The following is a 72,089-nucleotide window of genomic DNA, read 5'->3' as shown; positions in this document are numbered from 1 at the left end:
TTTTGCCTTGGTCTAGAATCTTACATAAGTTGCCCAAAACACCTGGAATAAATTGACAACAGCAAATTTAAGGGGCCCCATATGGACATTTTTTTGGTTTATTTATTCAGTTTTTGTTTCGAGATATATTGCACAAACTCTCCAGTAGATGGAGCATCTTCATTGCTTTTCTTGAAGTGCTTGCAATACGAAAATGGTACTCAAGGCAAAATTTATTCTCATCTCCCCCCAAAGTATTAGTCTTTTCCTTGCTAGTTAAGAGTCACTGTAAGAAAACAGTTTATTTCGGTTTGGGGAACTCATAGACGCTGATCTTTCAGGCTTGAACCAAGGGGCTATGTTGTAGGTGGGTTTCTTTGGTGCTGAAATGCCCATTAGAAAGGACTAATCCTGCATTTCTTAATGTAGGTAAAACATCTGTTACAATGGGCACACTTCAGTGGGAGCTGATCTGCGTAAGCAATGCAAGTCAGTACAGATTTCTGTGGGTATCTGTACTTTTTTTGACTTGTTCATATAAAAAATGTCCTGACCTTTTTTTTTTCCAGTCAGGTGGAGATCTTTCAGAATTCACAACGCAAAGCACAACCCTATATTATCGCAACCTTCCCTCTGGCAAGGAGGATTGGAAACAGCTTCTTCCTGAGCCTGTTAACGCTGCAATGAAGGGCTACAGGGGCGGTTGTGTTTGATTTCCCGGGGGCAGTATTCCTAACCAAGAAGCCTGAGTGTAGTTCTGCCAGTCAGTAACCAAAGAACCTGGCCCTGGACCCCTTGCGTGGCAGCACACTGCATTGAAAATGGCTTAATTTCACAGCGGATACATTACAGTCCCAGGAATTCCAGCCCGAGCATCGAAAACCAGGAGTCGGACCCCCCAACATAATGCGACTGGCTTCAAAAGAAGGAGCTGGTTAAAATAAAAAGAATACCTTGTGGGTTCTTTTTATTCCCCCCGCCCCCCCTTTTTTTTTAAAGCACCGCTCGGGGCACGGGTGGGTTCCACGTTCAAGGCTTTCCCGTAGGCCACCACGAGGATCAGAAACTTACAAGACCCAAGTCTCGCATCGGGGAGCGCAGATGTGAAGAACCCCCCCCCCCCACACACACACCTCCCCCAAATGTCTTCGGCCGCCCTGCGGTTCTTGCCATTGCGTCCCCAGCGGAGGGCACCAGCGGGGCAGAGCAGCAGCGGCGGGCAAAGGCAGCCGGTGCCAGGAGGTGTCCGATCCTGCTCGCCCGGCCCGCCTCGGCGGGGTCCCTTGGAAGTGGGGAGCCTGCCCCAGGCTCGGGCGGGCGGGCGAGGCTCGCTTGCAGGCGGGGTTGGGGGGTGCCGCCTGCAGCGGGAAGGGCCGGTGTTGGCGGGGGGGCCAGGCTCTGCCCGTGGGGAGTGCGAAGTATCTCAGCGCTCCCGGCTCTGAATCCTCGCCCGCCCCCTTTGTCTCGCCCTCTCTCCTGCCCGGCTCCCCCCCCCCAGGCCGGCAGCCGCTGTTCCGCCTCCTTCCCGCGCTCCGCCCTGGAGACGGCGCTGCGCGGCCCTGAGGCGGGGGAGCGGCCGAGAGGTGGCTGCCCTGGCTGGGGGATGCTGGGTACTTACCCCTCAGCCCTCTCTCGCCGCCCTGCGCTGGGGCGGGCGTTCACCGGCCCGATCGTCCTCAGTGCAGTGCTTGGGCTGGGGCAGGCCTGGGTATTTACCCTGTGACACCCCCCCAAATGCTCCCCACTGTACCCCGAGGGGGGGAAGGCCTGGGGCAGGCCTGGATATTTACCCCTGTAACCTCCTAACTGCACCCCACTGTGCCCCGAGGGGGGAAAGGGCTGGGCCAGGCCTGGGTATTTACCCTGACCCCCCAGCTGCTCCCCACTGTACCCCGAGGGGGGGAAGAGCTGGGCCAGGCCTGGGTATTTACCCTGTAACCTCCCAACTGCTCCCCATAGCGCCCTGAGTGGGGAGAGGCTGGTCAGGCCTGGGTAGTTAACTTGGTTCTCTGTCTGTTAGTATTCCAGAGGGTGCTTTTCTTTTCTTTTCTTTTCTTTTCTTTTCTTTTCTTTTCTTTTCTTTTCTTTTCATGGAAGCATCTATATTCTATAGCATCCACCATAGTATCACCACTCCAGAGTCTTGTCAGTGCATCTCAAGTGTGGGGGCTCCCTATAGGTTTATTTTTTAAGGCCATTACTTCCTTTTATTATCATTGTTCATTAAGGCCCCAAATCCCCATTATCTCCCTAGGGTTGGACTCAATTCTTGGGCCTCTGAGAAACAATACTGTGAAGTCATCAGGTAAAAGCGAGGCTTCAAGCTGCCGGGGGTGGGAGATTGTGTCTATATATTGGCTTCCTCTCCAGTCTTGCTGATGGGAAGATTGGTGTAATGCTGAGGAGACTCCCCAACTTGCCAAGCATTTGTGTAACCCAGGGGCGGTGCCTGCTACATATGAGCAGCGTTTCGTTCTATCATCTCTTCTGTCTTGTCCCTGAAATTCTTTCATTGCCCGTAAAGTTCCTTAGCAGACCATGTTCTGCTAATTTTTCAACACAAAGCCTAATAAGCGCACCCAAAAATATATATATACAACCTTAGCAGTTGCATCTGCCAAAATTCACGTGTGAAATTTTGTGGCTGCAACTGGCATCCAGGCTCACATTTCTGGGCTGCACCTTTTCTATCCTGCTTTGAGAATTTAGCATATAATGATTAGTATTTTAATGCTTATCCACAGCCAACAAGATGGTCTGCAAGATTTTCTTTCTATTGCTTTGCAGACAGTAGACTTGATTTTCAGTCTTGGGAAACCTTTTCAATAAAATACTTCTATTTGGCACATTTCAGCAGAAATAGAACATGTCAATTAAGTGATCATTCTGATTATCTGATGATTTTAGGAATATGTTGTGCTGGCAGATAATGAAGATACTGCATAGGAATGCAAAGAAAACCTTTGTTAATGAAATACTCAGTTTGAAAATATAAACATTAAAAGTTGAGAAGCTCATAAATCAAGGTATCCCACAGTAATGGTAGCTCCACATTAACTGTAATTAATTGTAACCCATTAGGAAAAGGACCTATATGTCACTGTGGACAGCTCACCGAAAACATTTGCTTATGACACAGTGGAGATTAAAAAAAATCCCCACAAGATTCTAGGTTGTATTAAGAAGGAGACAGAGAATAAAGCTAAAAGTAGAATGCAGTTACATAAATAGATGACATGTCCCTTACCTTGAATATTGTGTTCAATTCTGGTCAATTCTATCTCAGAAAGAATATGGAAGAAATAGAAAAGGGCTGGAGAATGGCAATAAAAATTATTAGAGACATATGAGAAGAAATTGAAAAAAGATTAGAACTACGACATTTAGAGAGATGTACAAGAGAAGACATAAAGAGTCTATAATTAACAGCATAGAGTAGGTGATGCTACCCTCTCCTATAACACATAAGGGGAGTTCCAATGAAATGTAAAGGCAGAACATTTAAAACTGATTAAAATAAATACTTTTTTTACACAGTGCATAACAATCTGTGGAACTCACTGATGCAAGATATTACTGAGGCAAATATAATAGGATTTTAAAGAATAGAGTAATATGAATAATATGAGGACTAACAATAGTTACACGTTTGTAAGGGATGTTATTTCTCATGCTTCAGGTCATAAATCAATCACTAATTGCTAGAAATTAAGAAGAAACTTGTTGTATAACCTTGTTATCTATTATGGGTGTCTTTCATCTTTATCTGAAGCATCTAGTACTGTACTGTGCTAGTAGTTAGACAGTATAAAGGGTTACACTATTAGTATTTATTATTAGTATTATGGTAGTGCCTAGAGACTCCAGTCAAGCTAGGTGCTATACAAACATACTGTTGGTCTGATCCATTATGCCATTTCCTAAGTATACATTGCAAGTATATGGTGTTTTTATTACTGTTTATCCTGCTAACTTGGCCTTAACTATGCTGCAGCTGCTCCAGGAGGTATATATAAAGCAGGAAGTAGCTTCTTCCATGTTAAGATGGCCTTTGACAGAATGGATAAATTGGGGGGGATCAATGGCTGCACCTTTTGTACATGTTTAATAAGGGATGCCATTCCTGCAGTCCCCCAGCCTCTGGAGGTAATAGGCCTTTTAGAAGTATAATTCCTCCAAGAAGCTAAAAGTCATAATGGAGTTCATTACCATTTGAATGAAATACACATGAGAGTTCCATCAAAACGGTTTAGATAGTTAATTTATAGTTTTAAAAATATATTCTTTTTATCTTAAAATATGTTATTTTCTTGTAATTTTAACTTGTTTATTCTATAAGTATAAGCTTTTGAGTTTCTTTCTGTAAGTCCGTGTATTCCTTTTTTCTTTTGCTATAGTCTACACAATGAATGACACTCTCTTAAGCAACTTAGACAAACTTCTGCTAGAGCTTGGTAGGTCACTATGTATTATATTGAGAGTTCTGGAATTAAATAATATTTGACGGAAGGACTGATTTATAATGAAGATTTTAACTTGAAACAGTCATTCTGCCTTTAAGTAATCAATTTTAATTTTTATATTTGTCTTTGTTTTATTCTGTTAGGTCTGGGGGATTTTTAGAGATTGGTGCTAGGTGTTAGTTAGTAACTGGGCTGTTTGTAGGGGGAGATAATGGTTATAGGTCGCTCTTGTAAAAAATCCTGATAAAGACATAATATTAAAAAGATCAAGTTGTGTTGTAAAATGTTAATTGTTTAATCATTCAATTTCTGTTTAGAAATTGATAGTAAAACAAAAATGAATATTTCTATTTCAGTTTTCCAGTTTGAACAAACTTCTTATGCTAAGGAACATGTGAAGCAGCAGATAAATTGTGAGTAGTCTTACATTATGAGACTTTTTTCAGACATTTGAACATATTGCATGTAACCTATTAGTCCTAGTACATCAGGGCTGTTCTGAGCTCAAAGGGTGGAAGAATTAATAAGTCTCTGTTCTGAGTCAGTGAGAGTAGAGACTTGAATCTGGGTCTCTCACCTCTCAGGTGAGTGCTCCAACTCTTGGTCTGTGTGGGCTGGTCTACACTGGCTGTGGCAGTCAATGGGAGATACGCAAACTAAGTAATGTGCTTATGTTGACGTACCGGGACATCTTCATGGCGCTGTGTCAACGGGAGATGCCCTCCCGTCAGTGCAACCCTATTCCTTTCGGGGAGTGGACTAATGGCATCGACCGGACAGCCCATCTCACATCGATTGCCGAGCCTGCAGTGTAGACAAGCCCTATGTGTATGTGTGTGTGTGTCTCTCTACCCCGCCCCGCAACAGATACATTTCTGCACAAGTTTCAGGATGGATCTCTCTTGCATGCAAAAAAGTTCGTCCTGATACGGAATGGGGAAGTTCTTGGAATCTCAGAATTTTTTTTGGAACAGGAAAATTGTTTCTCCTCCAGCTTTAGTTCTTCCTGTGTTTGCACCTTTGTCTTCCTGCTCCTTCTACCCTCACTTTCCATGTCACATGTTTCTTTCTTTAAGTTCAACTAGGATCAAATTTGGAGATGTAACAAACACTTCAAAAAACAGAACCAAACTGCAGGTGACCTGAAGTACTGGAGCAGTAGTTCTCAAACATCCATACTAGGTCCTCCCCAAGACCGCTTTCCTATCTAGCCAAGCACCCCTCCCTTTAGCAATTTGGGAAGGGCAGGGGGTTGTGATTGCCTGATACCTGTTTGTGACCCCCAGGTTGCGAACCCAATGTACTAGAGCAGCAGGAACTATTTGGTACTAATAAATGTAAAATTCTGCATAAAAGTACAGGAAATGAACAACGCATATACAAAATGTACAAACAGCTGTGGTTATCACATTGCAGTGAGGGCATATATGATAGACTTCACAGCCCTTATTTATAAAAAAGGAATATTGCACATGTCCCATGTTGATCTGACTTGGATCATCCACTAGCCATTCTTTATAGAAGTTATTTGTTCTTACATTAGGATGTTTTTTTATTGAAACATAGCAGCATCAAGGCTTCTTGCACCTCCAGATGCTCCCGTTTGCCGACTCATTATTATAGAATGTTTCAGTATTCTGTATTTATTAACTCCTATCTTTTAATCAGTATTTGAGTTTCCCACTCAGTACCTAAGTTTAACTTGGAGCAAATTCCCTTTTTGTTTGGATTTACTCTGTTGCTGGCTTCTCACTCATACCTTCTTACGTACCCTTAGCAAATGATGCATTTCCTTCTTTCTATACCCAGCTTTTCCAATCAACACAATTGTGTAGCAGGCATTAAGAAGAAGAAAGTGAGTGGTCACTTGGAGCTCACAGCCCAGGCAAGCGCTGTAGTTTGTAACCCAGTCCAGTCTGCCTATTTGCAGATCTTACCAGAAGAGAGAAAAATTTACAATTTGATTTCTCTCTGCCCCATTTCTAGTGGCAGGAAGCCAGGTGCTTCCTAGTGGTTCTACAAAATCATAGGTCAGAGCTGACCCTCAGTAAAATTATTTTGATTCTCCCCCCCCAAACAGTCACTCTAGTTTAGTAGGCTGAGATAAAATGGATTTAGGAACAGCACAAGCTAGTATTCTTATATTCCCTGTTTCAAACTCATAACTCTGACAACATTACATAAATCTTAAATTATTCACCACCCAGCTCAAACTTCTTAACTGTTGGGACTCTCTTGTTGCTTTGCTTAGTGGCAGGCTCCCTGCTCAGCTGGCGTTGCTGAGCTCAAGTATGCTGGAAGAAATTTTGAATCCTCCAGAACTTGGGCCTTTCCACTTTGTGTGGACATGTTGATAATGCTTGTACACACAGCTCACTGGCTCCCAGGCTTAAGGAGCTTTGAGTGCATGGGCTATTATTAAGAATAGAAAGATCCTGTTCCAAGATTTTTTATCCAGTGTTTCTCAGAGAAGGAGAGACTATAATAGAGTGTTCTTCTCTCAAAGAAAAGCATAAGATTCTTGATATGATAACCTGTGGCACTTTATTCATTCATAAATTCATAATGGCTCTCTCTATTTTCTGCCCTCTATGGCAATCAGAATTTGTAGACTTCCTGCAAGCCCCATGCTCAGCTGCAGGAAATAGCCTATTCATTGCAACATATAATCATTTATCTAATCTGTCTACAAATACCTCAGGTTATTTCTCCACAGCTATCTTAATACATTTACTAATAAAATTGTGCAAAAAACCCAAATAACTTACTGTATTTTGCAGAAGGTCAGAACAATATTGATTTTAAAAATGGTAGTTAGAATAGATTCAGACAAAAGTAAAACAATGGAAATATAACTACATGAAACCTATATTAAAGACCTTGTTCATGACTTAGAGAACTTCTTTAAAGAACATCTAATGCATATAGGGGCAGATCCTCAACTAGTGTAAATCAATATTGTGCTTTTGCTCTCAGTGGAGCTACATCAGTTTTTAAATTTCACAATCATAAACTTAACTCTGCAGTCCAGCTAGACTTGTGAAGGTAGGGGAAAATGAAACCCAATAGAAATGCAGTAGTAGGTCAGGAACACATGGATTACAGGGGGCTAAATCACACCAAGGTATGTTAGGCCCAGCTACAGAAGGAATGGTTGGTTTAGACAGAAAGGAATTTTATGAGAGCTGCCCACAGTCAGTAATGGTGATCTTCTTGCTTGGCTTTTCCTCTCGTGATCCAAAGCAAGACATTGCCTCCACCATCTTCACCCCATCTTTGACATGGCCAAAGACAACATGTTTCCCATCCAACCACTCAGTGTTTGCAATGCAGATAAAGAACTGGGATTCATTTGTCTGGGGACCAGCATTTGCCCTAGACAATATGCCAGGACCTGTGTGCTTCAAGAGGAAGTGCTCATCAGCAAACATCTCCCCATAAATGGATTTGCCACCAGTTCCAGTTGACATCAGCTGAAGAGTACAATTTTCCTGCACCTTTATTGGAAGACCACTTCAAATAAGCAACTTGTTTTGTCAGTCTCTTGAGATAGATTTTGCTATACTACAAAATTATGAATTATGTGAGAACTACTTAAATCTGCACCTCATCTTAAATATCACACTTTTTCTGAACATTTTTAGTTGTTACAAGAAACATTTAAGATTACTATAAGTAAGACATAAGAGAAAATATTTTATTAATATTTTTCTCTATATTTTGCTTGTTTTGCTTTATGCATTTGTGTTTTTTTATATGCATAGTAAATTTCACTGTTTCCCCTGTACAAACAGTGAGTCACATTCCTGTATGTGTGGGTCTTTCACACAGCAACAGGGGAAAGAAAAGCATTTTAAAAGAGAGAGAAATGTGAATGAAAACCTACAAATACTGACATGAAAATTCAGGGGGAGTTGTAATATGTGAAACTACTTTTAACTTACTTTAAAAAAACTGACTAGATTTTAAGTTGATGGAATCCATTTAAAGTCTCTGCCAATTATGTAACCACAAAATAATGGGAATTCCTTATTTATATTACAGTAGCACCTGGATACCACAATCAGGATTGGGGCCTGATTATGCTAAGTGTGGTACAAGCACAGAGTAAAAGATGATTCCTACCCTAAGAGCTGATTTTTAAGGAGATACCCATTATCATATTAATCCTCCTGCTTAGTTCTTGCCAAAAGGGTTGTATCCTGGGTCAGTCTCGAAACGTGAGCTAGTGTGACTCTGGGAGATGCACATCTGCAGGAGCAGTCTGTTTTGGCAAGGCCCATGCACTGTAACCTACATGGGGACCAGTGTGAATGAAATATAATTTTCTGCTGGATCACCCTAGCCTCAAATGCTTCATTGTAATTGTTGATAAAGTCACTTAACACAACATACTGTTTTTGCTTCGAGTAGTGTCCCTACGGGTGCTCCACTTCAGGCATGCATGTACCCTGCACCTTTCATAGGAGATTTTTGGTAGCAGTGCCCATTTGGCCTGCACATAAGTCCTACACATCCTTGTGCCCCATACCACGGATATTTGCACTTGAATCACCCTCAATTCCTTCTCAATCACTTTCAGCCTGAGATGCATCTAGAGTACCCGCTTCAATTTTACCTTAGCATAGTTTAGATAGATGTTTTGGTTTAGTTTTGCTTAGTTTTAGTTACTATAGTTGGGATTTGTTGCTGTTTTTTCCCTTTGTTTGTTCTTTCCTCATTTTGAAGAGTTGTTCTGGACTTTTCATTATGTGTGGGATATCCTGGGATCACTAGGCTTTAAACATTATCTTTCCTGCTGGGAGGCTCTCCCACTGAGTGATGGTCATTCTTGCTGTCTCCGGTGTTTGGGAGACACACCTGATGGCTCTGTGTATTCAAGAGAAGATCTCATAAAAACAGGGAGACAAAGTTCAAGCTCTTGATGATGGAACTTCTGATCTGGGTTCTGAGAACCGCCCTATATATCAGCCTTTGAGCACATTTAGTGTGCTGTCTACCTCTGGATTCTGGTCACTGAGAGCCTTGCTGGACACAATGGCTTGTACTCCATCCACTTCTGGTCTTGGTCACTAAAAGCCTTAGAGGATGCAGCATCATCTGTGCCCACAATGCCAATAAATATGTGGATACTGACCAGAGGAGCTGGAGTGTTAGATCTCCTTCTAAAAAGTGTTGGTCATCGACTCTGAAGAAGACTTCAGAGATATTAAGTCCCAAAGGGAGTACTATTGAAACTTCAAGTTATTCCTTTACTGGGAAGACATCTAAGGCTACTTCTAAGAGCCATGCTTCTACCAAACAAGAGTCAGTACTGAAGTCCTCTTTTACTTCAGGTATTTGTCCCATATGAGCATGAACTCTACTTCAAAGTGGGCTGCACTATCAGACACCTCAGTGTCTATGCTGGTGCACCAGACTTATGTATTGACATTGCCTGAGTTTGAGTCTGGATGGAAGCATTTGTTGTTCATAACATTGTAGTATTCCATCCATAGTATTCCAGATAGGTACCTATCTTGCTACTGAAGTCAGCCTCCACAGGATCACATTCAGCTCCTGCCTGTGCATCATCAGTACCACAGGAGTTTAGATATTCAAAAGATCTTGTTGTGTCGAAGAAGCTGGAGTCTCCATTACTTACTGGTACCAGACAGCTCTCCACATTGAGGTCTTCTGAGACACCAACCCTACACTGAGATCTCATTCCACCCTGATGCTGATCATCCAGGCTGAACGGTTATCACCCCCTGTGGAATATGTTGACTATGAGTCTTCTGATTCACAGATTTCAGTTCAGGGTTCTCTCTGTTCTGAAGGATATCATTCTTCTACCTTTTCTGAGAGAACAAAGGACAGATGACTTCATCCTCTTTCTATATTATATGACCAGCAGTGGATGTGTCCTCCTTTTCTGGGTGGGTGTGGGTGTGGGCCCCCCAATGGCTTACTGGGACCCCTGGGACATATATCACCAGCAATTTCTAAGGAATCTGGGTCGTTCTCACAGGGAGTATAGGCAGACCTATTCCCCTGAGCCTCCATTGTCACCTCATCTATCAGAATCCATGGTGAAGACCTAAGAGTAGCAGGAGACTAGGGCTGACAAGGAGGTAACTCCTCACATGAACATTTCCTCTTCATTTCCGGATAAGGCTGCAATGCCTCCACACCTTCCATGGCAGGTGTCTTTAGACAAATCCAGGAGCTGATGAAGCACATCATTGATATGTTTCAAATCCTTCTGGAAGAGGTCCTGGACTGTCATCATAAGCTCCTGAATATGTTGTATGCTTCAGCTTCTGCACGTGTGGCCCTCCTTGTAAATGAGGCTTTATTAGAGCTTGCAAAAACCATCTGGCGGCCTCGAACTTTGGCATCTCACACTTGTAAATGTGCCAACAAAAATGTTATGTTCCGGCCAAGGACTTGGAGTTTTTATTTTCACACCCGGAACTCAATTCCCTGACGGTGAAGAAGTAAATGAGTGCCAGACCAGAAGTGTCTCAATTTATTTGAATACCAGAGTTACTGCTCTGCAACATTGTGTTTCAGAATAGCAAACCACAAGCACTCATGTAAAAATATTACTATCTGAGTTATAGTAAATTCAACACCTTTATTGATCAGAGGAGGTCAGCTCTTAGCGAAAACATCATTACAGGCCTCCTTAGACAGGCCTCCTTAGATGCAGCCGATACTGCAGCTCAGTCCATTTCCACTGCAGTTGTGATGCCGTGAGCATCTTGGCTCCAGTTGTCCAACTTCCCTAGGGAGATACAGAGTATTATTGAAGACCTTCTCTTTGATGGCCACATGTTGTTTTCAGAGTTTGTGGCTGACTCACTTCGCACCTTGAAAGATTTGAGGACCACATTTAGATCCCTCATGTTTTATACACCTGCAAATAAAAGAAAATGTAGCAACTGTCAAATAGCCCAGAGATCTCACCCAATTCACTTCTATAGTTTCCATAGGCCCTCTGAACCACCTGCCAAAGAGACTGAGGTACTCTAAAAGGAAATCAACATCTGCCACAGCTATCTCATCCCAGCCATTCACTTCCAAATGTCAGTTTTGATTGCTTGGTCTTGAATCCAGACCATCCATTCCACAAGAATCTACTGCTGCACTATGCCATCCTTTTTCCCCTTTGTGGATACCCTCTTTCCCATTGCCAATCTTCATGGGAGAGAATAACAACTGACAAATAGGTTTTGGAGACCTAAACTACTGATTATTCAATCCATTTCATCTTCCTCCCTCCCTTTCATTCTCCTTGTCCATCCCTTTTCAGGGACCATTTCATGATCAGTTGCTGAGACAGGAAGTCACCTCTCTTTTATGCTCAGGGCCCATAAAATCAGTGGTTGTCCAGAACAGGGGGAAGGATTTCTATTACAAGTACTTTCTGATCCCCCAAAATAATGGAGACTAGTATTAGATCTCAGACATCTAAACATCTATGTAAAACAGCAGAAATTCAGAGTCATGACTCTTGTAGATATAATTCCTTCATTAGATTTGAGGGATTCGTTTGTGACTCTCAGCCTCCAAGATGTGTTTTGTCATGTCACGATTCACCCCTCTCAGAGAGGTTTCTTCATTTTACAATCAACCATGATTACTTTCAGTACTTGGTGCTCTTCTTTGCCCCAAGGGTATTGTCAAAGCCACCTACATTGATTAGGATAATTGTCTTCCATTATCTCAATGAATTGCTACTCAGGGGTTAATCTTACCAAGAGGTCCTATTGGCAGCAAAAATGACAAGGTCTCTGTTTCACAGTTTAGGCTTTCAACTCAATCTCGAAAACTCCACTTTGACACCAGTACAGTGGATAGGTTTCATAGGAGCTTCTTTGGATGCCGTGACAGCCATGGACCTATGGACGGGTTTGCATCCCTAAAAAAATCTCATTTCAAAGATTCAGATAAATCCTCAAACCTCAACGAAATATTGTTTCCAACTATTGGTCATATGGCAGCTTGTACTTTCATAACCCAACATGCCAGGTTTCATCTTCAGTGCCTCCAGGGATGGATCAGAACAGTTTATAAACCGAATAAGCACAATCTGGACAAGCAAGAGTCTGTTCCCCATTGGGTTCTGGACTCACTCAGTTGGTGGAGTGACCCCTCCCTGCAGGAGTCCTTTTCAATTAGGCTTCTCCTACCATCATCATAACATTTGATGCAACTCTCTTGGGTGATGAGTGCATCTATGGTCTATAGCGTCACATCATCCAGGTCAATGGACTTCCCAAGAGTGTCATCTTACATCAATCTTTTCAAATTGAGAGCAGTCCAAAATGCTTGTATTCATTTTCTTCCACTGATCAGAGCCAAGTCTGTCAAGGTCATAACAGACAACGTTGGCTGCATGTCCTGCATCAATCATGAGAGTGGTGCTTGCTCTCCCTTGTTTTGTGCCGAATCAGTAAACTCTGGAACTAGTGCATAGCCAACCAGATTGTCATCTTAGCTTCCTATTTCCCCGGAACACAGAACACCACAGCTGATGACTTCAGCAGATGTTGCTGTCAGAATTATGAATGGGAGTTGGATTCACGAATCCTCAGCAAGATGCTTCTAATATGGGGTTTCTAGAAGTGGACCTCTTTGTCTCCACCATCAACACAAAGTGAAAACAGTTTTTCTTGAGAGGGGAACTAGACCCTCAATCATTAGAGGTTGCCTTCCTCATTTCAAGGGAAAGGGGTCTTCTTCACACATACCCAACATCATCGTTCCTCTGGAAAGTACTGAAGGAGATCAAGTAGGACAAGGCGAGTATAATTTTAATTGCACCAACTTGGCCGAGACAAGTTTGATATCCTTACCTCATTTGACTTGCTGGTCATCCACTGATGAGACTTCCAATCAGTTGCCATCTGTTGTCTCAGCACGCTGGTCAGAAACTTCACTCCAGTCTGGAAATTGTGTAACTCAAGGCATGACTCCTAAATGGTTCTCAGGGATAGAGACTTCCCATTCAATAAAGATGCAACAGGGTTTGTTAAACAGTAGAAGAGCATCTACGTGACATTATTACCTTCAGAAGTGAGGACAAGCACCCATCAACAAGTTTTTCCTGTTTGTTCTGCTCTTCCCAGCATCCTAGACCATCTGTTGAAATTAAAAAATCAGGTCTTACTATGAGTTCCTTCAAGGTTCACTTGGTGGCTATAACAGCCATTCATTCATCTGTTGAAGACTTCATTTTTTTGCTCACCCCAATAATGTCAAGATTCCTTAGAGGGCTTATGAATCATTTTAGAGTGCCTACTCCAATATGAGACTTGAACTTTGTTCTTAATTGCCATATGAAACATCCTCTCAAACCATTAACTATGTGCTCGTTGCTGTACCTATCCATGAAAACAGATTTCTTGGTGGTCATCACTTTGGCTTTTAGGGTCAGAGAACTAGGGGCTTTAATGGCAGATCCCCCATTTACAGTGTTCTTCAAGGAGAAAGTCTCATTATGACCATATCCTAGGCTTCTACCTAAAGCGTCCTCTGAGTTTCATATTCACCAGGCCATTCATATCCCATTTTCCCCTCAAAACCACATCAAGACTGGGCAGGAGACTACCTTCCATATGTCGGAAGGGTGTTAGCCTTTTATCTAGACAGAATCAAACCATTCAGAAAGTCTCCCAAACTGTTTCAATTTCAGACAGATCCAAAAGATCCACAATCTTTTCCCAAAGATTGTCAAAGTAGATTTCTGGTGTATTATCTCATGTTAGAAGTTTACCAATATTCAGCCTCCTTCTAGAGTGTTAGCACATTCTAGCAGGTCTCAGTCTACTTCTATGACATTACTCAAACTTGTTCTAGTTGCTGAAATTTGCACAGCTGCAACCTGAACCTCAGTACGTATTTTCTCTAAAACCTTTGCTTTGGATCATGCCTCTAAATCAAATGCTGCAGTTGGTAATGCAATTGTGTCTTCAGTATTTGATTCTGTTCCAAAGCTCCTTCATCCCTGTGGGGATATTACTTGGGAGTCACTTGAAATGTAGCACGCATAGGGACACTATTCAAGGAGAGAGAGGTTACTCACCTTGTGTAGTAACTATAGTTCTTTGAGATGTGTGTCCCTGCAAGTGCTCCACTAACTGTGCTCCTTCCCCTCTGCTTCAGAGTTTTCTTTGAGGGACTTTGTGGTAGAGAAGCAACTGAAGGCAGTTCACCTGCGCAGCCCTATATATCCTTGGTACGGGGCATGAGGATGTGTAGGTCACATGTCAGGGCCAAAAGGCTGTCTGTGCTGCCAAAAATCTCCAAAAAAAAGGTGTAGGGAAGTGTGTGCACCTGAAGTGGAGCATCCATAGGGACACAAATCTCAAAGAACTTCAGTTACTGCACAAGGTGAGTAATATCTCCTTGTCCAGATCCTAGCACTATGTAAATCTAGGCTGTTATTTTGTGTCTGTTGTGGGTGATATATGGTAAATAAAATAAACATATTATTTATTTCAGTATATACTGCAAATATCGTGGAAAGAAAGACTGAAATCTGTAGATTACATGAAAATATAAACAACAGTAACGATGCAATTGTTTATTTGCACAAGCATAACAAGAATAGTAAGGACAATTGTACTGTGTAAGTATGATATAAGCTGAAGTTTTTAATTACAGATTGTTGTAATCATAGAAACATAAGGTTAGAAGGGACCGCAAGGATCATCTAGTCTAATACAGCAAGAAGCTTTACCAAACAGTAGTTTAAAAGTGTGCGTGTGTGTGAGAGAGAGTATGGAAAGTAGGTGCTAAAGGAATGAATTACAAACTGAAGATCAGTCTCTTTGGTATAGAGTTCATATTAGTAAGATAGATAGTTTTTTGTCTCTAGTTTTTTTCTGAACTTATTTTTAAGATGTAAAATGTAATTGGTCCATCATGTAGCAGTGGTAAAATAAAACATAGAAACATAAACTACCCACGCACTAGAGCACCCCACCTTTTCACAATCTGTAGGACACCAGGCATAACCCAGTTAATTTAGGCATCCCCACCCTTTCCCAGTCTGTATGGTTCGGGGGGAAAGGCACCTACCCTTACCCAATTCACACTCTAAGGATGAGGGTCACCCGTACCCAATTCATAGGGCTCCAGGTGTATACTACTGTGGGTTTACAGGATCATTTGTCAGTGAGAGAATTTTACACAGTAATAACCTTAACCTCCATTTATTAACAATTACCAAACATAGTACATACGCTAAGCATACAATGCTATGCTCACCAATCCTGATCAGGCAGGCAGACTTTCCCTGTTGGACAGACAAGGTCAGTCTCATCTGGATTCTGGTTGCTGCACATCACGGTCGTGCAGAGGATTCTAACAGCTCTGATCTTGGGCGGTGTCTTGGAGGTAGATTCTTCTTCCTTCAGGTCTTTCCTTCTCATTCTTCTTGTTCCCCTTTTCTTCAAGCTGGTCTCCCTCTTGGACCCCATTTTTTATAATGAAACTTGAGTCCTGCTTAGCTATACCTTAACCAGTCATTTTACTAAAATAAGTCTTTGACCAATCCTAACATATTGCAAAATATGTGACCACTTTAATTGATTTAAATATTTCACATCTAGTTATGAAACAATCAAAGAACAGACAGAAATCATTCTGATAAACTATAGAGAATTGGATACCATAAAGACAAAACAATAAGAAGTGTAGATTTTACAACCACAAACTATTGAAAAGTGATTCCTTGCTAGACAGAATGCTATTAAACAAGGTTTTCTTTACACTTTTTAAGATACGTTTCTTTATCTGGTGGTGGTAGGTACTATTATGATAGTAACGCCTTCTTAACAGCCCGATATTACATTGTCTTGATGTAATTTCAGGAATGTGAAGATGTGACTACATGCTACTTAGCTTATGTCTGCTGTCACTCCTAATATGGCTGCTACTGCTTAGCCCAAGAACAAGGCTTAAGCTTAGCCAAAAAACAAGGCCTCAGACCTTACAATAGGGCTTTATTGGAATCAGTAATCATCTGCAGAGTACTGACTTTGACCTTCCTACTTGCACTTTATCCAGTAATGAGGATTTTTAAATTCTGTCTTGCCCTCCTACCATGTTGGTTAATTGATCCAATACGAAATATTTTGGAGGACTCCAATGAGTTTACTCACTGAGATCCCTCTCAAGTCTCTAAGCAGAATCTGTTCCCTAAGAAAAAATTCTGATTACAATTAAACCAGTTTAAATTCAGAATAACAACTTTAAAGTCAGTGGAATAAATGACACCAGAATCTGGTTGTATATATGTGTGTGTGTCTAAGTTTGTAGTCAGCTATGTGACAGATTAAAAGACAATAAATATGAGAACAAATAGTAAAATGAAAAGGAATGGCGAGCAAAAGACCCTTACCCAGAAAGAGAAAGATTTTCCAACTGCAAGAAACTAAATTCAGTATTTTAAAAAACCAAATATATATTACAGACTTATTGTTATCTATCTATCTATCTGTCTAATTTATTAAACACAGACAATGTTCTTAGCGCTATATAAACCAAGTTTGCAATTTAAAAGACTACTTGGGAAACTAAGTCATCAAGCTCTGTAAAGATTTGATGGCTATGGAAGGGAGTTAATTAAGTCCTAGGCTAGAATAACTTTCCTTCCCATATAAAAATGTCTTCCATGGAAAGAGACTATTTAAATTAACTAAGGAAACAGGCATAAAGATCCAAAAAAAAGTATCCCTGAACTCTCTTTTCCTAGTAAACTATCAATGGCTCAGACACATGTAAAATAAAGAAAATTATGTTCACAGGTTATCTGATCGACTGAATAAATTGGTATGCTGCAAAGATGGCATCTGTGATCATGGTTGCCAACAGTTTCTCCTTATGGCCACTGAAACAAGCTTCAATTGCTCTCAGGTTGAAAGTTTCCAAAACTCCGCAGGCTAAATATTTGATAAAATTTGATGGACCCATTGGACTGGATACCATAGATGTCTTCACACAGAATTTCCTGTTAAATTAGTGGGAATTTTGAGTGTAGATCAGTGTCAGGTTTGAGTATCTAGAAATTGGTGAGAAAGCAAATATCTAATTGCCAAGTTTTCTCCCTACTTGGTTAGGATGTCTTAATTTTGCTGAATGAAAAGTATAGGTATCCTTTATAAGGATATTTAATAAGAAAGATTTGTGGTTGACATATATAAAGTGTAATCCTATCCCTTTACATCCTAGGCCTTGTCTACACTGAAAATGTAGATCGACGTAATGTGGCTTACGTCGACCACATAAAGTTTGCATCTCCACTGGCATGTCAGTTCCACCGACCTAAATCATGGTCAAATTTGACTTACTAAAATCACCTCCACAAGTGGTGTAGTGCTGAAGTCGAATTCTATGGGTCGAATGAGCGTCAGTGTAGGCAGAGCGCAATGTAAATTGACGTCATTGGCTTCTGGGAGGTATCCCATAATGTTCTGTTGTGACCGCTCTGGACATTCTCACTCTGCTGCACCACGGCCATGTGCACAGGAAACAGCCCCTCCTCTGAAGCCCCAGGAAATTTTGAATTCCCATTTCCTGTTTGGTCAGCGTGGAGAGCTTTGTAGCTGAACTGCTCATGGCAACTGCACACCCCAAATGCGCTTCATCATGGAGTCGAACTGAGGTCTTGGATCTCATCAGCCGGTGGGGCGAAGAGTCTGTTCTGGCTCAGCTGGGAGCCAGCAAAAGAAATTTAGATATCTACGAGAAGATATAGCATGATATGGTGGAGAAGGGCCACAACAGGGATGTGCAGCAGTGCCACGTTAAAATCAAAGAGCTTAGGCAGGCATATCAGAAAACTAGGGAGGCGAACAGTCATTCTGGCTCATCACCGAAGACATGCCGCTTTTACGAGGAGCTGCACGTGATTCTCGGCGGTGACCCCACCACTATGCCACCACGCAGCATTGGTAGCGCTGAAGAATCCCAGTCCAGGGTGAATGAGGAGGATTCTTTGGATGAGGAGGAGGAGGAGAATAGGGGGCAGGAGAGCGGGTATGCATTCTGCCTGAGAGCCAGGACCTGTTTGTTACCCCCGAGCACCCCAACCGGACACAGGACAGCGTTACTGACTGAGATGCCAGGGATGGCACATCTGGCAAGTGTGTATAGCAAATCGCATTTCTGTGGTTATGTCCCCAGTCCAGCTTCTTATTTGTGGGAAAAAAGGAGTTTGTGTTTTTGTGGGGATGGGCTTCCTTGGTGTTGGTACACTTCAGCAGAGGGTTACCCCTGGAACAGACTATTTATGTGCACAGGGATGCTCCGAGAATCCTCTATGGATATCTCCAGGAATCTTTCATGTAGGTACTCTGCAATCCTTTGCAGAAAGTTTCTGGGGAGGGCAGCTTTATTTCTTCTGCCCCGGTAGGACACTTTTCCCCACCAGTCTGCTATTAAATGAGCAGGCATCATTGTGGAACACAGCATAGCAGCATAAGGGCCAGGCCTGTACCCTGATGCTTGCAGCAAATCTTCTCTTTCTGCCTGCGTTACCCTCAGGAGACTGATATCAGACATGGTCTCCTAGGGAAGATGGCCCAAGTTTACAGTAACCCACCAATATAGTCATTGCGTGTTATTTCCCTGCTGTGGATGGTGTCCTGGGCCCCAACACAGACAATTCCTAGCCATGATATTGTTGGCATGGATGTTAGGGGTCCAGGAACGGTTACCCATGTTTTCTCCAGTGGCACTTCACCCATATCCTCCTCCAATCCTTTGACCACCTCCTCCCAAACTGGTCTTTGGAATGGTAAAGGGGAGCCCAATGATCCTTCTCCTTGGTTAAGTGTGGATTGGGGAATTTAGTGCTTAGAAGACTTCCCTATAATGGATGCAAGCACCTCTGACTTGCCATGGCTGGAACGCTACTCCGACCCGTGCAATGGGTACTGATTAGTATGTGGGTCTGGCTTTGCCTTGTGAATATGCAAGGAAGTTCTTTTTACATTGTAACGTATTTTCGTCCATGGGGCCAGCTAACAATGGCAACTTCGTGCTTTGCTTGCTTTACAGTGGACAGCTCAGCCTTCACCCCCAGCTTCTACTCCTGCAGCACGCATTTCCCAGATTAGAAAGCAAAAAAACCAACAAGTTGGGATGACATGTTCAATGAACTAATGAACCCTTCCGTGGCTGCTGACACAGAGCTCAGAGCTTGGAGGATGTCATTGTCAGAAAAACTAAACATGGATATGGAAAACAGAAAATCAGCACAGGAACAGGAGTGTGCAACACAACAGGAGATGTTGCGTATTATGAGGGATCAGTCTGACATACTGAGGCGTCTGGTAGAGCTCCAGGAAGAGCAGTGGCAGGACAGACTCCCTCTGCAGGCCCTCCAAAACACTCAACCAACAAGCTGTTTCTTACCAGCTCCCACTCCCAAGTGCTCTAGGAAGAGGTTGAGCAGGGTGCAATATGTGCTTCTCTCCATGCTGGTGGAGGGGAGCAGAAAGAGGCGACAGCTCCTTTAAGAACTGGGAATGTGCGTGCTTTGCAGTTTTAACAGTCACACTTTGCTCTGGATCCCCTAACAGCCTTATGAGAATGTTAAATTATTTTCCTTTCCCTCCACTGTAACGGGTCACCAATAAAACTGTATTGCTTTAAAAAAATAACTCCTTATTCATTGAGAGCTTGAGGATTGTCGATGGGGAAAGAATGGGAAGGAACTGATGGTGCGAAGGTGGGGGATGGGAAGGAAAGGCACAGCACTGACAGAGATGTACATTACTGCGGTTCATTGCAAAAATGGTTTTCCAATGCTTCCCTGAAGTGCAGCACTCTGCAGATGGCTTAGCGTAGCACTGGAATCTGGCTGCTCAAAATTTGTGGCCAGCCTATCAGCCTCCATTACCCAACACTGTGGGAACTTTCCCCCCTCTGTTTCCCACACATTATGGAGCACACAGCAGGCAGAGATAACTGTTGGAATGTTGCTTTCACTGAGGTCTAACCTAGTGAGCAAACTGCGCCATCTTGCCTTTAAGCGGCCAAATGCACATTCCACCACCATTCTGCGCTTGCTGAGCCTATTATTGAAACGCTCCTTCTTGCTGTCCAGGTGCCCAGTGTAGGGCTTCATTAGTTAGGAGAGCAAGATGGAGGCAGGATCCCCCAGGATCAATATTGGCAATATTTATTTTTTGGTCAGGGAAGAAAGTGCCCACCTGCATCTTTTTTAACAGACCTGAGTTCCTAAAGATGCGTGTGTCATGCACCTTTCCAGACCACCCCACACTGATGTCAGTGAAACGTCCCCTGGGATCCACAACGGCCTGCAACACCACTGAGAAGTATCCCTTTTGGTTTATGTACTCTGTGGCAAGGTGGTCCTGCCACAGTTTGGGAACCTCATTGCGGCAAACCCATCCACTATGTCCTGCACGTTTCCCAAAGTCACTGCCCTTCTTAGCAGAAGTCTATTACTTGCATCACAGCAGCTCCCATGGTGGATTTACTGATTCTGAATTGATTCCCAACTGACTGGTAGCAGTCTGGGGTTGCTAGCTTTCACAAAGTGATGGCCACTTGCTTCTCCACTGTCAGAGCAGGTCTCAAGCGAGTATTCAGGGCTGGAGACAGCTCTGCGCAAAGTTCAGTGAAAGTGGCCTTTCCCATATGAAAGTTCTGCAGCCACAGATCATCATCCCACACCTTCATAACGATGCGATCCCACCAGTCTGTGCTTGTTTCCCGGGGCCAGCACTGGCACTCCACTGACTGAAGATGTTGCGTGACATCTTGCAGCCTTGAAAATACTGCAGGATAAATTGTGAGCTACTTGTGATGCTCACAATTATAGTGCACAGCTGAATGGGCTCCATGCCTCTCCGGCTATGGCGTGCGCGTGGCAGAGACGGATTTGGAAAAATGGCGTGAAAAAACATTCATCTGTTTGTTCTGGACAAGAAGGGGAGGATTATCGATGCAAGCGCAGCAGGGGGGGATGCAAACCACTGACTCAATGCACGTGGTGTGATCACATTCCTCTGATTTCTGCAGCTTGGTGGGTGAAGGTCGATTTAAATTAAATCGACTTCACTCCTCAGTGTAGACATACCCCTAGTGCTTCTTTTCCCAGTTACAATGTCCTGGTTTAGCTCCTATGTAACCCAATTAATGTTTTATGAAAAACATCTTGTTTTTTCATTAATATTTTATAATTAAATAAAATGTTTGAATAAAAAAATATATAACATATATTTGAAAGACTTTTGATAGTAGAAAACTTAGACTTTAATTTCAGCCTGTGAATGAAAAGTGTAAGTAAAAAGAGAAGTGATAGTTCTTGTTATGTCTATTAGGAAAGAATAAGTTAGCACTAGAACTATTTAAAAGCCTAGAGAGGAAAGGGAAAGAGTGGCGTCATTGGTGACTGGAGAAAGGGAAGTGGCTACTTGCTAGATTTTTCAAGAAGATAGTCTCTACATTTGCATCCAAATACCATAAGCATATTGAAATTTGCATTGAGTATGAGAAGACTTTGAACCCAACACTGGATTCCTTTTACACAAGGGAGACTAGAGAAAAGGCTTCTGAGGTCTTTGACAGATTACAGGCTGATGACACCTATTGTCACTGTGACAAGGTGGTTTAGGTCGAGAGGCCCCTGCTGGAGGCCTTAGGATCTTGCCACACCTGTCCCAGGAAAGGAGCAGTAGAGGAGTTCTCCAAGCAGCTGAGTAGCTGCAGGGGAATCAGCCAATCACACAGGCTGCAGTGATCAGCCAATCAGGGCCTAGGAGGGCCATATAAAAAGAAGCTGCAGTGCAAACCAGAGTTAGTTCCTTGCTGGAGCCAGAGAAGTGCAGATGGTGCTCCTGGCTGGTCAAAGGGAACTACAGCACCATGGAGAGCTTAGTGCTGGCAGGGGCTGGGGGAGTGAGAAAGCTCCTGGCTGGCTGCTGGGCCTGAACACAGAAGAGCCCTGAGCTAAGGGTGAAACATTGATGAAGACTGGGGCTGTGACGAAGTGGCCCAGGGAACTGAAAGCAATTTTGTTAAAAGGACATGGTGGTGTGTGGCTGCTGTTCTTAGGGTCCTTGATTGGGACCCAGAGTAGTGGGTGGGCCTGGGTTCTCCCCATAGGCCATTAAGGAAGTGGCCTACAATTGACAGAAACCATAGGATGAAACCATTGCCTCCAGGGAGAAAGCCCTGGTTACCATTGGCGGGACTGGTTAAAGACTGCTGATACATGTTCTGACCAGAAGGGGTACTTGCAAGAGGTGGGTGCAATGCCATTACTGCCACAATTTCTGTGGATAGCTATCTTGGTCTAATTAATAGCAAAGAACTGGAACCATACAAGGAGAAAAATTAGAAAAACTAGGGAACTTTTCCATTACCTAGCCACTATGACTGATCACAGTCATAGTGAGCCTTGAACCAGAAGAAGACAATGAAACATGGCTGCTGGAAGCTAATCCTGATCTTCCTCCTTCTCTTCTAGCATTTAAATTTGAAAATCCAGATATCTATCTCAAATTTTTGTTTAAGAAGAAGAGTGTGGGTCATGGTGTGTTGCATCAGTATGGTGGAAATTGGTGGAAATAAAAACATAGAAGACAAGACAGATTAATTCAGAATTTCACCAGTTTTTAAAAATCTCTACTCTCATCCTTTTGGTTAACTGACAATCAAATGTGTTTTTAGCACATTTGGATTGGTTTGGTTGAAACTTCATAATAGGCTAAATGATGAAAAAGCAAATAAATATGGTAACAGGATAGTAGTATTTAAGGGCAGATATGAAAATGATAGGCCTGGCTTGTTATATTGGTGACTTGAATATTGTGTACCTGTGTTTTACGTACAGAATTGCAAACTCTTCACTTTGAACAAGGTGTCTTTTTTTTAATATCTGAGGAATAAATATGCTTGCACAATGAATCCCATAATTTTGTGTTTCTTTAATAAAAGCTTCTTAATTTTTTTAATGTTTGTTTTTCTCCAGAAGAAAAGCAGGGTATTTTGGTTTTGTTTTGTTTTTTAATGGAGGAAAGTGACAGCAATGTCTGTGTTCAAGTGGATTTTTTTTGGTGTACCATCAGTCTCGGCTTTTTAAAAACTTGGCCCTTTTTTAATGTGGCTTTTTGCCCAATTTGCAATACATGCAGTGAATTACAATTTTGTAATTACATTTTTAGTCATAAATAGTATCAAACATGTATGCCATTAATACTAAATTGTCTGAATAGCTATTGCATTTTTCATTCACTTTTTGTTTGCAATTTTAATGCTGTGGTAAATGTTATTTATATCTTGTGTCTTCTCAGCACCTGGAATATATTATTTCTTATTCAAGGTTTTTGCACTCTTGTCCAGCAAATTAAATGTCAGGTCTTTGTTCTTTAAATATTTGTCTCCTTGCTAGCAATTACACGAAATCAACCATTATTGAAGTCACTATTTTGGTAACAGTCATACAACTAACTATTTTTCAGGTTTTGGTTATATCCTCCATTTTTAATGTTATTTATATAGTGACATATTTGTATATGACTATGTACACAGTACATGAGTTTCTGCCAGGTAACAGGACCTTGATCCAAAGCACAGTACAGGAGTTTCTGCCAAGTAACAGGACCTTGATCCAAAGATCTTACAGCAGAAGCAGGAACAATACAGTACAATACAAATTCATGGAATAGATGGATATTACTGGGTTTTTTTGGAAGAGGCAGGGATCTTGATATATGGGTGGTGGTCAGAATAAAATAATCTAATTTACTGATTATATTCCTTGATCTAATATTTTTACAATTAGTGAATGATTAGCACAGAAAAAAATGAAGATGTCAAAAATATTTTAAAATAATTAATTTGTGATTTTTACAGACTATCAACAGGGACAAGTTTACTCTGCTGTTCTGGAGCCACAGAGCTTGCTGCAGAATCTACTCCTGCTGCAGAATTGTGTAGCAGAGTATCAGCTTTTATTTCAGAAAATAAGTTTCTAAAACTTTCTGTTTGTGAAGAAAATTTTTATTATGAGAATGTAAACTGATGCATTGCTGTTTTTCTTTGTCTGCAAGCAGAGCATGAATCAATACCTATTTGTGATGTGAACTGCCCCATTTATGTTAGTAGGGTGTTATATCGGAAATCTAATTACAATGACATCATTGCTCAGTGTTAACTACTGCATAATGAATGTTTCAGTTGCAACATCAAACTGATATTCTGATCTCAGAATTTCAGACCAATCCCTATGACTTTCTAAAGCGCCAAATGCCACAAAAACTTCCTACAAGATTTCCAAAACATCCAGATTCATCCCTGAGAACTTTCACAATGCAGTTGTGCATTTTCAAGTCAAAATTCTGCATCATGTTTAAAACTGAAGATGTAGGGGCAATGTAAAAATATGAATAATAAAGTATGCAAATATCCTAACCAAAGGTGCCCATCTGTTAATTTGATGGTCTCAGTCCCATTAACCAATGAGAGTGCTCACATCTCAAAAATCAGAGTTACAGTTGGTGCCATTGTTTGTAGCCTTAAGAGAAGCCAGAGGTTCAATGGGCATATGGATTGAACTCTCTGCTTACTCCTACAGGTGGTTTTTTCAGGTCATGTTTGAGGCTTAGCAAGGTTTGAGACCCGAGGTTTCCTTGCCATCATCCATGTTGTACCTTTCTATGGGTAGATTTTATTTATGCAGGTTTATGAAGATGCATCTAACCCATGCTCTTGAGAACTTAATTGTCTTGATTGTCTTAATTCTTTGATAAAGGTAGTGGAGATCAGTGAATTATTTTAGATGGTACAGACAAGTAGTCTGTTTTAATATTTCTTTGGAAAAAGTAACTAGGAGCTAGATTCACAAAGGCAACAGTGTCCAACATTTAGGCACCACTCACGTTCACAAAATCACTGTTCAGTTGCCACCTACTCCTGTAGGCACTTAAATCCCCATAAGTGCCTAAGATTCTGCTTCTGGAAATGCACAATGCCACCTAAGTCCTGACATTGCTGAGTGGGTGGGTGACTTACCTCATGCTTGAGTTCTGGCAGGATTCTCAGAATAGGCGTTCTCTATCCTATGTCACCCGACCCAGTAAGTGTGCTCTGAGCAAGCCTAACCTGCACAAAAGACAGCTGGGAATTTGGGGGGCAGGTGGTGTGTGTGTCCACATCAGAATACCCAACAGCTAGAGCACTCACCTAGAATGTGGGAGACAAGGTTTGAATCCGCACTCTGCTTGATTTAGTTTAGGGGCTTGAACCCAGGTCATCTACCTCTTATATGCTTGCTCTAACCACAGGCTATTGGCTATTCTTGGGTGGAGATCCCTCAATCTTTTCTGTTGAAGCTGTTCTACCTTGTGTACATTGGAGCAGAGACTTGAACCTGACATCCCCTTACAGGGGAGTGCCCTAACCCCTGGGCTATTGGCTATAATGAGGGTGGTCTATCTCTTCCTCCTCCTCCTCCCCCTCTCCATCTAAGACAGGTCAGCCATAACTCCAGGAGAGGGTTCATGGCTGAAAATCCTGAGCAGAGATAGGTGCCTCCCTCTGGCCTGTCAGTCAGGCATCTAAGGCCTAGATCAATGGGAGTTAGGCACCTAAGGCTCTTTGCAGATCTGGGCCCTAAATCCTGGCTTTTTCCTCTGCATTTTGCTCCTGGCTAACTTAAGTGATTCTGTGCTCAGCTTGGTAGTTTCTATGAATCCCTTTCTTAGGGATCCCCATGTATTGTATGGGAAGCCTGGATGCCTAACTCAGAGCTGTGAATTCCACTGGTTAGCAGGCTTCTAGGAGTTAGTGTTGTGATGCCTAAGTCCCCTTTGTTAATGTAGCCCTATGTTTTCTTTAAAAAGTGAAACTCATCAAACAGCAATCATTGGCTGGTCTTCTAAACCATATATATGCTTTTGGACTCACAGCTGTAAAAGCTTAGCAAAAACACTTTTCTGTATATGAAAACCTTTTCTCTACAGAAAACATCTAGGCTTGATTTTCAAAAAATTAGATGAATAATCCATATGAATTAGCCTCTGTTAAATGGATTGATTTTATTAATCTTGTTGATGTATTTAATTCTGAAATGCCTTTTAATTAATTAAAAAAATCATTAATATACTTTTAAACTTGTGCCATAGCTGGAAACCAACGTATGTCGTTCTTAGCAAGCATGAAGAATATTTGAATAACCAACTCAAAAACTGCCAAGAAACTACAGAAAGTGACAAGTATGTATGAGAGTTTGAGATTGTTTTATGTTAAGAACAATTTCAAGCAACAATATTTAAGAAGTACTCTAGCGGTTAAGAATAGAAGTCTGCAAACAGCATTGGAAGGGAGCTATCATTTTTTAATTGACACTTAATTTTCAGGACAATAACAAATGTCTTAATAATTGAAAGAGTATTCATTAGAGATATATGAATTCACGCATATTCAGAACGTTCAGGCTTCTTCTAATTTTGGGATGTATTTTATCCTTATGTTTGTGCAGCACTCCAGTTGATGTGAATACACAAAAAATAAGGGCCAAATATGGCTCTTCATTAGAAATGACTCCAAATCCCCACTGCTGGAATTTTTCAGACCCTTGAAATGTATACAATGTAGGGAAAAAATCCTCTTTGAAATAGAGACCAATAACATTTCAGGTTTGGCAGGAATATGTGGTAAAAACCAGCGAGTACTAACGAGAAACAATGTAAATAATGTTAGTCTGATGCCTTCCATGACTTATCTGTCACCACTATGATGTATTTCTAAGTACACTGCAGTGTCAGTATTTTTAGGATAATAATGAAGTAGTTCAAGAAGTCTTTTTGAAAAACATTCAGTTTTCATATTGTTAATGAGATGCATCTTGTGATTGAAACCAGTGAACTGGAGCTTTACATGAAGACAATGATAAATACAGGTACTAAAATAATTTTCTGCTTCACTTTTCTGCTTCATTTCATTATCTATTGGGTAGTCAAATCAAATTTTGTGCACTTCGGCACTATATTCTTCAGAGTACCCAAAGAGCATGCCAAATTGAAAATTGTCCTGAAGATCAGGAGATGTAGGTCAGGAAGGCCATTTCTGATGCCGCCTTAAAGTTTGTTGGGTATGACATCCTGGTCATTCGTAACTATGCATACTGTTAAATGAGTAGTGTTCCACATAGATGTCACCTTCTGTTAATAGAGCAGGGTTAACCTTCTGAAGCAAAACATTATGTAGCTGCATAAAACAATTTCTATGTGATGAACACCACTTAAAGAAGTCTTTGAAGATTCTGGTCAAAATTTTACAAACCTGGGTGCCCTAAAGTCAAACTCCTGAATCTATATTTGGGCACTTAAATAGAACTGGACTTCTTTTTCAAGGTGCTTATCGCTTTCAGTTACCCTTGAGTATCAGTAGGAGCTGAGGTTGCTTAGCAACCCAGAAAATCAGGTCAAATCTATTTACTGCCTAACTACAGATTTAGGAGCCTAAGTTTAGGTACTCAAGTTTGAAAATTTTGGCCTCAGTTCATATGTTGTTGTAAGTATGCTTTTAGAGTCTATGATTGCAGAAATAACATGATGTGCCTGATAGCCTTTAATTAACTCAGCTAGCAGCTTATCTGTCTTGTTACTATTCACAACTGTGTATTTGGTGAAAAATAAGTCCAAATTGGCTTTCTGTGAGTTTTTGATTAAGCCGATTTAGCTTTCACTAATTTAAAATGACAAGGCAGAGAAGCATTACTTTTAAATTGCTTCTTTAGTTGATTAGTTTCAATTCTAATATAAAAGTGGTGGATTTAATTTATTTTTCTGAGTCAAATTATAAGGTCTGTGACTATTTGTAAATTATAAAATAAATGTAATAGATTCAATAAGTATTCTTTAAAAGTGGTCAGCAATTTAAAAAAATGTTCCATTTATAGCTATATGAGATGAATGTTTCAGAGCAGCAAGATGGGCATTCAAATTCAAAGAAAAAACTTGTAAAGAAAAATAAGCACATTTAAAACTTAGGGTTGAATGCCCCACTTAGCCTGGCTGTTGGGGGCATTCATAGAATCATAGAATATTAGAGTTGGAAGGGACCTCAGGAGGTCATCTAGTCCAACCCCCTGCTCAAAGCAGGACTAACCTCAGCTATATCATCCCAGCCAGGGCTTTGTCAAGCCTCAGCTTAAAAACCTCTAAAGAAGGAGATTCCACCACCTCCCTAGGTAACCCATCCCAGTGCTTCAGCACCCTGCTAGTGAAAAACTTTTTCCTAATGTCTAACCTAGACCTCCCCAACTGCAACTTGAGACCATTGCTCCTTGTTCTGTCATCTGCCACCACCGAGAACAGCCTAGCCCCATCCTCCCTGGAACCCCCTTTCAGGTAGTTAAAGGCTGCTATCAAATCCCCCTCATTCTTCTCTTTTGCAGACTAAACAATCCCAGTTTCCTTAGCCTCTCCTTATAAGTCCTCCAGCCCCCTAATCATTTTTGTTGCCCTCCACTGGACTCTCTCCAACTTGTCTACATCCTTTTTGTAGTGGGGGGCCCAAAACTGGATACATATTGGTAGAATTGGAGGAAATTAAAAAAAAAGACAGCTAGATCAGTTTGCATTTTCAGTTATTAGAAAGCAAACATTTAATTGGGCTCATAACGTGAAGGCTGTCCGTTCTAAAAAATGTTGCATTTTAAGACAGTGTCTCTAATAGTGTTGTTGTCTGTATAAGTAATTTTGGAACTGAAAAAATAGTCTGAAAATTAGTGATAAAAGCAGGAAAGAAAGAACAATTATAGAAATGTAGGGGCAAAAAGGAACTTTGAAGGGTCATCAAGTCCAGCCCCTTGTGCTGAGGCAGGACCATGTCTGTCTAAACTTGTTTTTAAAAACCTTCAGTGGTGGGGATTCCACAAGCTCTGTTGGAAGCTTATTCCAGAGCTTAACTGTCCTGATAGTTAAAAAGTTTTTCCTGCTATCTAAACTAAATCTCCCTTGCTGCAAATTAAGCCCATTGTTTCTTGTTCTGCCTATAGTGGACACAGAAAACAATTGATCCCTGTTCTCTTTATAACAAGCCGTAACGTATTTTGAAGACTGTCATACATATAACTTTAAGGTTTTCTATGGATCCAGTCTGTTCCCATTGAAGTTAAATGGGTGTTTTTCACTGACTTCAGTGGGAGCAGTATCATGCACTAAATGGCAGCCTTTAAATAACTGAGCCTGAGAATTTGGATTATTTCATAAGGAATATTAAAAACTATGTCAGTTTCTCAAGGTTACTGGGGATATACTTCCATAAATATTCGTTTGACTGGTGGCATTCTGGGAAATGTAGTCTTCTAAGGTTTTGTGAGGATGGCTGAGTATTCTGCCATTATTTTCAGTAGCTTGCAATTCAGCATTCTGAGTTATCCAAAATCTTTTTATTTTTATTTTTATTGGTAATTTAGAAAAATATTTGTGGGAATAAATAATTGGCTTGTCAACAACTTCTTTTGTTCTGTTACGGTCATCTTTATTTTTACTGGCATCTATTATAGTAAACAGAAATAGTGTTTAATATTATTTGTAATATTATTGATGTATGTTTTCCAATATCCATTTTCTAACTGTCACATGCAGCAAATCTGGGACAGAGCCCAGAAACACTCAATGAATCGAAAATGTGTTTATAACCCAGATTCAAAACCATTCATGCACAAAAGGGAGGACTTAATGATCTATATATCAGATTTGGAATACTTAGACTCCCTAGATTCACAAAATTGAATCCTGGGAGGATTGATTTATAGCTTTAGACTTCGACTCATAGACTTTAAGATCAGAAGGGAACATCATGATCATCTAGTTTGACCTCCTGCACCTTTACACTAGTTTAAACCTTTAAGTGACGTGTACCCCATGCTGCAGAGGAAGGCAAAAAATCCCCAGGGTCTCTGCCAATCTGACCCGGGAGAAAATTCCTTTTCAACCCCAAATATGGTAATCAGTTTGACCCTGAGCATGTGGGCAAGACCCACCAGCCGGACACCTGGGAAAGAATTCTCTGAAGTAACTCAGAGCCCTCCCCATCACCATCCATTGGAGATATTTGCTGCAAGCAGTTGCAGATCGGTATATGCTATTGTAGGCTGTCTCATCAAACCATCCCCTCCATAAATTTATCAAGCTCAGTCTTGAAGCCAGTTAGGTTTTTTGCCCCCACTGCTCCCCTTGGAAGGCTGTTCCAGAACTTCAATCCTCTGATGGTTAGAAACCTATGTCTAATTTCAAGCCTAAACTTGTTGATGGCCAGTTTATATCCATTTGTTCTTGGGTTACCTCTCTGATGTATTTATATAAAGCAATCATATCTCCTCTTAGCCTTCTTTTGGCTAGGCAAAATAGCCAAGCTCTTTGAGTCCATGGATCATCCTAGTAGCCCTTCTCTGCACCTGTTCCAGTGTGAATTCATTTTTCTTAAACATGGGAGACCAGAATTGCACACAGTATTCCAGATGCAGTCTCACCAGTGCCTTGTATAATGGTACTAACACTTCCCTGCCTTTACTGGAAATACCTTGTCTGATGCTTCCTAGGATTACATTAGCCTTTTTCACAGCTGCATCACATTGGTGGCTCATAGTCATCCTGTGATCAACCAATACACCCAGGTCTTTCTACTCTTCGGTTTCTTCCAGTTGATACATATTCAGCTTATCACAAAAATTCTTGTTAGTCTCTAAATGCATGACCTTGCACTTTTCACTGTTAAATTTCATCCTATTTCTATTGCTCTAGTTTACAAGGTTGTCCAGATCATCTTGTATGAAATCCTGATCCTCCTCTGTATTGGCAATACCTCCCAACTTTGTCATCCGCAGTTTTTATTAGCAAACCCCCTACTTTTTGTGCCAAGGTCAGAATAAAAATGTTAAATAATATTGGTCCATGACTAATCCCTGAGGAACTCCATTAATAACCTCCCTCCAGCCTGATAGTTCACTTTTCATTATGACTCATTGTAGTCTCCCCTTTAACCATTTCCTTATCCACCTTTCAAGTCTCATATTAATCCCCATCTTCTCCAATTTAACTAATAATTTCCCTTGTGGAACTGTATCAAATGCCTTAATGAAGTAGATCTAATCCTTCTGGATTTCATTTCCTTTGTCTAAAAATCTTCTCAAAGAAGGACATCAGATTGGTATGGCACGATTTACCTTTGCAAAACCATCTTGTATTTTATCCCAATTACTGTTCACCTCTATGTCCTTAACTACTTTCCCTTTCACAATTTTTTCGAAGACCTTGTATACAGTTGAGGTCAAACTATCAGACCTGTAATTTCCTGGATCACTTTTTTCCCTTTCTTAAAATTAGGAAATGTATTAGCAATTCTTCAGTCATGGGGTATGTTTACAGATTCATTTAAAGTCCTTGCTATTGGGTTTGCAAATTCATGTGCCAGTTCCTGTAGTATTCTTGGGTGGAGATTATCTGGGCCCTCTGATTTAGTCCCATTAAGAAGTTTGAGTTTGACTTCCACTTCAGATGTGATCATTTCTATCTCCATATCCTCATTCCCATTAGCCATCCTGCCAATACCTCTAAACTCTTCATTAGCCTTATTAAAAACTGAGGCAAAGTATTTGTTTAGATGTTGGGCCATGCCTAGATTATCTTTAATCTACCCCATCCTCAGTGATTAGCAGCCCCACTTCTTCTTTCCTTGTTTTCTTTTTATTTGTATGGTTACAGAACCTTTTACTATTGATTTTAATTCCCTTTGCAAGATCCAACTCTGCTTGGCTTTTTGGCAGTTCTCACTTTATCTCTACAGTTTCTGACCTCCAAGAGGTAGCCTTCCTAGCTGATCCATCCCATCTTCCATTCCTTGTAGGATTTCTGCTTTAAGCAAACAAATAAATTGTGTTCCTGGCAGTTTAATGTGTGTGCATTTTTTAGATGTGACCTTAATTTAAAATTGAAGTATTGCTTTTTCTCATTGAATTATAGAGATCCTATAGTGCTCTTTATCAGAGAAGTGGTTTGCAAGAGAGATCAGTTTGGGATGAAATGTGCTTGTAAATGAAAAATATTACTGCATATTCTACACAATGCAAAGTGTGGCTTGATAGTGGTTTTGTTCATGGGGACAGGTGGGTGTCTGGTTTCATTTAATAGTGGCACAAAACTTTGGTTTATAAAATAACTAATGGTTAATTTACATGTGTATTAATCATTTTATATGCCAGAAGTCACCTCTATATAAATGCTGCACAGGTTTATATACTGGATAGAACTTTCCTCAGAGAATTACCTGTTCTCAGAAACCTTCTCACTCAAATCTCTGATTTTAGAATAGTGTATTTTAATATCAAACAATTCTGTGATAATCCTCTCTCAGTGTATTGTCACTAACAAACTCTGGGCAAATACTATATGCCTCAGCAATGGAAAGTGTGAAAATATGCTGTATGTCTTTCTTTTCAGTGATGAGGGATAGTGAATATCAATTTGAAAATAGATGCATTTCTTTGCATTCAGAGTAGCTGTTTTGCTTCTTCGTAATTTTCAAATATAGGCAAAAATGTGGAAGCATTGTTAACACTGCATCTAATACTGCTTTTTACTACACAGATTTTTGAAGGTCTTACTAGTTAAAATCTTATCTTTGTAACAATAGGAACTTCCCACTGTAGGCCCACTACTTGTATTATTTGTGTGTGGTATTAAGAAACTACAAGTAGTTCTTAGCATGAAAAATTACTTTTGGAAATTGTCTGTAATGCTTTAGATATGTTCAGCCAAATTATTGACAAACATAAGATTCATGCCAATGAAACATTTGGAGATATGATCTGTCAGTAGCATTCTATCCTATAAATAACTTGAATGGATGAGGAAACAGACCCAAGTTAGTCATTTGCAACATGGTTTACTTTTATTGATCTAACACAGGATGATTAACTTTCTATGCAATGTTTCTTTTCTTTCCTGTGTTTTCCAAAGATATTGATCACTTTAGTGCTTTTTGTGCTGAATTGCTTCCAATGACATGTTTTCCATATTGTGTTTATTTTCTTCTGTAGTAATGTCTACAGAAGCATTCCCAAACATTGTTGGTTTAAATTTAGAAAATGAAGTAATCGTTTTTTAATGTGGCCTTCTATTGATGCTACATATTTTTTTAATTTTGGGGATTTGTATTTAGATGATTTCAGTGGAGTTATGCCAGCATAGAAATGATTTAGGGGTCAATTCTGCAAAGTGGTTAGTGTTCTGGCCTTATCCAGCGAAATGTTTAAGCAACGTGAATAGTCCTATTGAATGAGACTAATATGTGTGCTTACAGACTTATGTGGATCAGGTCCAGAGAGCTCAGCACCTCTCAAGAGAGTTGTTAAACCAGTAATGAATTAGGCCCCTGTTTGTTAACATAGAAAGCTGAGAAGCACTTAAGGAATCTGGGCCAAGTTATCTTTTGGTGTAAATTAGAACAGCTCCATTGAAATCAGTAGAACTGTGCCAATTTATACCAGCAGAGAATTCGGCCTGCTGTGTATTGTATGTTAATCCATATAAAAAAATGGAACCATCTTAATGCTGCAAAACTGTTTTTGAACTTGGTTTATTCTGCATCACTTTCAGAACAATGAGAACTAATTGCTTTTCATTTCACAACTGTGTACTCTGTTTTTTACTGTATAGTCTTCCATAAAAATAATTGAAAGGGAATAATTACAGCCAAATAAGGTTATACTAATCATAACCTGCCCTTTTTCAACAAAGTAACAGATCTAATTGAGTTGATTTTTAATGTACCGGTAATTAACTTCTTTCTTAAGGATTGATAACTTTATGTGAAAAGTTAAATGACTTGCAGTACACTGATGCAAGAAATATTCTGCATCAAAATCTTATTCCACTTTGTTGTTTTAACAGGAAAATGTATCAGGATTACATGAATCAGTTTAAAGAGACTTTGAAGCAACACCAAGCAAAATATTCAGAAAGTGCGCTTGCACAGGAGTATTATATGAAAAAAAAAGATATTGAAGAAATTCGGGATAGAGTTCTGAAACATTCTGAACAATTTAAATTGAAGGAAGCTACCCTTCTGGATATTTTAGGTACCAATATTACAACAGTAATACCAGCAAGGCCCAATTTACCTAATAATAATTTATAGTGCATTGCACATTCAAAGCATTGTACAAACATTAACTAATTAATCTTCACAGGTAAGTATTATTTTCTCCATTACACAAAAAGGGGAACCGTCAGTAGCAAAACCTGGATTAGAGCACAGGACTTTTGAGTGCAAATCCTTCCAGGCCACACTGCCAGTGTGTGTCCTATGGCTTGTGATAACAGGTCCTTCGAGTATTACATGACATTTGCACTGGAGGCTTCTTTTACTATTTTAAAACATTTTCGAACATTTATTTTTATTCTGTTCCTAGTATTGTTGTTATGCTACACGTCTGTATTATGTTGCTTTTTCTGCACAGCATTTTAGTACAAAAGCAAAGTGCTTCACCAGCCGATTAATATTATATGTTGCCTTTGCAAAGAATATGAGATTAGTGAATGAGCAACCTAAAATGCAACTTTATTTTTTCAGAGCCGGCTCCTTTTAGGTCACTTTCTGATTGGGCGTTACAGATGTATCCATGACATATTCTGTATATTTACTGGCTTGTGGGTAGGAAAGTTTATATTTGGCTCTTTCATTATCTTTGTAGCCTTGAATGTGACGATAGCCACAAGAAATTACTGTCATTAAATTACAGCTTTACACTTAGACATTATTTCTGCAGGAGTTTTTGCTCAAGGGAAAATTGAGGGCCAAATAATACCCTCCAGTGGATTTTCCCATGGGAGGGGCTCCTGGAGGAAGAAAATTGAGGTTACTTTCTTGAAGTTTCTATCAAAATGTTCCATTAGAGAAGGGTGGGGCTTTGGTACATCAGGGAAGAATATGGAGGTTTAGTCACCAAACCTTGATTCAAGAGTCTGCTGGGGCTGTCTGCACATATGTCATGTGCCTCTGCACTGGCTCCAGGGCACCCTGAAGCAACTTCACCTCCCAGCTGCATAACTACATTGGAGCTGTACTTACAAGGTAACCTCCACAGCTGCTTGGGGAAGGAAATGCTCTTCTCCAACCCACCAGGGTTCCGTGGAACATCACTGTCTGTCCAGTATGGATCTGGAATCCTTCAGGGCTCCAAGACATAAGTGTGTGCGTGCACACATGTAGGAAACAATGCTGTGTAGTTGGCTGGACCCTTCTTCCTACTTCTTATTGGCTAAATGCTGCCATTTCTTACAGGTTCACACCCCCTTTTCATTACAGTGTCAGTTACATGCACCCAATTAAGGAAACATCTGGCCCTCAGAACTTGCTCAGACAAAACTCCCATTGGCTTTAAAGAGAGTTTTCTTAAGGAGTGAATAAAAACGCTGGGCCAGATCCTTACCTGAGCGACACTCAGAGGGGTTGCCCTTGCATGAATCTCCCCATTTCTGCACATTCTGGGAGTTCAGCCAACACTTCAACACCCCCCAGCACCTGGGCATGGCAGAACTCTTTCTGTATATCCACTGTCTGCACTGAGGTTATAAAGGTGTGATTGGGTGGGCTGGAACGCCATGGACCTTATCCGGAAAAGGGAATACAGTCCTAGATACTTCTAGTGCAGAATCACTTACTGGGACCAGCAGGGAGTCCCTATTCGTGCAGCTCCAGTGAGTTCAATACTAAGGTGGAGTCACATGACCTGCACGTAGATGACCCTGGTCTCCTTGGTTCTGCAGCCTTGTAGGTGGCCCTTTCACCCTTTTCTGTAAGGGGTCACGCTCCACTCCCCTGACAGACAATGTGGGAAAATCTCCCAAAAGAGATCCTCATTAAGATTTCCTCCCACAAATCTCTCTTCAGCAGGTTTCAACAACGCAGGGGACAATCAGTCCTGAGTAAAGGACTTCAGCATATGACCCAATGGGAGTTTTGCCCCTTATAGGTATATAGGTATAATTTCATAGATTGTGTACATAGAAACTTTTTCAGTATAATATACATGCAGATATAATAGTTTAATGTCTGTATTCTTTGACATGACTGTATATCATACATGCTATACTGATTCTTTAACATAAAAGTGCTTATCTGAGGAAAAAAACTCAAGAAGTCCTCAAACATGCTGCAGTTTTTACCCAGAACACTTTTGAACTAGAGAAGGAAGCTGATGAAGTAGAAATGAAAATCAATTATTTCAAACAGGTAACATTGTATAATATTTAATTATATACAATTATATTTTATGCATGGATATACACTAATATGTCACTGTATCTTTCCAAATTGATAAAAATGTATTGTGTTTCCTAGCACCAGACACACAGGATGACTCCAGAATTAGTAGTTACTGTATTGTTTCTGCTGCATTATAAGTATTCTACAGTATTTAGGGAAGGGGGAAATGTGACTCCATGAATTTATGGACTTTTGAGGATTGCCTTATATTGATCTCAGCTTACACCATTATTTCCCTCAAGGCACTGTGTCCTGTTGACCTCCCTTCCATCTGTAGAGGGCTGCCAGTGTCATTCCTAAATGAGCCACACTGCTCCCAGATCCTGCTGGCATTTTAGATGTTGCAAGTTAACGAATGTGAATATGAATGCATTGTACCTTAATATGATGCTCATTGTCAGAGTGGCATACAATCCTGTCCTTTTTTGAATAGATGTAATGCTAGATAATTTTCTGTCTCAGATAAGCCTAATCTCCACATCTTGTGCCTTTGCACCAGGGTTGAGCATAGTCCCATTGGGTAGCAGAAACACTGCTCTCAGCTAGGACCACAAAAGTACAATCTTCCCAACAGGGTGTGTGTAAGGACAGAGCCATAGCCCCACACTCCTACCACACTGCTCAACTGAGTTGTCCTGGTGTGGAGGAAGGCACACTATACACCAGTCAGAAGGAGGTACAGCTGCTGCTCCAGAATGCACTGCCCAGGAGGCATTTTGGCTAACTTAGCCAAAATTCCTTCTATTGCTCTGTGGCCCCTCTATCTCCCTAGAGTGTGGGCAATGTTTAGCTCACTGTCAGTGGCATTCCATTCAGAATACTTTTAGCAAAATAAGTTATATACTGCATGGGAATTTGGAATTCCTTAGTTGCCTGGGAAATTTTCTCCAATCCAGGATCTCTTGGTGATGTCTCCCTTAACAATTTATCCTGAGTTCTTCCTGAAGACTCCTGAAACTTTAGAAGCTGGGGAATTAGTCTCCAACCTGAGTATAGCATTATGTAGTTGATGCCGTGTTGGAATTATTGTACTATGTTTATGCATGTTAACCAAATAAGAATTAAACGTTAATGGCTTTTTAATTCATACTCTTACAGTTCCACTATGAAAAAGTTTGCTCTGGGACATTGTTAAAATGATTTTTAGGGCTGAACTTTTGTGGTACTTTAGTCATGTTATAGATTGCGAACTGGCAGGTGCCTACAATAAATTGTTGGAGAGAGGTATTTGGACATTGACCAAATCCACTCTAGGTTGGGCTTTTATCTTGGTGAGCTTTTAGAAGAAGTGGTGATCTGGAAGTTTTGAAATATTGCTGAGCAACAGTGAGCTTACATTTACCTTAGAGAAGACCTAGAGAGAAGGTGTGCGAACTGGAAAACAGACAAAAAGGATCAGATCATCTAACGCATACTCATCTCTTTCTAAATATGGAAAATGTGGGAAGACAGATTATTCTGTCATGTGAAGATTTAGCATTAGGGCAGATATTTTTGTTTTATCTGATATTGGTTTTATGTCTTCTGCATATATTAGTCCCATTCTTTATAAATTGCTTTTCTTTTGATATATTACTATTGATTTGCTACTTGTCGGCTTGCTGTAGATAGATAAAGGATTTAGAAGGGGAACAGTATGTAGCCTAAATTGACCCATCATTTAAACATACTTTATTGTATCAGAGGCATAAAAATGATCAAGAAGCTGCACTGCACTTATATAAACTAAGAGACAGTCCTGATCCCATTAAAGCCAATGGCAAAAATCAGCTCAAAATTGCACTAGGAACAGGATCAGTCCCTATTATTTGTATTATGATATATTTGTATTTGTATTATGATAGTGCCTAAGGACCCCAATTAGATAACATGATCTCACAGTGCAAGGCTCTGTACAAACATCTAAGAAAATGGCTTAGGAACGGTAATATTGTAATAATTAAAGAGACCATCTAAAGAGCTTCTTTCTGTGAATGGATTTAGCAGCTACATCTGTGGCAGGCAGTTAATATTTTTCAACTTTAACATTTATTTTGTTCATTAATTTTTTAAGCAGTTTGAAAGGAGTACAGAAGATCAGAGTCATTCGAAAATTATTGAAGGAAAAAGTAAAAAAAATCTAGAGAAAAGGAAGGAGTTTAAAGAAAGGTAAACTTCTAAACTCAGTTCTATAGTCAGTGGATAAGTGTGATGGGGCAAAGCCTGGAACCCTGTATAAAGCTTGGGATCTCTGTGGCACTAGAATTTTCCCTCAGTCCTGTACAGAGAACCAGATCAGCTTCTCCACAGTGGCTACAACAGCCCATGAGTCATAGTTGTAGCTATAGGCATAGTTTGACTTCTATAGTTGAGAGGGCAGCTCTAGTCAGGCCAAGAGGATCATGCATGGTGGGGCAAATGCTGCACCTGTCTGAGGCTTGCAGTTTGGGGGGGCAACACTCTATAGCCCCTGAAACTAAGCCCATGGTTGTGGTTATGACAGCTGCACCTCTCCCAGCACAAAAGGGTTTGATTATTTAATAAAGTTTCACATATATTGGGTTTTTGTAAAAGTTGGGAAAAACTTTGATTTTAAATAGCTGAATCTGTCTGGAGACATCTTATTCAAATCTTTGAAGTGTTGGTCTTTGATTCGCACTACCACTGCTTATAGATTTATGTATACATCTTGCAGCTATTGAATATTGCTGCAATGACTGTGCAATCAGAAGTAACATCCACATCATCTTTACTATGCAAAAAGAGTTGTAAATATTTGGTGCATAACTAACAAGACAGGTTTTATAGGCTTCCAAATGTCATCTGTGATCAATTCATTTTTTGAGCCACTTAAGAAATCTAACCCCTAATTTAATTCTTAAAAACATGCATGATTGAAAGTTGCGTAGACAGGATTAATGGCTTAGTAAATTAGCCAGTGGTCATTTACAATTGAGACTTAGTTTAATTTCAGCTCATTTACAACTGACTGAAAATCATTCAGAGCCAGTCTGAGCTTATATGAGACCCCCGGCGAGTACTAAAATGGGTCCTTAACACCTTATACAAAATTGCAAAACTCTATTTGCATAGCTCCAACTATGTCTGACGGACTTGGCCTGATCACTGCACTCTAAATCTTGCTTTGCATTATGATCTCCTTGTAAAATAAACATAATATAATTTTAAAAGCTTTTAAATGAGAGTTTATTAGACTATAAATGGAAGCATTTATCATTTTACTATCCTTGAAATCTCTTCCAGAAATCCCCACTCATTGAAGTCCCTGTTTATATCCTATCACAGATTCGGGATGTGTTCACATGTTTAATTTCAGATGGTTTGGACATGTACATCAGTTACATCTGTCTCTTTTTTTTTTTTTGGTAAGACTTCAGAAATAAAAAGAAGCAAGAAAGGCTAACAGTAGTCAAGACTAAATAAGAATGAACTGAAACTCTAGGTGGGATTTAAAAAAAAAACGTAGGCTCCAGATCCGCCGAAGTATTTAGCTGCGTAACTCTGTTTCATTTAAGTGTGAGTTAGGTATCTAAACACCTTTGAAGACCTGGGACTAAGTGACTTAGGAGCGCAGATCCCTTTGATTTTCAAAAGGACGTGTTCTCCCAAGTTACTCAGTCTGTTTTAAAAATCTCTTTTAAAAATGTTATTACGTAGAAAGGTTGAAGTCTTAAAAAATGACACTGATATATGTAGTGTTCATGCTCTAGGTTTTCCAGACATGTTTGAGAGACAAAGTGCACAATTCTGTTTCGCAGTTTGATTAGAGATTTTAATTTCCCCTTTGAGTATCTAAAATATTTGTTTTCCAAATAAGAAATTTTTGCCAAAGCTGTCTGTAAAGCCCCGTTCTGTGGATGGTAATTGGAATTCTTCCATCTTCTCCAGATCATGAGTGATTAGATTTCATTTACTAAAGGAAAAAGTTCATAATATGTTCCAGAATAAAAATATTCATAAGGGCTAGTCTGTACTATGAAATTTAGAACATGACCCTGAAGAGTCAGTCAGGTTAATTAATACAGTGCCAACCATGAAAGAGCACAGTCTCCATAAATGAGGACAAGTCATGTTCAGCATCATGCAGCTAGTCCTGGTTAAAAATGACTGAACACAACTTGTCTTTGTCTATGCTGATTGCAAAGTCATGATTAGCATTGTGTTAATGAGAATTTTCAAGGTTGTGTTCTAACACAATAAATATTGTAGTGAAGTCAAGGCCATGTTCACTGTTGTCACACAGCTTCATGAAGCTAGGATTAAGAAATTACTGCAGTGGACAGGAGATTTTATTTTGGCTTTAGAGCCTCTACTTTTTCCATCTGAAGTGCACCTCGGCAAAAAAACAAAAGAATTATCTGTTTTGCAATTATGATGAAGATAAAGATTTCTTATCTACTCAGATGACTAATAACAATATAGCTGAAGTAGATACTGAAGACAAATTATCTTTTTTGTTGGTACTGAAATTTTGAACATTTTGTGCTTCAGTCTGTAGTTTGATTTTTCTTTTAATGATTATCAGTTAAGTCAGAGAGAAGGAAAGGCCATATGATTGCTGTGGATTTTTTCAATGGCATTTTTAGGGTGAAAATATATAACCATCTTGTATGTGAATGAAGTTTAACTCCAAGCTGATTTGAAGGTCTTTATTCCTAAAACTCCACTAAAAACTTTATCTTTGTCATCTTAAAACTCCTTTTGGAAGATTTAGTATCCACTATTGCTACAAGTAGTACCTGTGATTACTATAACCGAAGGAAATTAGAGTAAAAAAGATTCTTCTCTTTTCCTCCAGTTTGTTTATTTTGTTCATTAGACAGTACTTGGTATATGATCACTGCTTAGTCCATTATGCCTCAATCCAGCAAACCAATAAGCATGTGCATAACTTTAAGCATGTGATTAGTCCCATTGACTTCACTGGCATTATTCACTTGCTCAAAAGAAAAATGTGCTTTCATGTGCTTAGTTATTCATGTGCTTAAATGCACAGATAGATCAAGTCAGTTTCTTCTTTTATGTATGTGTTGCTGTGTTGTGTGGATCTTCCAGACAGCAACAGGGAAAAAACTTTTTTTTTTTAATTTGGAAATTTTTATTTCAAATGTACAAAATAATGCAAAGGGGACTTGAGGGCAGGTACCTGAAACTACTTTTATTTTTTTTCTTTTATACTGACAAAATTTCAAGTTGACAGTGTCCCTTTAGTTACGATCAACTCATTGCTGCTTTCAGCTTCTCCTGTCTTCAAGACCTCTTTATGTTTGGTTTGCAAGTTTTAAGAAAAGTTTAAAATTTGATGGATTCCTGTGGCTAAAAGGGTTTGGATCTTCCTTGAAGTGTGGATCTAGGGAAGAAAACACCTTTGAAAACTCCACTTACTTAGAGTAGTCATGTTTTGCTAAATTTCATTTTTTAATTGTTAACTTCATTTTTAATTTAGGTTGTTTGAAGAAATTGGAAATCTACATTTATTACATGGGAAATATCAACAACATAAACCATTACATCTTCCTTGCATTCCTCAGAAATTAGTCCAATCTGTACAGACTTTTAGACTGTCTTTGCAAAGGACAGAAACAGGTGCAGTGGGTGTTCTAATGATAATCTTTCTTTTGTTTTATTTTTTGGGGGGGTGAGGAGTGTGTGGAATTTGGTTAAAAAAGTAAATGAAAATACAGAAACCATAGTAATTTATCTAATCAACAGTCTCTACAATGACTGCTTAATCCAGACTTTCAATTGGAGTTGGACAGTTTACAGCTCTTTGTGCTTTGAAAATCTCCCCCACCTCTGATTCCTGTCTCTTCTCTGCTATAAGGGACATGACAGTATTTTACTCATTTTAGGTAAATCTAGTACACTGTATTGGAAATATATGAAATTTTGCATTGGTGAAATTTGTCAAATACAATAAAAATTAACTGCATACATTAGTTTACAGTAAATTGCCTGGTACTTTCATACTGTGTGATACATTTCTTTTAGCTCCATATTTAATGCAAAGTTGATTAGTTTTATTCACAAGTTCAGTTTAATTATGGCACACTGTGTAAATATAATACTGCTAAAAATGTTAAGTAATGTTTACTGAATAATTTAGGTGGAGAAGAAAGAGACAATTCCATGGACCATTCAGGCATTGCTAGTATTTCCTCGAACCAAGTGGACAATGAAACACAGGTATGCAGTTCTCATCTTGAGAAGGACGAAATGCACCGAAAGTGTTTTATTTGCTTAAATTAAAAGCACTTAAAATATTCCCAGTGCCACTGTATCTTAAAACTAGATAACACAGAGAGTTAGATGGCTCAGGATTCGATAATAGCATAGAGAAGGCTCCTAGGTTGCCATTTCAAATCCAACTCAAATCACTAGTGACTGAATGCTTTTACTCTCTGATGGCCATTATGAAATGAGATCTGTAATCCTTTTAGGCATTCTCCATTGCCCTCTTTTCAAAGTCAGGGTCTATGACCATGCCTTACCCACTCATACATAGTATCCAAGATTTTTAAATGACACCAGGAGACTCACATAGGTGTGTTTAGCAAGTTCTTGGCATCCTAAAACAGGGACATGTTCTTGAATCGCTGAATAATCATCAGTTGATTACCCATAATAAAGAATTTCATAAGGGACTGATGCCTGGATGCATTAGACTCTCCGTGACTGACAGCTCAGTTTTGAAGATCAGACAGGGAAAATAAACCAGGGCCCTATATCTCAAAGGCATAGACAAAGCCTCTCTATACATTTGAAAAACCTATACTTACATTTTGTCTCTCCTCCCCATGCCCAGAAAAACAGTTTTTGTGATATATTGAAATGTATTACAGATTAAAGCACATCCAATAACTGATTTTTATTGAACTAAATATGAAAATAAATAGCAATCAGTAAAATGTACCTAGCATTAATATTTATATTTAGTTGTGAATACAGGCTTTCAATTTGGAAAGCTGCTTATTTTATGTTGCCCCCAAATGTCAAAGTGCTGCTGCAGAATTTAATATTGATAATACATAACTGCAACAGATAATGCATTGAAGCAATTGTCAAAGGAAAAGCTAGACTTGTGGGCAGCTAGATGAGGCTGGCTTTTTGCATTTTGAGAAGAGTGAAAGAGGAGTAGCTTTCAGCACTATAAAGGTGACGGGGTCTCTCTCTTCCCTCCTGTGGCAATTTTCTTACCTGTCATTCTTCCTTCTAGGAGAAAGGAGTATTCCCTGTCTCTCTTTACAGCGAGGGGTACACATGGCTCCTTTCCCTTCTCCTCTTATCAACCCCAGCATTCTCTGTCCCCATAGGGGAGTGGGATTTTCTGTTGGCGCCTTCTTTCAATACAGTCTCAGAAAGCTCTCATACCACTGGAATCCATTGTCTCATGGTATGTCTGTACTGCAAAAAAAGATACGTTCTTAATTCGGGTTAGCTAACTTGGGTTAAAGCAGCAGTGAAGACATGGCAACTCTGCTTTTAACTTGGGTTAGCAGCTCGAGTCAAAGCCTATAGAGGAGCCTGGGATTAAACTAGAGCTGTTAACCTGAGTTAATAGCCAAGTTCCTGTGTCTTCACTGCTATTTTAACCGGAATTAGCTAAACTCCTGGTAACTAACCCTATTTAAGAAAGACATTAACACATGCGTGTATATACACACAATGATCCTGATGTTTTGAGTTTTTCTAAACCAGTCTATAATTCAGTCCTCTGATCCATCTTCTTCACTTCGTGTCAATCCTTCAAGAGCCATGCAAAATATTATTCCAGTAATAGTGTTGATTTCAGGATTTCGTATATGTCTTTACAGCTGAGTGAAATAGCAAATGCTGAATGATTGTTTTTGCTTTGTCACTGGCAGCGAAGGTTTACACTGAATTAGACTATGTGCACTATTGTAGGATTAAGAAATCAGTAAAGTTTTTTTCTGTTCTATAAGTTTTCTCTTCATCAGTTTTCTGTATTTAACAAAGTTAAGTTCCATTTCCATTCTTCCAAACATTAAGATGATTGACGGAATAATTGTGGAACAAAGCAGTTAAACTAGTTTTTTCCCGGGCACAGATTAGTTCCGAATACATATAATACTCATTAAGCCCCTATTTATGGAGAGACTTAACATTAAGCATGTGAATAGCCCTATTGACATAGTTGAGCAAATGTATATGTTTTTGCAGGATTGGAGTCTAAGAGGTCGTGTCTTAATTTAACGCACCATAATAGAACAAAAGGGACTAAGCAGAGAAAAAGTCCAGTTATTTAGTAGAAACACAATATACTGGTACTTAACACAGGATGTACTTGGGACTCACTGTTCACTTAGAATCTAGTACATCAGTTTGGAAAATGACACGTAAATAAAATATTTTAGACAGTAAATCTAGAGATATGCTGAGCCATAAAGATATCCAACCCATGAGTAAGTTAGGTGTATTTTGGCCCCACAGCACTTAGCATCCAAAAAAACACCTGTTCCAGAACTATGAGCTATTTTCTGAAAGATTTATTTAATGATCAGAATATGTAAAAGTCATACATCAGTTGCAGTATAATACTTCACAGGGCAAAAGATGTAGAGATAGGAAACACACAAACTTAGTCATATTCTGCCATCTGTTACACCTGTACAACCTCACTAATTTAAAAACTGTTGCACAGGTGTACCTGATCTTAGAATTTGGCCTATTAACTGTATTCTCCAAAATCCCAAACAGGTGAGATAAGTTGATGAGTGTCCTCTATTTGGTGCTCAGTTCATTTTGTTCTGACCTTTGCAAATAAAAGCCCCCTTAAGCACCTCATAAAGTACAGTATTTCTGCTACATAGGCATTTCATTAGGTTCTTAATGCCAAACTCTGCTATTAAGGCACAGACAAGTGCTATGCACAGCATGTAAGATCACCCCAGGGCGCACTCTGCTGGGCGGTATTAATATTCTGCTTTCTGGAACACACAGGAAGTGCATGCTTGCTGCACCTCACTTTAGGAGGGTGCACACTCACTGGCCTTTAGAGATGGAAGTAGGCAATGGCTCCACTCTCTCCATGGTGTGAAGCAATAACTATCAAGAATGATCTGGGTTTAATAACAGACAAATGTGGGCATGGAACATGAGGCTGCCACAAAGAGATCAGTGGGGTATTAAGAGGTAAATTATAGTATTACTTGAGAGACCAGGAAATATTCCCCTGGATACATTGATAAGGTCATATTGGCAAAAGTGGACATTATTTGGGGAGCCATACTATAGAAAAAATGCTCAACTGAAGGTAATGCAAAAAAAGGCAGCAAAAACAACAATATTTGAATGCTATGACCTATAAATAGAGGTTAAGAGGACTGAGGAAAGGAACAGCCTAAGGAAAAGTCAAAATGTCATTGCTGAAGTAACAATTTTGTAAGTGCCTTCATTTGAAATATTTCCTGTGTTTTAGAAATTTAATGAGACTGCAGGGACTAACAATCAAAAAATTGCCCAAGTTCCATCCATAGCAAGCTTACAAAACCAAATACAATTCAGGTAACTTTTTTTAGTAAACTAGTTTTCATTGCTGAAATTATAGATGAAGATGGATTGTATGGAAATAATTCATATTCAGACAAACAACAGCATTATTTCTCTTTTCTTAGATTGCTAGTTCCTCAGAAGCAAACAACTTGCAAGCAATGGTTTGAAAATGAAGCTACAGTAATAGGTAACAGGCTATTTGAGATTTTTGGATGGAAGGTGCTATCAAAATGAAAGCGTCTCTGAAACATATGACATAGAAAAAAGATAAGAAGCCAAATTTCCATCCTATCATAAATTGGGCCTCCATTTTTGCACCTGCAATTTTGTTACTTGGGCAACTTAGGTTTGTGGGTGCAGTGAGGTACTAAGACATCCAAGTGATTGTAGACACAAATTAGGTGTATATACATGGAACCAGTGCCTGAAACAATAGCCAGAAAGGTGTAAGAAAATGGAAAGTAAAAGGCTGTAAGAAATTAAGTGATTTAGGAGTCAAGAATGGTCAAAGTAAGATCAGATAAATAACTTGTAAAAAGAAGGGAAAATAAACACTAAATGGATAAAAGATACATGAAGGTTTTAGACCTGAAGTTTTTAGCCCAATGGAAACCCACAATAATTAACAAGCATGCATAACAAAACCTAAAGGCTGCCTTTCCATGAGAACAGCACATTCCATATCCCCCCCTCCTCCCCCCCCCGCTTGTGGTGTATTCTCTTATCTGTAAAGATTCCACCCATTCCCCCCTCTGCCAAGGATAGTCAGAAATTCTGTTCAGTCTGTCTTTATCACCCCTGTTCTTTCTGAGAAGAAGAAGGTCTGTATTTGTAAGTAAATAGATAAAAGAAATGTAAATGAATTATTTAAGTGATAAAAAACTGTATATAAGTGATCTTTGTAACACCATAAAGTTGAAGCTGATTTCTCAGACTTCCCGATATCGTAAATAAACCTCTTCAGTATTGTCTGTGTTGTCTGATTCTTGAGAAAAAATCCTTCTTGCTTTACAAAGGCAAAGAAGAATTGGGAGAATAGGTACAGTAACTAGGTTTTTTTTGGTAAAGTATAAGGGAATAAGAATTTATTTGTGGATACATGCAGAACATTTACAAAAATAGAACAGAAATAAGAGAAGCAAGAGAAGAGAACCTATAATTTTAAAATCACAAGTCTTTGGGAGTTTTGGTTTCACTTGGATTTCCATGGTATTGTCAGATTAAATCTTTTTCAGAAGTTGTAGTACAGTTTTGTATATGTGAGGATCTTACCTAGACCTCCCCGTGCTGCCGTGTGGGATCTGGACCCATAATATGTGGGATATTGCAAGTCTCACATTGTAGGTTCTGAAATTTAAGACAAACAGTCTTGTAACATTTCTCATTTCCCTCTATATCTTTTATCTTTCCCATCTTGATTTTTTCCCTATCCCTAGAAATCCCTCCGTCACCCCTCATATGGGTGTGCTGTTCATACTGTTTCCACATCAGCAGGTCTGCTCCTGATCTTGTGTCTGCTTCTAACACTCAGAGAGCAGTGGCATCAATCAGAAGAAACCGAGTAGACCAGGCATTATGATAGCAACCTAAGCCAGTGCTTCTATGACTTTGGAATAAGTGGCAGAATGATGGGAAACTACTTGGAAAATGGCCACAAAGTGGGATTCCATTAAGATTACAGGACATTTGAAAAGCAGTGTCATGAAATTTGAACTGATTTGACCATCCTTATCAAACACTTTGCAGAATCCATAGGACGAATATACAAATTCAACCTCTTCAGTACAAATGTTACCCAAACTAGTGTAAATGGTGGATTCTCTATAACTTTAAGTCTTTAAATCATGATTTGAGGCCTTCAGTAACTCAGCCAAAGGTTAGGAGTCTATTCCAGGAGTGCTTGGACGAGGTTCTGTGGCCTGCAATGTGCAGGAGTTCAGACTATGGTGCTCATGATGGCCCCTTCTGGCCTTAAAGTCTATGAGTCTGTGAATAGCAATGTAAAGTTAATAAACTTTTTTCAAGTACCTTTTTCCCACTTCACATTTCTTATTTAGCTACAAGAACTATCTGTTTATAAGAAATGCTATTTGTTATTTGTGATACAAACAATGCCAACTTCTTTGTACAGGTAACAAAAATGCTGAATGTGGAGATAAGGGAGCAGCAAGTAAGTCAAAGGATTCTGCATATATAGCTCAAGTAAGTTAAGCATTTTTCTTGTTTAACTAGTTATTTTATTTAGACTAATGAGATTACTCTGATCAAAATCAGACTATTGGCAAGAACAAGGAGAGAAAGATTTGGTCCTAGTTTTTTATGGCCTTAAGTACAATCATTTTTCTGCATGTTGAAGACTTTTTTTTTTTTCAATATTAAAATTATATTTTCCTCCAATATCCAAGTCACCACTAAAGATAGCTTAAATTCACTGCACATCCACCAAGATATGATAGTTTTTAAATTAATATACTAATGATACTTGTAAAAAGTAGAGCTTTCTGTCGGGGCAAGAAAGTTTTTGGATAGGGGTCAGGTTGCTATGAAATATCATGCATTCTTTTGGCACATTCAGCTTGTTCTTGAATCTAGGACCTCAAAAAAAAAAAAAAAAAAAAAAGAGAGACTTATTTCTATAGTTTTATAAGGGAGGAAAAAACATGGTTACTATAAAATATGAGTGTCCCTGAGATTCTGTTATGTGGCTGATTGGACAAAGGAGTTGTTGCTGTGCTGAAGCAAGCAAGCTTTAGTCTCTTCTTTTGTTTTGCATTATTAAAGATTAGTGCTCCTGGAAGGATTTTTTACTGAAAGCCATAGTATTATTCAGATGGTAGTGAAAATTGTGCATTTTATATATATAAGGTCTCTGAACCTTTCTGTTATCAAATCTTTCTTCAGGAGGCTTGTGATCTTTATGGGTTTTTTGTTGCACAATGAATTCCAAATGAATGAATAAATACATTTTATTAAAAAACCAGGGACTTTGGTTTATTTAAGAAAAGAGTGTTTGATTCAACATTAACTAATGAAATTTTCTGATACATGTTCATGGATTTTGCTATTAAAGTCACTAAATAATTAGAGTGTTACCTAATCTGAACCTATTTTGATTTATTATTAGTATTTGTATTATGGTAGAGATGTGCTACATTCAGATTGACATTGGACTAATAGTTAGTTTGAGAATTAATTGTACCCAGAACGCCATTTCAAATAAGATTGTAGAATGAAGTATAAATTATATTTCCATACAACAGTTGATTTTCCTGCACAATAAAAGAAATTTACCTGTGCGAGGGCAGGTGGTGATACACCCACGTACACTTTTTTTCTTCCTTTTGCTGCATAAAGGAATTCTACAATTCAATTTCTACAGAGGGCTCTACTGGAGGATGTTGAGTGGATGCACTGATTCATCACATACCTCAGGCAGCACTGGCCAATTTTTGGGCTACACTGACTCCTATAGTCCCCCAGCTGAGTGGTGCTTGTGGCAGCTTTCAGCCACCACAACCTCTTCTCAGAGACTTTCCATCTTGGGGCCCCTCTATCTACAATGGCAGAAGTTGGCGGAAGCTCAGGCTAAGCTATCTTATAAAATAAGATTCTAAATATTTTTGTCATTTCTACTTCATTATGTACAGACGTATCTATTATGATAAGTAATAGATCTGTGGCATCTAGAGGCCTCCACTGAGATCAGGCCCTATTTTCCAACCATGCCAGAAGAAAGACAGGAGGCAATGCATGTGGTTTAATTAGATTGCAGCTTTATTTATTTAAAACATCTGGGTGTATGTGGCAGTAAATTGTACAGAGCAGTCGTCATCATTTTCTTAATCATTGGCACATAATCCTCAACCTGGTCCCAGCCATCCCGTTGCTGGCATGCCACCGCCCTCCCCTTGTGTGAGGTAAAAGGGTGCTATAAAAGGAGGTGGCTTATCTCCCCACTGTACCAGACATAGGCACCCCAAATGGGTATTTAGATCTCTTAATGGAGGATTCCCTTCAAATTCTCTTGCAGTCCATTTGTCTGATAACCATATCCTTTCCATAATGAGTACCCTGCACTGGACCTCCACCGTGAGTTTTACTTACTAAGTTGTGACATTATAACTTTTCCCTTCTACCCCAGCCCATGGGGTCCTAGGCCTGCTATGAGGGAGGTGGAAAAGCCCATCCTGCCTCGGCCAATCTCACAGTGAGGGAAGAATTCCTTCCCAGCCTCCAGAAAAAAAGGGTGGCTAGCATGAGGCCCACAGTGGGTCCTGAGGAAACCTGGTCCATATGCAGATTTCATAGATGGGTGCTGCCAGCTCGATCCAGGTAAAAGATGGCTTTTCCAGGGCTGTATGGGGTATAAATACCACCCCCAGATACTCTTCCAGTCAACAGGTCCCCTGACCTGGTCCAGCTCTTTTCTGCTCCTCCCTGCTCTGTACAGGTAAACTTTCTCACCTATCTCCACCTCTGCTATTAGTTGGGTGGGAGACGTTAAAGGGACAACAACCCTTTCCTTCCAGCTAGCTGGACAAGGATGCAGCACATCAAACTCTGATGAGCACATTGTCCTAGGTACTATAAAAACACATAGTAAGAGATGGGTCCTGCCCCGAAGAGCTTACAGTCTAAATACACAAGAGAAACGAAGGGTGGGCAAAGAGACAAATACACAAAGAGATTAAATGACTTGCTTGAAGTCACACAGCAGGTCAGTGGCTAATCTAGATCGCCTGATTCCCAGTCCATTGCTCTGCCCTGTAGCCCATATTACATCCCCTGACTCCTTACAGCCCCTTAACTATGGGGAGTTTGTGGCTTTCTGCTGTATGTATAATCTCTCTCACACACATTAAATATAGCTTTATAAAATTGGTGCAGAGTAGCGTCTCATCAAAGTGAACTGCAATTTTTAGATATTAATTTTTTTTAGAATTACAGGTAAGCCAGAGTGAAACCCTAGCCCTCCCCCATTACCACAAAGCAAAGTAAATAGGTTAAGGTGTAAGTAGGGTGTGGGGTAGCTTTACAGATTTTGCACAGCCTATCTATCATTGATTTCAATGGGAGCAGGATCCAGGACTGTTTTCTCTTGGCCTCATTTGAAGCATACTTCATGGTGGGGTTCTATGTAAAGGTGGTCACCTTTGCCACATGCAGAGCTTACAGAGCCCCTTGCATCCCATCTCTGATTCAAAGGAACTGCCATGTACATGGGCAAATTTCACCCACTCAGAATAATTAGTTTACTCTGATAGAAGATGGCTTAATTACTAAAGTGCTAAATCCTCAGTGGCAATGGACAAGGTTGCTATGGTGAAAAGCAGCCACAGTCTCCATTCCACTAGACATGCTTTAGATCAAATAGGAATTATTTGGGGAAGTTATATTTCCTGTGCTATGCAGGTCAGACTTGGTCCCTTCTGGCCTTAGAACCTATCAATTCCACTGGGGTCTCTGGGAAGAATCAACACAACTTAGAGGAGCAAATAATGCTAATTGTGGAGGAGGTGTGGCCAGGTGGTGGAAGGATGTGCTCATTCAGTGTTCTGTACATACATGTAAAAACAAAAGAATTTGGTTGTTGAACACCAGGACTGCTTCGCTATCACTCCTATAACCGCATTGGTCATTGGGGCTCCATCGTTAATGAACAATCAACCAATTGTCTCCACTCCTGACGATTGTGTGCCAGTGCCTGAGTCTCTGCGTAGTCCATTTCTGTCTATTCTTTTATGTTGTCAGTCCATCTCTTTTTCTGCCTGCCTCTTCTTCTCTTCCCCTGTACTGTCCCTTGGAGGATAATCTTGGATAGGCCAAATGATCTCGTTACATAGCCGTACCACTTCAGCTTGCACTTCTTCACAGTAGTCAGGAGATCTTCATATGACCCAGCACATTGGGTGATGATGTTACAAATCTCTTTAATAGTGACATGGTCGAGGCAGGAGATGCCCAAGATTTTACGGAAGTATCTCATCTACACTGCCTGTATTTTCAGTTCAAGTTCTGCCGTAAGGGTCCATGTCTCGCATGCATACCAAAAAATGGAGATGACCAGTGCGTGCAGCAGTTTCAGTTTGGACTTCAGGGAGATGTTCTTGTTCCTCCAAATTGGCTTTAAGTTTGCCAGTGCTGCTGCTGTTTGTGCAGTTCTTGCAAGAATTTCTGCCTTTGATCCCTCGTCAGTGATGATTGCCCCCAGATACTTGAACTGTTTCACTTTCTCCAGCTCTTGTCCACTAACAGTGATGTGTGCGTTGATTCCATCATGATTGTTTGTCATCAGCTTGTTTTTCTCTGCATTAATTTCCATACTTTGCAGAGGTTTCATCCAATCATTTCACAAGGTTAGCAAGTTCCTCTTCGCTTCCTGACAGTCCATCAATGTCATCAGTGAACTGAAGATTTGAGATTGTTCATCACCTGACACTGTCTGTGCATATGTGATCTTCTAGGGCATTAGTTATTATGCACTCTTAGTAGACGTTGAACAGCATGGGTGAAAGAAGGTAGCCTTTCCAGACTCGAACAGTGGTATAAAACCACTCTCCTATTGTGCCAGTGACAAGAACTACACTGTTGGCCTTGGCATACAGTTGTTTAATGGTAAAAATAAGCTTATGACCAATGTTGTACTTCTTCATGGTTGCCGAGAGAGCTTCGTGCCATACTCTGTCAAATGCCTTCTTGGAGTCAACAAAGACGTGGTAAATGTACTGCTGGTGTTGGAAGTACTTCTCACATAGAACATGAAGATTGAAAATCTGTTCTATGGTACTTCTTCCAGCACAAAAGCCAGCCTGTTCTCCAGCAGTGTTATTCGCCGCTTATGGCTTCAATCTGTTCAATATGACTTTCAGCATCACTATTCTGGGATGTCTAATTAAGCTTATAGTCTGGTAATTTTAACACCGTTGCAGGTTGCCTTTCTTTGGCAGAGTAATGATTAATGACTTTGTCCACGTGGAGGGCCACTCACCAGTCTGCCAGATCTTGTTGCAGATCTTGATGAGTACATCTATTACTCTTTCTCCTCCAAATGTCATCAGTTTGGCTGAGATGTTGTCAATATCTGTAGCCTTTCCATTCTTAAGTGAATTCACAGCTGCCTCCACTTCTTCACACAGTATTGGAAAATCCTCCTCCTCTGTTGAATCTGGGCCATCTAGGATACTAGGATCTCCATTTGTCTGGTGGTTGGACAAATCAAAGCAGTAGTTTGTCCACCTATTGATGATGTCCCATCCTTTTCTGAGACTGTTCTCTTCTTTGTCTTGAACCGAGTTGGCTTTGGTCCGTCTTTCGTTCGTCAGATCTTTTACAACCTGGAAAGCTCTTTTGCTACTTTATTGTTGATGCACTCTTCAATTTTAGAGCATTGTTTTTTGATCCATATCTCCTTGGCCAACTTTATTCCTTTCCTGGTCTCTTTGCCAATCTCTCTGTATTTATCAATTCCCTCAGTGCTGTTCTTATCTCTCTTAAATTCTCTTCTAATATCACACATTTGCAGTATTTGATTTGTGACCCAAGGTTTTATCTTCCTACGGTGTTTCCCAAGGATGTCCATTGCTGCCTTATTCATTATAGTGTTAAAAGTATCGGTCAGTGTTTCTATACCTTCTTCTAGAGCAGGGGTGGGGAACCTCCGGCCCACGGGCCGGATCCGGCCCGCGAAAGAATTTGATCCGGCCCGCGGGCGGGCGGGAAGTGCGCGCCGCCGAAACCCTGCCGCCATCTGCCCATTTTCGGCGGCGGCGGGAGCTCGGAGGCGGTTACTGGCCCACGGCACCCCGCGGACACTGTAAAACCGCGCCGCCGAAAAGGCGGAAACGGCGGCGGCATTTCGGCGGCGAGGGGGTGGAGTCGGCGGCGGCGCGGTTCCGGGGGGGGCGGGCGGTTCCTGCCACTGAACCCCTGCCGCCGTTTGCCCCTTTTCGGCGGCGGCGGGGGGAATTCGGCGGCGGAATCGGCGACATGGCCCGCGAATGAAGGTAGGAATATCAAAATGGCCCTTGGCAGGGAAAAGGTTCCCCACCCCTGTTCTAGAGCAAGCAGAGGGGCAAATTTTCCACCGATCATTGCCTGGAATGACTCTGCAATGCTTCAGTCAATGAGTCTTTCTAAGTCAAACTTGGTTCTGCTGATCTTTGGCTTGATATCTTCCTTAACCGCAGCCAAAAGTTTAGCATCACAAGATCGTGATCACTTCCAATATCAGCACTGGGGAAGCTCCTTATTTTAGCTCTGTTGATCCCAGAATGGAATTGGTTTTGCACCATAATGTAGTAGATCTGGCTGTGGTATAGGCCAGCAGGTGTATGCCACATTGATTGTCTGGATGCTTTATGTGCTGCTAGTGTTTTTGCAAGAACCAGATTGTTGTAGCTGGCAAACTCCAAAAGTCTCAGTCCTCTCTCATTGGTTGCCGCATTACAGAAAGGGCCACAATAATCTTGCCAATCTGCCTGTGTGTCAGTACCCACTTTAGCATTCCACTTTAGCATTGTACAATCAGTATATCTTTCTTGTGTACCTTATTGATGATGTCTTGGAGCTGATTGTAAAAGTCTTCAATTTGCTCATCGTCATAGTCTGTTGTAAAAACAACGAGAGTTCTGTGGCACTTTAAAGACTAACAAATTTAATATTTGCAGACATTTATGCTGTATACAGACTAACACGGCTACCCCTCTGGAAATAGTCTGTTGTAGGGATGTAAACTTGTACCACTGTGATGTTGAACGGTGCTGCCTTTAGACAGATGGAGATAAGCCTACTGGATATTGGGCAGCACCATATTACTGAATTCTTGATATCTTTATGCACAAGAAATCCTACGCCGTTAACATGTTTATCTTCTCCACTGTAGTAGAGTACATGGCCTTCTTCCATTAGTGCCTCTCCAAAGTTCTTTCATCTGACTCTGAGAGTCCTAGGAGGTACCAAATATATTGTTCCATTTCGTACGAGAGTTCTTTCAACCTCCTTATTTGCCTCAGTGTCCTTACGTTCCATGTGGCTATGGTGATGTTATCTCTTCCACGGATCTTCTTTGTTGGAGTTCCATCAGTAATATACTTATCATGTCTGCCTTGATGGGGGACGGATGGAGCAGTCATTGTTAACCTAGGCTACAATTGATCCAGTATGGACATGGTTGATTTGTTCATTATATGGTGTGTCTTGGGCAAATTTCTAACTTGGCAGAACCCATCCCTCTCCAGGCAACCCTCTTTTAGTTGCCTCTTATGACACGCAGGAGGAGCAGTGGGCCTATTCTATCCCCAGGACCCACCGGGGGGCAGGACTGCTTACTTCACTGAAATCACCATGTCCCGGTAAAGGAGTAACCCATATTCAAATACCTATATGCTGACAACCATCCCCCAACCAAGAAATGGTCATCCACAGCTTTCTGAATCCTCAGATTGCACAATCCAGACAAAGGTTGGGGAAAATGAACCTTAACTGTGTTAAACTACTAAAATTGCACTTTGCAACTTTTCATAGTAAAACACTTTGAGTTTTCTGATCAATGCAATTTTTGCCTGAGTAAGGATTGGAGGATTTGGTCCATTAAGAACAGGCAGCAAAGGCCTCTCTATTCATGGGAAAAGAGTTACATTGGGAAAAGCCTCTCTATCTGTTCATGGGAAAAGAGGTCAGTTTTGACTAAATAAGCCAAATCCTGGAGTCCCTAATCAGGCATTGGAACTCAGTGTGTTTGTGCCTTTCCATTTCATAGCCAATGTCCCATACAGTTATCTATACAGTACAATTTTGTAGTTGTTCTAGTTTGCTGTGTCTTCCAAATATAGGATTTCATTTATTGAGGTTCATAAATTCATAGATTCCAAGGACAGAAGGGACCAAGTCTGACCTCCTGCATAACACAGGCCATAGAACTTCCCCAAAATAATTCCTTTTGACTAGACAGAGCATTTTTTTAAAATTCAGTCTTGAATTAAAATTTGCCAAAGATGTAGACTCCACCATGATCCTTGGTAAATTGGTTCAGTGGCTATTTACCCTCACAGTTCAAAGTTTACACCTTATTTTCAGTCTGAATTTGTCTAGCTTCAACTTCCATCCATTGGATCTATGTTTTAAGTTCTATTAAAAGCTCTCATTTTGAGTGCCGCTTGTGGAGAAGTATATCCTTTACAAAAAATATCACCTGTGTCCTGGTTGAGATTTCCTCTTCAGAGTTCAAGTGTCCATTCTCATCTAACCTTTTCTTTGGGAAGAGAGAGTCTCTCAGTGAACTGAAGTATGTTCTCATTGTGATGTCCCCTAATTCCACTAGAGAATACGCAAAGGTTATCTCTTTCCATGGCTACTAAAAGCATTAGGTCCAAACAGTTCTACTATTAGAACTGTAGTGCTCTGTTAGATATGGATAAGGCTCTAAATTCCTATTTTCAGTCACTTTATAAGTTTCCCAAATTTCTTTTTGTGCTGAAATATTTGATATATGGTCTCAATCCAGATGTGATTTTTTTTGTAAACCAAATAGTTTAATATGCAAAGGTAACTATAATGTACACATGTAGTGTTGTTGTAACTTATAGCCGTGTTGGTCCCAGAATATTAGACAGACAAGGTGGGCGAGGTAATATATTTTATTGGACTGACCTGTTGGTGAGAGTGACAAGTTTTCAAGCTCTGTGTAAACTTGAAAGCATGTCTCTCTCATCAGCAGAAGATGGTCCAATAAAAATAAAATATATTACCTCACCTGCCTTGTCTCTCTATAGTGTGCATAGAAATTTTAGCAGTTTATTAAAGTCTTCCCATGTAATTTATGAATATTAAACTTTTTACCCAAACAAAGGAGACAAAAACCTACAGTCAATATATTTATTGATAAAAGGACTATTGACATTTTGTAAAATTTGTAAATGCCATAAGCATGCTTTTTATTATGTTTGACATTTCTTTTTAACAGAATGTACACACAGAATGTTTTATTAAGTCAAGTGAGGATAATCCTGAAGCAGCCGAAGGAAGTAATGAACATTTTCCGCAAACCCCTGAGATGCCTTTATTTATAAGAACACCAGAATCTAGCGGGAAGAAAGCCCAGTTCTCTAAAACTGCCCCATTTGAATTGTAGGCTTTTAATTTTATTGAAATTTTATGAGCCATGTCGTGTTGATGTGCATTGTATAAACATTTTGATCAATTATGCTATGCAAAAATCCCCCCTTTTTTCCTGCAAGACAATACTGAACAGTGTTCAGGTTTTATTTGTTATTATTATAGCAAATGGAATTTTGTTTCAGAGGGACAGTCAGACTGAAGCAGACTTGAAAGAGAACATTTACACATTCAACAGTGTATGGGGCATTTATTCTTTGTTTTTCTTTTCGTGTAATTTGAGGCATTGTTACCTAGATAAGGGCCTTCGCCCCTGCAATCTAGTTTCTTATTCTCCTCGATACCAAAATGAAATCATAATCCTGCATTTATGATCTCACATTCTGTTGCCATGGAAATGATTGGGAAGACACAAATGAGATATTATTTCTTCACTACAAAATCTGCAGGAGAAAAAGGCTAGGAGGAAGATATTTTTTCTCTCTTTAGAAGTATTTGATGACTATGTATTAGCACAGAAAGGAAAAACCGGAAGGAAATAATAAAAGTTAAGAATATATACCATTTAGAAAACGGAGATACAGCAAGCAGGAGCACTTACCATATGGCTGCTTTAGGGATGCAACTGCTTCACTCTGCCATGTTTAATGGACCACCCCTTGAAAGGCATGGTAGTAAAAAGTTCCTAGAAGAGAGAAACCCTGCTTTATAGAACCATAGAAGATTAGAGTTGGAAGGAACCTCAGGAGGTATCTAGTCCAACCCCCTGCTCAAAGCAGGACCAACTCCAACTAAATCATCCCAACCAGGGCTTTGTCAAGCCACAGCTTAAAAACCTCTAAGGATGGAGAGTCCACCACCCTCCTAGGTAACCCATTCCAGTGCTTCACCATCCTCCTAGTGAAAAAGGTTTTCCTAATATCCAACCTAGACCTCCCCACTGTAACTTGAGACCATTACTCCTAGTTCTGTCATATACTACCACTGAGAACAGCCTAGCTCCATCCTCCCTGGAACCCCCTTTCAGGTAGTTGAAGGCTGCCATCAAATCCCCCCTCATTCTTCTCTTCTACAAACTAAACAAAACCAGTTCCCTCAGCCTCTCCTCATGAGTCATTTGCACCAGCCCCCTAATCATTTTTGTTGCCCTTCGTTGGACTCTCTCCAATTTGTCCACATCCTTTCTGTAGTGGGGGGACCCAAAACTGGACACAGTACTCCAGATCTGGCCTCACCAGTGCCGAATAGAGGGGAATAATCACTTTCCTCAGCTCCTGCTAATACAGCCCAATATGCTGTTATCCTTCTTGGCGATAAGGGCACACTGTTGACTCATACCTAGCTTCCGGTCCACTAAAACCCCCAGGTCTTTTTCTGCGGAACTGCTACCTAGCCAGTCGGTCCCCAGTCTGTAGCAGTTCATGGGATTCTTTCGTCCTAAGTGGAGGACTCTGTACTTGTCCTTGTTGAACCTCATCAGATTTCTTTTGACCCAGTCCTCTAATTTATCTAGGTCACTCTGTATCCTACCCCTGCCCTTCAGCGTATCTACCACTCCCCCAGCTTAATGTCTGCTGCAAATTTGCTGAGGTTGCAATCCATCCCATCCTCCGGGTCATTAATGAAGATGTTGAACAAAACCGGCTCCAGGACCGGCTCCTGGAGCACTGCGCTTGTTACCTAGACAACTAGACTACCCGTTGAGCCTGATGATCTAGCCAGCTTTCTATCCACCTTATAGTCCATTCATCCAACCCATACTTCTTTAACTTGCTGATAAGAAAACTTTGGGAGACAGTATCAAAAGCTTTGCTAAAGTCAAGGTATATCATGTCCACTGCTTTCCCCGTGTCCACAGAGCCAGCCATCTCATCATAGAAGGCAATCAGGTTGGTCAGGCATGACTTAACCTTGGTGAATCCATGCTGACTGTTTCTGATCACCTTTCTCTCTTCCAAGTGCCTCAAAATGGATTACTTGAGGACCTGCTCCGTGATTTTTCCGGGGACTGAGATGAGGCTGACAGGTCTGTAGTTCGCTAGATCCTCCTCCTTCCCTTTTTTGAGGATGGGCACTATATTTACCTTTTTCCAATCATCCGGGACCTCCCCCAGTTGCCACGAGTTTTCAGAGATAATGGCCAGTGGTTCTGCAATCACATCAGTCAACTTCCTCAGCACCCTCAGATGCATTGTATCCGGCCCCATGCACTTGTGCATGTTCAGCCTTTCTAAATGTCCTGAACCTGTTCTTTCAGCCCTGAGGGCTGCTCACCTCCTTCCCATTCTGTGCTGCCCAATGCAGTAGTCTGGAAGCTGACCTTGTGTCTGAAGACCGAGGCAAAAAAAGCATTGAGTACTTCAGCTTTTTCCACATCATCAGTCACTAGGTTGTCTCCCCATTCTGTAAAGGGCCCACACTTTCCCTGATCTTCTTCTTGTTACTAACATACCTGCTTTAGGGGAGGCACTCAGGCAATATTAGACAATATGATGCTCTTTCCCCCTTCTCTACTCCCCTCCACCAAAAAATCACTCACATCCATGGCTTGGCTTGGCTGCACAGTCTTTTTCTGTAGCCCAAAATTGCACTAGCTTCTTTTGCTGCTATATTAGATTATAAATTCATGTCTAATTAGCTCTCCAGCACACTAAATCTTTTTCAGCATTACTGCTTTCCAAATAGCTCTCTTGTTGAGAATTTGTGTATATGAGATTGTATTTTTTTTGTTTTGATTTTTTTCCTCCAATTTCTTGTCACACATTTGTAAGAAATTGGAATATTTCCCCTGGTATGAAAGTCCTTCTGTTTAGCAATGTTTTCGCAACATATTATTGATTTAGGTGTTACACCATTTATCTGTAAATAAGAACCAATATTTGATCTTTTGCTCTGACTGGCTGCAATGAGCTCACGCTGCTTCTCCTGGTGGGGAAAAACTCCATAGACAAGGGTTATTTATGACTATGGGAAACATTCAACGGATGAACATTTTTAAAAATCTAATGCAACAGTTGCCGGACTGAGTGATTTTTCTTTCTTAAGCTCCTTGCTTGAGGAATTGGTTGGGGGGAGAAACATGTGACATGCTTAGGAAAATACTGTTACCTGCTTTGTGCTACAGTAAGCAAGTCTTTGTGTAAGGGCTAGGAACTAATGACAAATAGAGAAAAGTAAAACAAGCAGCTTGGTTCTGATTGCACGTATATGTAAATCAGGATTAACTCTGTTAAAGTCAATGAAGTTACACCAGTGTACAACCATTGTGAGGTTAGAATCAAACCCAGTATACTTAAGGGTCTTCTATTATAACTCTCAATAGAAAATGCTTTCTTAGAATGTTTCTTCCTTTTTTGCATTACAGAAGACATAATTTAGGTTGTGAAGGACAAGAACCAAAATCGCCTGCTTTTTCTTTTCTTATGTCCTGTACCCAGAAGTCACCTGGCTTTAATTTATTTGACTCTTCTGTATTCGGAGCAGAAAATTCATCAGACCAGGTAACATTGAAACTTAAGGATATGATCATTTGATTGTCACAAAGTGAAATATTCTCAGAAAACTTGGCTGATTGTGCAGAAGATTTCCAGCAGCCTTCGTGTTCGCTTACATTGTCACTTGTTTGTTAGCTTGTTCGCTTTTATAAAATATATCCTTTGGCAGTGCTTTTCCACTGCTAATCTCAGTAAGAGAATTGCTGAGCAGGTATAATTTTTTCTCACTGGGGCAGACCCTTGTGCATTTGGTAGAATGGAAGGCATCAGGGCTTGGATTTTCAAAGGTATTTAGGTGCCTATCTCTGTTGGGAATAAGGATCTGGGCTAAGGAGCCTTCTCCCACTTCTGGCTCCTAAACAGGGGAAAGAGGGGATTGTTCCATTACTCTTCCCTCCCTCCAACCTTCACTGTTGGATTTTCCTCTACAGGGCATAGCTCCAGTGCCAGCCTATGCTGCTGTTTAGAGATTTCCCAAGCAGCAGCAGAATATAATTGTTTGATTCTTATCAACTTGAAAAACAGCAGTGAAAACTGACAGGACTTTGCAGATACAAGCAAACAAGGCATTAGTAACACTCAGTTCCAGTTTAGAAGGTTTACTTTGCAACCATATATTAGGGTTTTTTAAAAAAAATTACTTTAAAGAAAGCTTAGCTTCTGCAGAAGGTGATATCATTTACAAAGTTTCATAGTCATGCAGAGCAAGTGGATTTTTCAAGCCCTGAATATGAATATAACGTCACCCCAAGTTATATTTTGGTTAAGTTTCTCTACTGTGGTATGGCCCTGTTGTGTAGGCCCATTGCCACGTGTAAGCCTGGCAGATCTGGCCAGGGGCAAGAGGACATGGCTAGAACTCCACCATATGCTTAGGCTGTTCTAAATTGTACTGAGAGCTGAGCCAGCCCCCCCTGCTGCTTCCATGTTTGGGGAATCACAGATGTAGCCTGGAGCTACTTTTGCCTCCCTGTTCCCCATCCTCACACCTCAGCTATGCAGAACATCTGAGGATTGATCCCCATATGTTGTCTGGTCTATAGAACGTTACAGAAGCCATATGGAAAGATTAGTAATTAATCGGAACATCTGTATAAGCTGGTTTACAACAGTAGTGAGTGCCTGTGCTCGAACTTCATTCAACAGAAGAAGATCCTATTACAGCACAACAACATTTTACTGCAATAGCTCTTTACAATGTATTATATAGCTTCATACACCAAAGAGTAAACATATAAAGGCTATCCAGTAATGTGACTGTGGATGCAGTCTTGTGGGTTATTGATTATCTTTATCTAGTCTGTGCCCCACATCACTTTTTTGAATTAAAGGCTGATTGACAAAGACAATATTAGCCCTTTGCAAGAATATGCTGCCGGAATTAAAAGCTGGTCAAAAGTTGATTTTTTGTACTGTAGTTTTACTGGTTACCATGTCAGTGGTTGAAATTTGTTTCTTTAAATATTGATTGAAGAGGTAAAGCACACTATTTCAATGTCTTCAAATGTAACAATGTAACTAAAGTAAAAACTTTAATCATTATGAAATTATGTAAAATATCAATACTTATATCAGTGTTATAGTTTATATTGTTGTTTTCTCATCTGTTAAATATAATGGCTACTATGTTTCAGACAGATGAAAGTTATTCCGCAGGAAATGTAAATCCTATATCACCTCAGAAAGATATTGGTAAGCTTCGAAAGTGAAAAGTACTTTTATATAGCAGTTTATTCTTTTCATATTTATGTAATTGATCATTTAAATACCTGTGGCTCTGTTCAAGGGGAGATCTTTGATTAACAGAAATGTTGTTCAATAATGGCACAATGCTAAAACTGTGACCCTGTAATTTGTGACCCATTGTATATATATATATATCTATTTGGGACAGCACAAAATATGTCCCTGAATATTATAGCAGAGAGCCACAAAGACAGGACAACATTTACATGAAAGAGGAGACAAGAATATGGGGGAGGAAAGAGGGAGGAGGTGGAGGGACAGGGGAAAGATCGGCATTAGGTGTACTTGGAACAAACCATGAGATAGAACACCAAAGTGAAAAGAGCAATTCTGAGAGCTTTGTCACTTGTTAAAAAAACTCATTTCTGTACTCTTAGATGTAAAACAGCCATAGCACAGCTAAATGCCGATGGTTAATGCAAGGCTTCCAGTTCACTGTAATTGCACATTGGGTCTGTTAATAACATTTTGGGCTATCAATGTACGAAGAAATTGTGTATGTTTGGGTATCTTTTTCTAAAGTGCAAGTAATATTTCCATTTTGTTAAATTCTTGGCCCCGACTCTTATCTCACTTCCATCTGTCTAAATCAATGTAAAATTGATGTGAATGAGGAAAATCAGACTCTTTGGTCCAGTCCTTCAACTGATGTAATTTATCATACCTCCACTGAAATCAAAGGAGCTATTCTGATTTATACCCTCTTGTTGGCAGCCTGCCCTCACTGAAGTCAATGGGAGCTTTGTGCCAGGATTTTTTACCCTCTGTCTCTCTCTAACCTCATATTGGGAATTATCATCTCATCTCATTTGGAGCACTAGAGGTTCAAAGGCAGTTTTTATCTGTTTATTCTAAATATAGTGAAGCATGTATATATAACTATATACATATATGAGATACAAGACTCATTTTTATCAAAATTCTGTGGGATTTAACACCCTTTTAAGATTGATTTATTTATGTATTTATTTATTTTTGGTAGGTGTAATAATTTTATGTTATGAAATACAAAACTCAGGTAGTTTAAATAGCAGTGGTTCGCAAAGCATTACATTTTATAACTACTTTGTGAAAGAAGAGATCCTTTTACAGACCACCTCTCTACTGCGTGGGTCTCAAAATATTTCATTCTGTGGACCATCCGGAACGGCTTTATAGAATATCATGAAAAGCTGTAACCAATTAGATACAACTAGCTTTCACTGAATACAGTATCTCAGTAATGGGAGCTCCATTTCTAATGCATGAATAAACATACCATTGTATGATGATATTCAACAGGATGTTAAAATACACTATATTATTTCAGAAATATAGTCTATTGATTGCAATAGTTTTAAAATAAGATTTCATCTAATTTAACATTAATTCAAAGTATGTATTCCCTATAGGAAGCTTATTTGGGAAATTGGAAAGTGAGGATGCATTTACATTTTCCTTTCCGTCAGAGTCTTCTTCTCATACATATGGAGATGGGAAAGATGACTTCAGCTTTCCATTTGCATTTGGACAGGATCAGAGATCATCACATTCTTCCTCTCTGAAAGGTTTTCATTCTTCATCACAAAATAAAAAGCCATTTACATTCTTTTGAATACATTTCTAGACTTCTTTTGAATACTTTTGCTGCTTAGCCTTGACCCTTGTTTTCAGCAACTTAATTCAGCAATTTCACTTCTCTGCGTTATTTAATGTAAGATGACATTACTTACCTGCATCAAGAGCATCTGAATATTGTCCACTAATCATACATGCTCTGAGATGTTTTTTATTTTTTATTTTATCACTTTTAATGATTTAATGTATTGTTTGCATGAAATCTTTTGATAAGCTCTCCTTTAAATTGCACATTTTAACATAAACAGCAAAAATGTCAACAGGCAATAGCACATTCAGTTAATTCAGTACCTTTTACCAAGTATTAAACCTCCAGGTTGAATAAATAAAATCTATTATATCAAAAAATGATGGGTGATGTTCGCGTCACTTATAACAACAGAACATTTGTTGTCAGTGGTATAGTATTTTGTATGGTTTTAGTTAACTCATTTATTGTAAAAAAAAATTACCATTTTACTGCAGCATTAAACAGTGTTTGAATTTGTGTATTGGGTTAAATACAGCGTTCAGAAATTGGCCAGTTGTTTCATTTAAAGTAAAAACATACGTATTTTTTAAATAAACTTGTTTGTCAATTACCGTATGTGGTTTTGTGAGTGAGTGTTTTAGTCAATTTTGTAAAATGAAATAATTCTGTAATTAGAGTATTTGGTATTTTGGCCTGAATGCACAAAAGGAGTCAGGTTCCTAAATCCCAGTTTTGGGACCACTGTAACGCACAGAGCACCCACCTGAACCCCAGAGCAGTTCACACACCCAAGGAAGATAGGCATTCGGCCAACTAGGTCATGTGTGAGGCCTGATTATTAAGTATTTTTCCACAGTGGAACAGTCATTGGGCCAGAAAGAGAGAGAAGGACTCTGTAACCCAGAGAGACCCAGGACCCAGTCCCCAATCCCCCTGCTCCAAACACTATTTTATTATTTTTCCACAGTGGAACAGCTTCAACAGGAAAGACTGAGGCAGCCCTAGATCGGAATATCCCATAGCTCAGTAGTCTGAGCACCCTGCTGAGAAGTGGGAGACCCTTTTTCAAGTCTGTTCTGCCCCTCTGACAGAAAGAGGGGAATCGAACCAGAGTCTCCCCCATCCTAGTTGAATGCTCTAACCACGGAGCTCTAAATAGGGCAGCAGCAGTGCCACCCGCTCCTCCTGTAATCAGATTTTGAATGAGACGTGGTAGGCAGACTCTGAGCACACCTATGGGAGTGGGCCTGGCACACAAGATAGGCATTCATCTGCCTGCTTTCCTGCAGTTTGTAGATGGCTCTGGAACTTGGGCGAAGATCAGCATCCAGACAGCTAGAGTGAGGCAGCAGTGCACATGCCCAGAGGCAGGTAGGTGCTGAGGGAATTTTTACCTGAAAATATAGGCACCGAGTGAGTTTAGATGCTTACAGAGTTCAGTAGCAGTTTTGCGGATCGCAGTGAAGCCTAAAACTGGGATTTTGGTGCCTCTGTGAATTGGGGCTTAAATGGCATATGCCTCATCTGTCTCAGACCTCTCTTTCTGACCCACCATCCAACATGTATTTATCGGGATCACTTACAGTAAGTGTGATGCTTGAGGGAGCTTGGGGCTGCTCATTCTTGGTAGAAAGCTTTGGAATATGCTGCAGCTAGAAAGTCTCTTAAGTCCAATACTGGTTACATTTAGAAAGCCTTGTAAAATGTACCCATTTGTCTAGTTATTCCATAATTGACTCTTGGTTTCCTCTGTCATCCAGTCTGTCAATGTCATTCTTGTCTCTGTCCTTTTAAAGTTGCGTCCCTGGAAGTGGAAGAGTGAGGGGTGGTTTTACAGGATATTAGCCACATACATGGAAATTGTTTCTGCTTCAATGTAAGCAATGTACAGTGCTCCCAGGCACTATGGATATGTCTACACTGCAGTTAGATACCTGAGGCTGGCCCGGGACTGCTGACTTGGACTCACAGGGCTAAGGCTGTGGGGCTGTTTAATTCAGGTGTTCTTGCTTGTGCTACAGCCTGAGATCTGGGACCCTCCCACCTCGCCGGGTCTTAGAGCCCATACCCAAGCCTGAGCCTCACATCTACACTGCAGTTGAACAACCCCTTAGCCTTAGTCCGAGTCAGCTAGTTCGGGCCAGCTGTGGGTTTTTAATTGCAGTGTAGACATGCCCTATGATGAAAAGCACCATAGAAATGCCTGTAATTAATACTGTAGGCCAAATTCTCTGCTGGTGTAAATTGGTATAACTCCATTGACTTCAACGAAACTGTGCCAGTTTACACTGGCTGAGGATCTAACTGTATATTTCAGTTGTTTTTTAAATCTGTCTGTCTCTTTCTGAGCTTCTACTTAGTGTCCATCAGCATAGTATCTAAGCACTCTGAAATATTTTCTTCTGTCCTAAACGAAACATTTAATAAAACTAAGCAGCACATATAAGTCCAACAAAATGTCAAAGTACTTAGATACATTTCTTGTATTTGAATCTATTGAATACAATATGTATATATTATAGAGGAACATTATCCTCTTACTCATCCCCTGCTGTTGGGAGGAAAACTCTGGATGCCTCTCAGTCATCTTTTTCACAGAAAAATACCCACAGAAGAATGTCAGTCTTCAAGTATTTCAACCAGCAATGCCACAAGAGTATTTTCTCATGATATTTACTTCAAAATCAGTTTTTACTGTCCAGAAGAGGCTTCCACTTTGTACAAGCATGTTTGTACCCATCATTTAAAAAAATTAAGTGTAAGAAAGGAGTTAAAAGAAAGTGTAAGAAAAAAAACCCTTTCCCTATCCTCCAGAAATGAGTGAATTGAGTAGTTTTTCCAAAAGAAACCCTTAAAGGGTTTAAAGTTTGTCAAGGGATACCACCTTAAAGTTGGGAATTCATTGTTGCTATTTATTTATAAGGTGTTAGTGTCAAGAGGGTCTGATAACGGGCAAGAGCCCCATGCATTTGATAAATGACAGTCCTTACCCCATGGATCTTACAAACTGTATGAATTTCAAAGCTAAGTGAAGACAACTGGAAAATCTCTGTGTTGTAGTCAAGCAGTCTCCTGGACCTTCTATGCAGCACTTACTTTATAATGTTGTTATATTATGGTGCACTGTACATTTGATACAAGACTAGACACTCACAAAATTGTTTTCACTCAAAATACAGGTTGCCAAAGGAGCAGTCACGATGCATCTTTAGCACAACAAAATGTGTTACATTAACATTCTTTGCTACGAAGTTTTTGCAATGATAAAAAAAAAAATGCTTAAAAATAAATATAGGAGCTCTTGGATTTTACACCAGAGAAAACTTTTAGCTCTGACATAGGAGAACATAATTTGCTTACTCTCAAATAATAGTGTTAGAATTCACAACTGGTTCATTGCTACATTTATTTTTTAATGATAGTGACAAGTCAATACTTTAAGAAAACCACCCCCTCCGGATTCATGCTGTGGTTCTCTGTCACATAATTATTCACTCATTTCATGTGTGAAATGCCCATCAACAGAGAGTTCAGAGAGTCCAAGGGATACAGGACTGAGCTTTAATCTACAATGGTGACTGGGGAGAATGTTAATTGTCAGTAGTGGCGCTCATTGCCATTATCATTCGAGAATATTTTAAAATGCAAAAATATGACCTGACACTTTACGATATCCATCAGCGAATTAAAAGGCTGGTTTCAGTTTCAGCTATTTAAGGGCTGCATGGAAATGCTGCATGTGCCTTACTGGCAAAATCAATCCCCCAGTAAAGAGAGCTTTTGTTTCGGATCTCCTTTTAAGAGTTTGAACATAAGTAAGACGCAACCACATGTTAGAAGCAGCGTCTGAATCTGACTCCTTCCTGGACTCTCAGCCATTAGGGCATGACCAAGGCTCCACCAGTCCTGTCTAGCCTGGGACACTGTTTGCATGTCCTATAGTTGCTAAGGCCCATAAGTTTTCTTTCACTGAGTAATGTTTAATGGAGGAAATCTTTTGGTTGGCGCCTTTTGCATGTCCTTCCAACAGCACAATGACACGCCTGCCATAGCAGATTCTCTGACTTCATTCTTAACATTCCAAATTTTTCCATTGTCTTTTCTGGATAACTTGAGAGCTAACGGGCTGTTGCCCCTCTGACTAATCTCGGCATTCTTTATAAATTGATGCCATTTAACACTGTGACCCAAGAACCTCTCAATGCCCCCTGGCAAGGGGAGGTGCAGCATGATTACAGACATTTCATGTGTGTACATGGGAGTTCACCAAAAAGTGTCATGTGAGGTCTTGAATACAAGCCTGTGTCTTCTGGTAATCACTATCATTGTGAAATGTCTGTACAAATATTATGTAAGGCGTTATGAATAGATACTGAAAATACGTTCTTAAAGTCTGTAGGAACTGGTCATCAGCAGAGGTGAAGAACAGGTTTTTCTATCAGACAGGAGGCATTTTGTGCATTTTTCTGTTTACCTGTACATTGAGTATTGGCTCATTCACAGTGGGCTTCCTATCACCAGTCTACCTTGAGTGCAGTTAAAGGCTTGTGAGAACTTAAGGCAGAGTCTAAGAGGAAGAGGAAAAAAAGAAGGTGCAAGAGCCTTATCTGGAGGTGTACTCCAAAGGTTTTCTGGACTATATATGGGGGAGGGGAGGGGGTGAAGAGAGAAGACTCCTAGGCACCTTCCCTGAGGAAATAATAAGGACAGTTTTGCTTATGAGAAAGGGGTCTTAACCCGGTTTGGTTAAAAATGCTGAACAGAACTCTGGGTGAGATAAAACTTCTCTAGACTGTAAGTTAAGCTGTTAGTTGTTTGGTGTCTAGAAAGTGTTACGCTTTTGTTTTATATGTAACCGTTTGTTTCCAATATTCTGACCCACTATTACTTGAATCTCTGTTCTTTGAAAATAAGTGTATTCTTGTTTTCACTATAAATATATCTAAGTGCTGTGATGTTAAGCAAAGTCATGGTTTTGCACTGAATCTTACAAGCTGGGGTGTATTGTTCCTTTGGGGACAGCTGGGCCTGATAATTGAAGCACAGACAATACTACCTAACGCTAAGGGCAGGTAGTGGTGAGGTACCCTACAACTGTGGGTAGCCCTAGGGAGCATCACAAACACCTCCTAATTTTCCTGAGACATTTACTTTCAAAGAGATGAGGCAGGTTAGGTAATACCTTTCATCAGACCAACCTTTGTTGGTGAAAGAGACAAGCTTTGCAACTTTCACCAACAGAAGATGATCTGATAAAAGATATTACCATCTCTCGAATGTCCTGGGACCAACACAGCTACACCAACACAACCGTTTACTTTCAAGGGTCTTTAGGGCTAGATTCACAAAGGGACTTAGGTGCCTAGCTACCACTTTAGGCACCTAAGCCTAACATTTGGGTAGCAGGCATTCACAAAACCTTGCTCGGCTGCTGCCTCACCAAGCAGCTGCCTGAAGTCCCTACATTTTGGCAGCTGGGTATGTGCACAGTTGCCTCAGTTCTGCCACCGGGCAGTGTGTCACCCCCAACGGGATTCTTACACTAAGCATTATCCCACCTGTCTTGCATTTGGGGCCCCATGTGGTGCTGTGAGCGTGCTTGAAGCCCTTCAAAATACACTGGAAGAGGAGGCGCTTGTCTTTAGATCACATGTCCAGCTTCAATGCCCTTTTCTGCCTGATGAAGAGCAGGGATTTGAAGTTGGGTTTCCTGCCTCCTCACTGAATGCCCCTAACTAACCCCTGGACTGTGCTGGCACAGGCCTCTGCAGTTCTCTTGTTGACATTGGATGTTGTTCCACTGTGTATAAATACTTAACTATTCGCTGGGCTAGGGAGAGAGAGCAAGCGCACGAATGCCTATTGCACAGGGGTGAGGGCTCACTTGAGCGGTTTGAACACTCCAGTTAAAAGCCCTCCACTACATCAGGGAGGGGAGAACTGAACTCAGGACTCCCCGATCCTGGGGGCATGTGCGAGCCACTAGGCTAATGGGGGCATCACCACCACCAGCTTCAGAAAGGGCTGACCTGGTATAGGTGCCTAACTCCAGGAGAGGGCTCACAACTATGAATACCAGGCGGTGATAGGTTCCTCCCTCCAGCCAAGACTTGGGTGTCTAACTTCCTTTAAGGGGCAGGACTTAGACCCCCTCCCCCCCCAGCATTGCCTATTGGCCAGTGTAGGCAGCTCCCCATGCAGCACGCTAGCTTGTGTGCATCTCATTTTAAGTGCCTAACTCTCCTCGGACATTGGCTAGGGAGGCTGGGCACCTCATTCAGTGCTATGAATTCCACGAGGTCTCAGGGTGCCGAGGAGTCAGGCATCACAATGCTCAGTGTTGCAATGGCTGTTCGCTTTGTGAATCTAGCCCTTAGATGTTTGGCTGTACCTTTGATGGATTGCCAGCTTTCACATCCCTGTGTCAAGATGGAAATGACACCTGAGGTGAAAATTGTGTTTAAGTTGTGGCTTTTTCAATGACCACATCTTCTTTAAACTGATAAATGCAGCTGCCACCTTGCTAATTTGGCATCGTTTTAAAAAAAACAAACCATCTTCTGGGAAACAGTGTAAACACAAAGTTTAGTAGCAGTAACAAAATAATCATTGCATCATAAGAAAACAGTCTTACATACTACAGCATTAATACGCTTAAGCATTTCAAGGAAATAAGCTTTAAATGCTACTTACTGTAACAGATTGGAATGTGTAGACTTACTGTATTAGAAGGCAGTAATCTCCCTACTACAAAACTGATTGCATGGGTAGCAAGAGTTGGTTAATCCTTTTCGGCCAATGGCATAAAATGAGGATTAGTTTTTCATTTACTGCAACTGAGTGGGTCATTAGGATCCCAAAGACACTAATGAGCCTGAGCAGGTGATTGGATTCTGCTTTCAAAAGTATGGGCTAGTCTAAGACATACTCATATTTTAAAACATGATGTTTCAGTGATTTTTTTTCCTGGAAAAAAATGAATGAAGGTTCTAACTGTAGAACACAAACCTGGCATGTTGACTTTTCCCCTTGGAATTTGAGTTGTTGCCAGATTACTTGCCTTAGAGGCTGAATGGCTCATTTAGAAATATCGCTGTTGCCTTGCTTTTATGTTTTTCCCTTGATGTCTCCAGAGTTGACACAAGTCACATGCAATCAAGTCTGTATTCCTGGTGGACAGGGTCTGTCCTAATATTCTCTGACTCACACCCAGGTTGTTTGCAGCTCAGCATTTCTGCTTCCAGACACATCACTTTCTGTTCCGATATTAACATCTTGCTGAGAAATTGCCTCTTGGTACAGTGCTTCCTGTACCTTGCTTGATTTGATGTGAAGATGTTGCTCTTTTTAGCACTTGTAACACTTTACCTTTGAAAAGGTAATTTCCTATGTTTCAGCCTTTCCTTCTTTTCAATACTTTTATTGTATTTCTTAGACAAGCATTTATGTCCTGTACTTGTGTTCCTCTAAAATCCATAGATGCTGCTAATGGATTGTTAATAAAACATGAAAAGATGAACTTTTCAGTTAAAGATGTTTAAAAATATACAACTAATTTAAGCTACATTCGTCTATCAAAAGTAGAACAATGTACAAAGTTTTAGTAGCATAAGTTTGTTAACCATAAGCATTTTCCAAAAGGAATTCCCACAACTCACAACCCGCCCCTCCCCCCCGCCCCCCCCCAAAAAAATCATTGTGTGACACTCACTATCCCACAATCGTTTTGGATTTCGGTCATGGGAAGAAAAAACAGGAGGTCTTTGTGTGTCATGGAAAGTCAGGGACTAGAGATTGCTGAGGGTGATGACTGGTGAGGGTTGCCAGTCCAGGCCCGAGTTTGTAAGGCTTCTCTTCTTTCCCATGTCTGCTTAGGGCTACAGCACA

The 72,089-nt window shown here is 40.2% G+C and overlaps 1 protein-coding gene across 1 annotated transcript; it reads left to right on the top strand.

Moving 5' to 3' along the window:
- The first annotated feature begins 18,369 nt into the window (after positions 1–18,369).
- CUNH14orf39 (chromosome unknown C14orf39 homolog) lies at positions 18,370–64,885 on the top strand. The gene is made up of 13 exons (XM_067555183.1): positions 18,370–18,473; positions 26,597–26,686; positions 34,373–34,591; positions 36,596–36,716; positions 38,803–38,897; positions 42,196–42,335; positions 42,856–42,935; positions 57,223–57,386; positions 59,632–59,729; positions 60,593–60,644; positions 60,739–60,874; positions 62,503–62,560; positions 64,006–64,885. The coding sequence occupies exons 1-13, from the start codon at positions 18,370–18,372 to the stop codon at positions 64,206–64,208; spliced, it is 1,560 nt and encodes a 519-aa protein (XP_067411284.1). The 3' UTR covers positions 64,209–64,885.
- The last annotated feature ends 7,204 nt before the right edge of the window (positions 64,886–72,089 follow it).

Source organism: Emydura macquarii, unplaced genomic scaffold (assembly GCF_026122565.2).
Source record: "Emydura macquarii macquarii isolate MOO-44397 ecotype Brisbane River unplaced genomic scaffold, CSIRO-AGI_Emac_v2 contig_1551, whole genome shotgun sequence".
Classification (NCBI taxonomy): Eukaryota; Metazoa; Chordata; order Testudines; family Chelidae; genus Emydura; species Emydura macquarii.
The sequence above is the reverse complement of the archived record's forward strand: the minus strand, read 5'-3'. Positions and strand labels throughout refer to the sequence as shown.

What these genes read in the sequence shown, in the direction of transcription:
- CUNH14orf39 (XM_067555183.1), top strand. Translation starts at nt 18,370, where the DNA reads ATGCCACCACGCAGCATTGGTAGCGCTGAAGAATCCCAGTCCAGGGTG. An exon ending in AATAGGGGGCAGGAGAGCGG is followed by an intron (nt 18,474 to 26,596) that starts GTATGCATTCTG and finishes CTTGTGCCATAG; the next exon opens with CTGGAAACCAACGTATGTCG. An exon ending in CGAGGCAAAAAAAGCATTGA is followed by an intron (nt 59,730 to 60,592) that starts GTACTTCAGCTT and finishes TATGTAAATCAG; the next exon opens with GATTAACTCTGTTAAAGTCA.